Here is a 60,948-nt window from a genome sequence, read left to right on the forward strand (position 1 = left end):
CAAATGATTCAAGTTTCCATGTCTCTGACATTCCAGGCAGCCTTTTGCAAATTGTATGCAATCCTCAAAAATCTTAGGCCAGAAAAAACCCAAGCGATGAATGGCCCATCTCATATTGAGACCTGCCCGATGAGCTCCACATATCCCACCATGTACTTCTGTCATCACTTCTAGAGCTTCTTTAGATCCCAAGCATTTCAAAAGTAAACCTTCAAATGATCTCTTGTACAAAATTCCATTTATCAATTGAAAACGTAAAGCCTTCAATCGTGTCGCAATTGAAACACTCGCACCAGGATTCTGTAAATACAGGATAAGCTCTGTTCTCCAATCGGACACTGTTTCGCCATCGGACTTCTGTCCGATAAAAACTTCGTAATCGGGCTCCTGTCCATTATCCTCTTGCCCGACCGTAACCTCGCAGTCGGACTCCTGACCGATATCCTCTTGCCCGACCGCAACTTCGCAGTCGGGGTCCTGTCCGATATCCTCTTGCCCGACCGTAACTTCGCAGTCGGGGTCCTGTCCGATAGTCTCCTGCCCGACCGTAACTTCGCAGATCGGGTCTGTCTTTCCTTCTATGCCCGACTTGACCTCCGACCACATATCCTCCAGAATTCCTTTACATGCCCTTTGAGCCAATTCATCAGCACGTTGGTTTTCTTTCCTCGGAATGAACTCAATTATTACCTCTGAGATTCTTGTCAGTAGCCGACTCACAATGTCCCTATATCTGCGAAGATGAGGGAAATTGCACACATATTGATTGTTTACCTGGTTGACTACTAATTGAGAATCCCCCCTTATGATTACAGACTGGACCTTCCTGGCAATTAAAGCCTCCAAACCCAAAATTAAAGCTTCATATTCTGCCGAATTATGGGTCATGGATTCCAATCGTAGTTGTAAGTTGATCTTTTGACCATCAGGTCCTTGCAAAAAGACCCCTGCCCCCGATTTGTTTCCAGAGGTAGAACCATCAAAGAACATCAACCATGTTCTGGTACTTATATAAGGCACACATCCGACCTGTAGATTATCCAGATATGATGCACAACTAAATGGTCGGACACTATCACAAAGAGAATACCCGACTTGTGAGAATTCTGCCAAGAAGTCGGCTACTGCTTGTCCCTTAATTGCCCTCAGCGGGGAATGTTGAAGATCGAAAGGAGCCAATTTGATGGCCCATTTCATGAGTCTGCCCTTCATAGTAGGTCTCTGTAAAATCAATTTGATGAGATCCACCTTTGATATGACCTCAACTCTTCTGGGCAGCAAATAATGCTCGAGTTTAGTGCAAGCGAAGACCAATGAATAACACATTTTTTCTGGCATAGTGTAATTCAGTTCTGGTCCTGTAAGGGTTTTACTGAGATAGTAAATTGCCCTTTCCTTCCCGTCATCACCATCCTGCGCCAATAAACAACTAACCACTTCATATGTATTTGCCAAATAAAGTTTGAGTGGCCGACCTTGTTTGGGAGGCATCAAGACTGGAGGATGAACCAATGCCTGCTTGATAGCATCTAAAGCCGTTTGTTGGTCGGGACCCCATTCAAAGGCAATTTTTCCAGCTTTCAATAATTTAGTAATGGGTCTGACCTTGCCAGCAGCATTAGAAATGAAACGCCTCAAATAATTCACCTTACCCAACAGACTTTGGATTTCTGTAACCGTCTTGGGTGGCCGACTATCAAGAATGGCTTTAGCCTTATTGGCATCAATTTCAATTCCTCTCTCATGAACTAAGAATCCTAGAAAGCTCCCGGCTGATATTCCAAAAGCACATTTGGTCGGATTCATCTTCAACTTGTACTTCTTCATTCTTTCAAATGCCTCTTCAAGATCTCTCAAATGTTCGTCAAAACTGGCAGATTTAACTATAACATCATCAATATACACTTCCATAGATCTGCCAATTAAATCATGAAAGATTGAATTCATGGCTCTTTGGTAAGTTGCCCCTGCATTCTTTAACCCGAATGGCATGACTGTCCATTCATAAATACCCAAAGCCCCTGGGCATCTGAATGCTGTCTTAGGAATGTCTTCTTCTGCCAAGAATATTTGGTTATAACCTGCATAGCCATCCATCAGACTAAGGATTTTATGCCCTGCTGCTGCATCTATCAGCATGTCGGCCATAGGCATCACGTATTCGTCCTTAGGGGTAGCTAGATTCAAATCCCTGAAGTCGATGCATATCCTTATCTTACCATTTTTCTTGACCACTGGCACAATATTAGCCAGCCACTCCGCATAACGGCAAGGTTGAATGAAACCCACTTTGAGAAGTTTTTGGATTTCTTCCTTGATTTGAGGCATCAGATCTGGACTCATTCGCCTTGGAGGTTGTTTGTAAGGTTTACAACCTTCTTTGATGGGCAATCGATGCTCTATTAGACTTCTTGTCAAACCAGGCATCTCTGAATAATCCCACGCTAAACAATCAATGTTGTTTCTAATAACTTCAAGCATCATTGTTTGTTGCTCTTTAGACAAATAACCACTTAACCTGATCACTTTTGGAACCAATTCGGTTCCTAAATTAAACTCCAATAACGGGTCTTGTGATGAAGCTGTTGGTTCTGTTTTTTCTAATAAGTCGGGCCAACGAAATTGTTCATCTTCTTGGAGGTGAACATCCAGAATCTCTTTATTATTTTCTACTTTATGTAATAACTGCTTTAAATAGAACTTATTAATAAGAGAACTACATACTTCTAAAGTTGTATCTTCCATTACAAACAACTTATACAGAAATGGGTGTGGCTTTATCATGAGCCATACAATAAAGGTGTTCTTTTAATAGAACATCGAGTTCTGGCCAGTGACTTTATAACCCTTGTTTGGGTATTCCCTGGCCATATACAACTGAGACATCGGAGCCAAATGACTAGAATAAAACACTGACTCTTCCACTTGTTCTGTTACGTCGAATGGGTTGTCATTCGCTTCCATTTTAAAGACCTGATTTCCTTCCCAGAACATTAACTGTTGGTGCAAGGTTGATGGCACACATTGAGAGGCATGAATCCAATCTCGTCCCAGCAAAAGAGAGTATGTGGTATCTGCGTCCACAATAAAGAAAACAGTGGAAATTTTCTTTGGTCCGACCTCAATTGTGGCAACCATCATACCTTCAGGCTTGGTCGGCTGCCCTGTAAAACTTGTCATTTCGAATTCCACAGGGGACAGATCATGAATTCCTTTCCCTAGCTTCTTGAGAGTCTTCAATGGCATAACATTAAAGACTGCTCCATTATCCACGAAAACCTTTGTGATTGGTTTCCCACAAATGTGAGCATTAACATACAGGGGTTTCAAATGGGAGTTCGCACCCTCTGGAATAGGAGGAAACACAATTGAAGGTGCTTCCGACTGAGGCTCAGAATCTGTAATCTTTGCCCACTCTGTTTCCTCTAATTCGCCATCTGCCAAGAATGCCCATAAAGGTTCGTCCATAATATCATCTACCAGACTCGCCCACGTCGGTTCATCACTCATCTGGTTAACCTCTGTCATTCGACAAGGGATTCGTGGTCCCAGACGAGATTTAACAGATCTTGAATTTTCCTCTGTAGGCACCACTTCTTCCTTCGTCTCATTTCGAGATTGAACCGTCAAGGATTCAATACGAAATTCTTCCAGAGATGGATTGATGTTGATCCGTTCACAATGTTGGCATCTAAAACCTTTAATTATTTCATGTGCCATTCCCTTACCTTTCCCCTGTCCCGACGAACTTCTTTTGGTATAGTCGGAAGCTCCTAATCCGTCCTTCGGTTGCTTTCCTGACCAGACCCGACTGGACCGACTTATTGGAGACTGAATGGCCGCTCCCTGCTCGTCGGTCGTTTGTTCTGTAAAGACTCTAATGGACTGATCTCCTGTCAAGTGGTCGGCCGCAGTTTGTTCGTCGGTTCTTTGTTGCACTGCAGGAACTCGTTTCCCATACTTTGCAGCATACCTGCGTTTGGCATTGCGAATCTGTGTACGATTCATACCTGGGAAACGAGGATCTATATCAACGGGTAAAGGCTTTTTATTTCGAGCCCACTCGTTCCCGACTGAACCCGTTTTTCTGGTCGGGTGGTCTTTCACTAAAACCTTTTCCTTCACTTCCACGTTAAAAGAACCGTCTGGACGGTCCCATTTTTCAGCGACTGGCCTTTCAACAACCTTGAGTCGTTCTTCCGGTCGGCTGCTGTTTGGCTGATTCCCTTTCTTTTTTCCGGGACTAGTTTGCTCCCCTGTTTGTCCACTATTGACCGAACTTTTCCTTGTTTCCGAACTTGGTTGGATGTCAACCATTGCAGTTGTTAGTTTCGGAAATGGTTGCTGGTCTACACCTAAAGTGATGTATTTGAGCCGACCTGTCTTGATGGCTTTTTGAATTTCCTTCCTAAAATGAGTACACTGACTTGTAGTGTGTGTGAAAGAATTATGCCACTTACAATATGGTCTCCCTTTGATTTCTTCTTTAGTGGCAAGTCTTTGGCCCTTTGGAATACGAATCTGCCCATCAGTCAGTAGGATATCAAAGATTTCATCAGCTTTCGAACTATCAAAGGTCGGTTGCTCCTTTCCTTCAGATCCTGGTACTGGCTTCAATTTAGGACATACATACGGTTTTCCAGAAAGGATTTCGGCTGCCATCTCTTCTGACTGATTAAAATCAAAGTCGCATGTTTCTGTTCCCATACTCGCCATATGTTGGCCTCTATTACGCCTGTTATGCTGCTCTTCCTCTCTGAACAAAGACTCTAGACGTCCTGCCTTGGATGCAAGATTTGCCAAATCCTCAACATCCAGGGCAGTGAGTGCCTTTCTTAAGCGATTATGCATATTCCGGACCACTAAATTGGTCATCTCTTTCTCACTGATTACCGTAGGACATCGTCCCTTCATCAATCGTACCCTTTCTATAAACTGTGAAGCAGTTTCTTCTGGATACTGTCTCAATTCAAGTAAATCAGTTAAAGAAACAACTGGTAAAGGATTAAAGAATCTAGCGTGAAATGCCATTTCCAATCCTTCCCATGTCTGAATTTGTCCAGGAGGTAGACTTACAAACCATGAAAACGCCGTTCTGGTAAGAGACAAACCAAACAGCTGTAACTTATAAAAAGGGTTATTGCCAACCTCTCCTAATTGTGCTGTGAACCGACCAACATGTTCTATGGTGGAAGATCCGTCCTCCCCTGAGAATGCATGAAAGTCGGGTGGTCGAAAATTCCTTGGGAGAGGGTGTTCATGAATGATCCTTTCTGGGAAAGGTCTTTGATATGCAGGGCGGTTAGCCATCTGAGGAGTTAATCCATACTGATCCCTTAATATATGTGCAATCTCATCAGGATCTACATGAAAGCGTTGATGATCAGGAACCTGGAACGGATCCTGCACAGGAATATGAATCGGATCATGTATATATCCTTCAGGCCTGTCCTCCCTTGTATTGTTCGGCTGCGAATTGGTAACCCTTGGTCCCAGTGGAACATTGTTGGGAAAAGTCAAAGGAGTTTTTCCCCGATCCATTCGGTTGGGATTTGTGGCACTTGGGAATGTACTATCCACGAATGATGGCCCTGCGAAATTTGCCTGTGGTCTGGACGGTGACACTCCTGGTGGCGTTTGAGTGGGTTGAAGACTAACCCTTGACAATGCTTGATCTATCATGTTCTGCAACTGACTCTGTTGCTCACGCAACATGTTCGTTTGTTGCTCACGCAACATATTCTGCATAACCAAGGTATGCTGGTTGTTCATTTGTTGAACATAAGACCACCAATCAGTTGGTGGTTGTGGGATGTCCCCGGCATTTGGCACAATGGGTGGTGGAACGGATTCTCCCACCGGTGTCGAAGATGCTTGCGGTTGTGACCCTGCCATATGGACCCTTCCGATGATTCGGCCGGATCTAAGACGTATGAAATTATCGCCGGAATTGGAATGAGCAATTTTGTCTTGCTCCCACTGTGGTCGCCAATTTGTTGATGTAATTTTTCAACAAAAATAAAGTAAAATTCAAAGATATAGAAAATATCCTTAAACTTGATTAATTAGTGCCTGAGATTAGGAATCTCTAAACACTGTATGGTACAGAAAATAAACTGGAAAATAAAAGACTGAAATTTAAAGTGGTGATCCCCAAATCTGACTTTGCTTTGTTGAAGTTGATTGAAGATCCCTTGCCAAATGATGATCCAAATCCTTAAATATTCCCTGGGAAACCGTACTGAAAACCGTCACCCGAACGGTTACAACGTCTCCTTCTCAACCGTCTTCCAACCTTTCTTATGCTGACACGTGTCCCCAGCAGACCAAAAATTCCCTATATTTCACTCCTTGAGCCGACCACAGACCTTCCGCTCTTTTGGCCCGACTGCCAATCTACAATAGTATGGGTCCGACCGCCAATCCTCCCGACTTGCGAACCATCTGGCTTGAGGTCTTTCCGCCTTGAGGACTTCCCGACCTGAAAACCTTCCGACTTGAGGTCTTTCCGCCTTGAGGACTTCCCGACCTGAAAACCTTCCGACTTGAGGTCTTTCCGTCTTGAGGACCTCCCGACCTGAAAACCTTCCGACTTGAGGTCTTTCCGTCTTGAGGACTTCCCGACCTGAAAACCTTCCGACTTGAGGTCCTTCCGTCTTGAGGACCTACCGACCTGAGGTCCGTCCGTCCTAATGACTTTCCGTCTTGAAGACCTACCGACCTGAAGACCTTCCGACCTGAGGTCCTTCCGTCTTGAGGACCTACCGACCTGAGGTCCTTCCGTCCTAATGACTTTCCGTCTTAAGGACCTACTGACCTGAAGACCTTCCGACCTGAGGTCTTTCCGTCCTGAGGACCTACCGACCTGAAGTCCTTCCGTCCTGAGGACCTACCGACCTGAGAACCTTCCGTCCTGTATTTTCCTTAGAAATAAATAAATAAATTTATTTTCCTTGATTTCCTCACGGTGTCCTTCAGCCAGTTCAATCAACCCTATTGCCAGGCCCATTCTTCTTTTTTACCTTGGGCTTTTAACCTAATTCTAAATTTCGTACGTAACAATAATAATAAGAATAAAGCCTGTTAAATAGAAAAATATTGTATTACTTAGTTTTGGCATAGGGTTAAACCTCTCTCCTGGCTCTATTAAAAAATCAATTGCAGCAAGAGTCAGTCTGCAATCATGGTCTATTTTTGTCTCTTTCTCTCCTAGAGGTTGTTATATGCAAAGAGAAATTAATGGTTTTTTTTTTTTTTTTTTAAAATAGAAAAATTAAGGGGGTTTTTTTTTTTTTTTTTTTTTTGTTTGGATGACAGTCACACTAGGCGAACTATGTATGGCAGATGATTTGAGGCGTCGGGGGTTTGAACTGAGGTCATGAATCCAACCTCTAAACCACCAGACCATCCATTTTGCATACACAACATGGTGTTTGTTTAGTCATCTGAGTGAGTGTTTTTGTTGTGAGTAGGATTTTGAAAGATTCGTTTACAGCCGGAGAGTTCGTTGAAATGAAGAAAGAAGTTATTGGAGATCAGGAGAGATATCCAGATTCTGAGCAACCTTACCTATTCTATAGTGGTTGTCAGTACGAGCTTGTGACAATGTAACCTTATGAAAGAGTTTTCCAAGATAGTCATTGTAGAAGTATAGGTTGAAGGAGTTGTGATTTATCTATATTATAAAATCAGCACAGATTAGTTGAACTTCTCATGGATTGGTATCTCCAAATGTAGGTCATTTACTGTTTGAACTTTTACGTTCATTCAGTTTGACAATAGACTGTTATAAATGTGATATAACTACACTTCGAACTTCGAGAGTTGACCATATTTGAAGTATTCGAAAGTGTTTGTGGAACACCCCAATCTCCCAATAAACGCTTTAGTTAGATGAAAAATTGAAAATTTTTGCAAAAATTTTTATGTGATATTTTATGAAATAAAAAATATATTTGATACTCCGTATATTTCTAAAAAATAAATGTTGAAGAATAGTAATAAAAATTCTAAAAGTACGTGCGTAAACATAACCAAAATTTTGATACAATGTTTTGAGAAAAAAAATATACTTGAATTTGTAGTTTTTAATAAAAATTAATAATTTAATTTGGATTTAATAATGTGATAAAAAAATATTGCAAAAGGCTTTAATTTGACAAATTCCTCACCATAATGTGTGTGTATATATATGTTGGCTCTATTTACTTGGGTAATTTTCTTTTAGTCATTCTATTTTATTTTGTTTTATTTTATTATTATGCAATCTTTAGTTTTCTTTTTTTTTTTAAAAAAAAAAATAATAATAATACAAATTTTTAAATTGAATTACTATGTAAATACATAACACAAATAAAACATATTCCAATATTTTATGTTACGTTATATATAATATATATATTTCCTCCGTCTTGGTTCAAACGAGCTATTTGAGGTTTTGTAATAGATTAAAAAATAATACTCCCTTCGTCCCACATACCGTGTCTGCTACGTTATAGATACGGTATTTTAGGAAGGGTGTAATTAATAGATAATTAAGAATGTATTAGTGAAAATAATTATCCTATAATATAAATAATTATAAATTAAGATTAAGATAACTAATTAATTTAATTAAAATTAAAAAAATAAATTAAAAAATTTAAAATGAAATTAAAGTGTGTAATCATTTTCCAAAAAATGAAAGTGACATGGAATGTGGGACGGACAGAAACGGCAACGTGGACATGGTATATGGGACGGAGGGAGTAGTATTTTATTAGTTAGTAAAAGTGTGCAGGTTTTGACATTTTTGCCTTTTGACTTTAAGTAAAAAATAATTGTATGTGCAATGGTATATTTGTACTTTAGGTAAAAGTTAAAGATATTTTGGTATCGGTGTATAATTACTTTTACTAAAATAGAAAATACATACTTTGGAGTGAGACAAAAGAAAATAGTAAAAAAAAGGTACTTTGAGTTAGAACGGACGGAGTATTATGTTATGTAGAAATATAAATTGTCTATTTTTATTATATATACAGACCGAGTCAAATTAATTTAATATTGATTTAACCTAATCAACTGCACACCAAAGTCAAATTTTACAAATTTTATTTGACACTATGAATTTCCTTATTTGCTTAAATAATACTTCTTTCGTCCAAATTCAAAGTATCATTTTAATTATTTTTATTTATTTTACTTCAAATCTCTTTTCTATTTTAGTAATCATTCACCAATATCAAAATATCTTTAATTTTTACTTAAATTACAAATATACCGTTACACGTACAATCAACCTAAAATAATATATTTTATATTTTTAATACTTCCTTCGTCTCATAATAAAGTATTCATTTTTATATTTTAGTCTGTCCCATAACAAAGTATCTATTTTCATTTTTAGTAACTGTACTATCTACCTAACATTACAAATACCCTTACAACTTGCAATATATTACACAAATGTCATTATTTTTATATCACACAATACTAATAAGGTTATTTTAATCATTGCTACTTTATTCATACTATATCCCAATATAATACTAATATTTCAAAAACTCCATCCAAAAAATAAACAAATACATAGTTATGGGACGAAGGGAATACAATTTCTTATATTACAAAAAAAAATAATAATTTCATCTCACAACATTCGACGAACAAAATCATTGTCTTTAAAATTAAAACTAAAATGATAATATGACACTCCTTATCCTACTAAAATTTACTCTCTTCAACATTAAAATCTATGTTCACTTTTTTTTAATTATTATTATTGTTATAAAAAAAATATTTATTTTACTTTTAATTAAAAAAAAAATCTTAATTTTTTGTAAAAGATAAAATAATAATAATAATAATTTTATTATTATTATTATTAAAACTCGTATTAAACATTAAAGCATATATTTAGATGGCCAAATAAGTAATATTTTTTAAAAAAATTTCTTGATATTGCATAGATGCATCAATGATCATTGGATCCCTATACGTACATTATATATATATATATATATAACCTATTATCTAGGTGAAGATAGACATCATGTGTTGTGATGAATGAGTATGATTTGATTTAGTTTAATTTAATTTAATTTTAAACTTATTATAGGGAATAATTGTGCCTAGTTAGATTTATTTGTCATGTGCTTAGCCTCACTTACCAATGCCACCTTTTATTTTCTTTCAATAAATCACAATAACAACTAATTACATGAAATTATGTAAATTAAAATATCATTGACATGTGAGGCTAAAGTAAATTTTCAAAAATTTATTCTATTCTTACTATTGAGTTTGTACTTCTTATTTTGTTTCAAAGTTGATTTCTTCGTGTAATAAATTTTTAAGATAATTTCAAAATGTGTAAGAAGTAGAAATTAAAATGTGGATATTGAAGAATGCAAAATAGACAAATGATCTTTTATAAACCCATAATTCGTACAAGATTTTCAATAATAATAATGAAAAAGATCATATATATATATATATATATATTTCCTCTATCCGGCTAAAATGTATTGGTATGGCCGGGTATATAAATTTTAAAAAATAAAAATATTTTAATATAAAAATAAAATTTATAAGAATAGTTTGAAATTTTTATTGAAGAATATGTTAAATTAATAGTATGTATACAATGTAATAAAAATGAAAAAAAAAAAAAAACTATTATTCCTTAGATGTTAAATTAATATGTTCATTTTATCATTTTAGTTTGTACATAAAAAAATATATATATATATATCTTACATTATAGTATGTAATAAGATAGTTCAACCATTTTTAAATTTTTATCTACTATTTTACACATATTTTTTATCTACATATTTTTTACACATCATACTTTCATCCAAAATAACATGTTACTTGTTTTAAATAAATTTACCCTTATAAAACTACAAAACTAATTTTAAAAATATTATTTATGTTAATCTATGTAGCCAACAAATTTAAACACATTTCATTGGAGGGTGCATTATGGTTTTGTTTAGACAAAAAAAAATAAAATAAAATTGGAAGTTTGAGTTTTGAAAATAATAAAAATTAGTATTCAATGTGATATTTGTAATAAAACAAATATATTTGATATGATATTTTCGAAAAATTCGATAATATCAAAATTTCTAAAATTACAGCCGGGTAAAATGAATAGAAAAAATAAATGATATTTGTAAATATAAACACAAATTTAACCTGGAGACTTAAATAGACAATTAAAAACTTTGGGAAACGGAAGAAATATTTAAAAAAAATAAATATAATAATTTTAAATAAAAATATATTTAAATATAATCTTTAAAAAAATGATAAACAAACAAACAAAAAGATACCAACCCTAATAAGTTTTAACGGCATTCATCATTATAATTCAGGAGAATTCGGTTCGGCGGCAGCAGCTTTAACTGTCACGTGCGTCGTATGATCATATGCGGCTGGGCCTATTGGGCCCAGAGTATGTCACGTGCGTCGCAAAAGCCCAATATGAATGGGCCCAATAGGTCCGGCCCATAATTTGAAATAGCATCGGGAACGGTAATTTGAAAGTAAACTACAAAATAAAACTAGCCGTTAACATTTATTATCGTCGTCTGCCAATTTAAATCAATAAGGAAACCCCCTGTTTATCTTCAGAGCTTTTCTTCCTTTCCTTTTTCATCTTCTTCAAGAAAATCTGACCAATAGAAAAGATTTATATATATATATCTATATATCGATTTGATTTCCGCCGCGTATGAGAAAGTGAAAGGAAGTGCTGTTTTTCTGGATCGTTGTCTTGGATTCGTGCGTCAGGTATTCAATTTTGGGGATAATCTATTGAAGTAATTACTTATCGATTTTTTTTGTTTAATTAGATGCGTTGTTGTTGTTAGATTTCTGCTGTTCCTGTTGTAGAAATTTCGAATTTGTGAAATGCGTTTCGATTTTTTGTTGTTGTTCTTCTTTCAGGTGAATCGTGTAGTGATTAGGATGTGATTTTAGGTTTCTTCGATTGATACAAGTTCGTTGCTTCAATTTCCTTAGAGATTCTGGTTATAATTTGTGTTGTTGTTCTTCTTCTTCTTTCAGGTGAATCGTGTAGTGTTTAGGATGTGATTTTATGTTTCTAAGATTGATACGAGTTCATTGCTTAGATTTCCTGAGAGATTCTGTTTATAATGTGTGCATTTTCTGTACTTTCAAATATCAAACCCTAGAAATAAAAATCCTTCTGCTCTTTATCGATTTGCTCTTCTCCATCGAGCTTTGGGAAAAGTATTGATGAATAGATGTTAACTATAAACAGATTTCCATTGAAAAATTTTACGAGTTGTTTTGTCCAAAGCTTCGAATTTTGCGATTAAAACCATAAACAGGTTTTGGTTAAATAATGTAGACTTGTTTTCTTCAAAGCTTTTGAATCTTGCACCATGTGCTCGTTCCATCTTCCATTAGTATCCATAAAGCTTTCATGCTCATTTCCATAGGAAATTTTTTGTTGATCTTCTAAGGATGAATTGATTTAACTGTAAACAGATTCCATTAAAACATTTAATTGTTCTTTTGTTCACAGCTTTGAATCTGAATTCTGTGATTAAACCATAATTTGGAGAAGTTTTGTGCAAAGCTTTTGAATCTTGTGCCGTGTGCTCGTTCGATTCATATCGGTAAAGCTTTCATGTTCAATTCCAGGGAACATATTTTGTTGATCTGCAAAGGATGAATTGATTTAACTATCAACAGATTTCCATTAAAAAGTTCAATTGTTGTTTTGGTTAAATAATTTAGAGTTGTTTTGTGCAAAGCTTTTGAATCAATTTCCACGTGCTCATTCGATTCATATCTATAAACCTTCCATGTTCATTTCCAGTGGAAATATTTTGTTGCTCCGCTAAGGATGACAATGGGGGCGCCGGTGACGCCATCGCCAAGGATCAAGAGGACACCATCGTGTACTCCGGGGGGTCCGAAAGTCAGAGAGGAGAACATTCTGGCGACTGTGCGAATGAGACCACTCAGTTCAAAAGAACTCGCTGCATACGACCTCGTTGCGTGGGACATTGTCGATGAGAACACAATCATCTCAAAAAATCTGTATCACGAGAGGAATGCAGGGTCGTCGTACACATTTGGTATACGAATTCACAATTTATTTGCTACTATTGCGTTGTATTCAGGATTTAACATGTTTTGCAGATAAGGTTTTCGATCCGATGTGCTCTTCTCGGAAAGTATACGAAGAAGGCGCAAGAGACGTCGCTTTGTCAGCTCTAAATGGGATAAACGGTAAGCGTTGAAACGAGAACTATTAGTACAAAAACATATTGCTTACCCTGTCGTTGTAATTAAGCTCGAACGTTTCATCTGCAGCGACGATCTTCGCCTACGGGCAGACGAGCAGCGGGAAAACATTCACGATGAGGGGTATCGCGGAGAATGCAATCAGGGACATTTACGAGCATATAAGAACGGTATGGTTTTGTATCTTTTCGACTATTTCTTCGCAGTTTTGGTAGTAAAAGTTCGATCTTTCTGTAACAGACTCCCGAGAGAGGATTCTTGATCAAGTTCTCCGCTTTAGAGATTTACAACGAAACTGTCGTAGATCTTCTCAATCGAGACTCCGGTGCTCTTCGCTTGATGGACGATCCTGAGGTGAAATCGACTACTAAAATTTACTCGAATCTTCGACTTAATCGCTTATCGAAAAGCGTTATTGGTGTGCAGAGAGGGACAACTGTGGTTAAGCTTACCGAAGAGACCATAAAAGACGATCGACATTTGAAACAGCTTATAAGTATTTGCGAAGGTGAGCGAGCGAACGAGAAATGAATTCGCCGTTTTCTCTTATTAGAAATCGTAATTTATTCGATTCTTCGCTGCAGCTCAAAGGCAGGTAGGCGAAACTGCTCTTAACGATAAGAGCTCAAGATCACATCAGATAATCCGTCTGGTGCGCGCACTGTTTCTACATTGCGACGAGTAGTTTCTTTTATGATTGAGCTTTTAAATCGATTGTTGCCTTTGCAGACCATCGAGAGTAGCCTCCGAGAAGACTCAGGGTGCGTGAAATCGTTTCTAGCAAGCTTGGTACGTATATATATGTTCTCTACACGGTTTCCATTTTACGCGCTTCGTATAACTCTCTAATGTGATCGATCGATTGATTGATCGATGGGACGATTCCAGAATCTTGTAGATCTTGCCGGGAGCGAGCGAGCAGCCCAAGCCAACACGGACGGGGCGAGATTGAAGGAAGGGAGCCATATCAACAAAAGCTTGCTAACATTGACAACCGTAATAAGAAAGCTAAGGTATATATCGAATCGATATCATAACCCGGTTTTAAATACGCGACGACGCAAAATCGACGTGGCTTTCTTCTGCAGCGGCGGAAACAGGAGCGGACACATCCCTTACAGGAACTCGAAACTGACGAGGATATTGCAGACGTCGCTCGGAGGGAATGCTCGAACGGCGATCATTTGCACCATGAGCCCCGCTCTAAGCCACGTCGATCAATCGAGAAACACGCTTCTATTCGCGACGAGCGCGAAGAAAGTTACCAACAACGCGCAAGTGAACATGGTATTCATTCGATCGATCGATCGACGCCTATATGTAAACTCGTTTCCTTTTCGAAATCATCGCTAATTGCCCGTCGCCCTCTCCGTCAGGTCGTCGAAAAGACTCGCTTAATGAAGCAGCTGCAAGAGAAAGTCGCGAGGCTCGAAGCCGAGCTTCAGAGCCCCGATCCATCGGCCTCCTCGTGTCTCACGACTTTGCTGCGTGAAAAGGACTTAAAAATCCAACAGGTATATATCGAATTCATAATTGAATGCTTTGAATCAAGCCCTAATCGCGATTCTTCTCCCCGACCAGATGGCGAAGGAGATCGACGAGCTGAAGCACGAGCTCGAATTAGAGAGAAGCACTCATAAAGAGCGAAAGTTTCCGGCTGTTCCAGACCATCACGGCCCGTGTCCAGCCGCGAAACGTCTCGACTTCAAGACGGGGTTCGACTCGAAAGTCTCGAGAAAAACAAAGAGAAAATCGGCAGCCTCGTCGGGAATGCTGGTCGGCGAAATAAGAAAGCTTGAGATGAGGCAACGCCAGCTCGGCGAAGAAGCCAACCGCGCCCTCGAGCTACTCCACGACGAAGTTTCTTCGCAGCGAATAGGCAGTCAGGGCACCGTCGAAGCGATCGCCAAAATGCTGTTAGAGATCAAACAGCACGCGGCAAATTGCACTCCGGTACAAGTCCAGAACAAAACGACAACGACATTACGAGAAGAGATGGCTCGCCTGAATTCCATCGGCGGCAGCGGCGACATCCGCGCTTTAGAAGAGAAACTCGCCGACGTTCAAAAATCGATCGAAGAACTCGCCACACGGATTCCGACCGGCGAAGACACACCCGAGCCGAAGAATTCGATCAAGAGGAGAAAAGGGCTTCCTTTTTCCTTGAGCAACGCGGCGAACATGAACATGAACATGCCGAGTCTTATCCGGTCGCCCTGCTCGACGACGACGTCGTCGTCTTCTCACCAAGTGATCGACAACGAGATCGAAAACCGAGCTCCCGATCATGCAATTATCCGCCAAAAAAGGGAAGAAAAAAACTACAGTCGAGAGGCTGCTTCGATCAACATGAAGAGAATGCAGAGAATGTTCAAGAAGGCGACAGAGGACAACATTCAGAGCATAAAAGCCTACGTTACCGAGCTCAAAGAGCGCGTCGCGAAGCTTCAGTACCAGAAGCAGCTTCTCGTCTGCCAGGTAATAATAAAACTCATATATATTCAATACATTGTATCGAATATATATATATATCGGTAAAGAGTTTCGGTTTCGGGTTCTTACAGGTGTTGGAGCTCGAGGAGGCGAACGAGGCGGCGTCGAGCAGCGACGAAGCAGAGACGACAATGACGATCAGCCAGTCGCCCATTTCGTGGAAGATCGTCTTTGAAGAAGAGCGGAAAGAGATTGTAATGCTGTGGCACGTCTGCCACGTATCGATCATCCACCGTACCCAGTTCTATCTCCTATTTAAAGGCGACGACTCCGACCAAATCTACATGGAAGTCGAACTCCGAAGGCTAAAATGGCTTGAGCGACATCTCGATGACGTTGGCAACGCCAGCCCCGCCCTCTTAGGCGACGACCCTCCGGGTTCCGTATCCTCAAGGTAAACATCCAAAAACCTAATCTTTACCTTATCATATCATATTCTAAACTCGACTACGTACAGCATCAAGGCGCTTAAACAGGAGAGGGAGTATCTAGCAAAGAGGGTGAGTTCGAAGCTAAGCGCCGAAGAACGGGAAACGATGTACGGGAAATGGGATGTACCTGCCGACGGGAAGCAGAGACGACGGATGCAGCTCGTGAACAAGCTGTGGACAGATCCTCTCAACATGCAGCACGTCAAAGAGAGCGCCGACGTCGTGGCGAAGCTCGTCGGATTCTGCGAGTCGTCGCAGCCGGTGTCCCGGGAAATGTTCGAGCTCAACTTTGCGCCTCTTACGGACAAGAAGACATGGATGGGTTGGAACTTGATTTCCAACCTTCTCCATCTGTAATAACACTCGTAAGTATCGGAAATTTCGAAGTTCATTTTCCGGCCTCGATTCGTTTCTCATCGAATACTTAAAAAAACAAAAGTAATCACATAATAACATAGATGGAAGAAATAAATGTAAAAGAATTAATGGCTACTACTTAACTACAAGAAGTTTAGAGCTCCGGGGACACGATTTTTCACATATGTACAAAACTAGAGATCCACGTCGAGTTACTAATTACTACAAATGGAAAGGCGAAGAAACGGAGCTAGAGAGCTCGGGAAAGAATTTTAAATAACTGTAGTCGGGTGCTTATGTACTCTTTTTTACGATCTAAGATTTGAGGAGATATATATATATCTATAGGCAGATCTTTTTTTTTTTTTATTGACCTGAACCTGTCGGGGGAGACGCGAATAAACTTTTTAGTAACTCAATGTTGCTTCGTTGTCCACCCAATGTACGAAGCTCTCTGGATACTCCTCTAGCGCCTCGTCGCACAAGTCAGTTCCATGGTTCTCGCGTCCCTACAAAAAAAAAAAAAAATTTAAATAATTAGATTATAAGAAACTTGTAAAATCGGAAATGTTGTGAACAATGGAGATATTATTTGGAAAAATGAGTAGTTCAAAAAGAATCGAAGTTTTGATCGACTCCGGTAATTGAGATCCTATGAATAAAATATCGTATTGATTTCTATATGTGAAAACTGGTTATATAATACTCCCACCGTTCTACATTTTTCGTTCACTATTTCTATTTTTATTTATCCTACTTTATTTGTTCTTTTCTTTTTAAAAAATATAATTAAATTTTCATAGTTTATAGTAATTTTTATCTTAATTATACTATTTATTTATTTTAATCTATAATTAATTTTATAACATAATAATTATTTTTACTAATATATTTCTTAATTACTTAATAATTATACCTTGTTACAAGAAACTAGAGACTGAGGGAATATACTATTTCCGTCCGAAATAATTATTACGTCCACTAAACTTATACATAATTTATTTATAGTAATAAAATTTATACACTCATAATTTTATTATCTTATTTAATAAGCAACAACCATTTTAACACTATTTTCTATTTACATTTTACATATTCGACTTCTATACTAAAATACTATCATCTCTTAACTTCATGCTCAATGAAAGTTATATAAAACATTCGGGACGGAGGGAATATATATTAAATGAATGGAGGAAAAAAGAAAAACTAACCCTCGTGCTTGATCCGCACTCACTTGCTGATGTTGTTGTTTCCCCGAGTATCATGCCATTGAAGACGATTTCTGATGACAGAACAGCAGTGGGAGATGCCGTCAGCAACGACCTGAGTAAAGTGTTGGGATGAATTCACGGGGAATGGAAGAAAAACAGTAAATTTTCTCATCGAAGTCTACAAACCAGAACAAAAAACTACTAAGGTGCTTTCTCTCCTCGACAGCACCAGCTCGTGTTTAATCTATCAGCCGATTAGTCTCCACCAATTTCAGACAACGAAAACTCGACCTCATAAAAGTAGTGACTAGAGATGGCACACTACGCGAACTCAATTTTTCTTTTTATTTTTTATAAAATCAATAGAACTAACTACCTTTCCAACAACTCTTCCTCGCACAAATTTCCCGAGGAGGACAGCCAGTCTAAATCAACAAAGTTAGTTCGATGATTTCCTTCCCCAATATCATGTTCGAAATACCCAATTCTTCGTATGTCAAGAAAATTCTGCCGAGAAGGCAGTAGAGGAGGATATCTGTAGAAAGTAAATGTCAAACTAGTAAGGTTAGTTTTCGAAACCTTGAAAGAATGTTAAGAAATCAATCTCCAATCTAAGAAAGCACGATTACAGTTCCGGTTGATATCAACAAGGGTTGTCCAGCTTGTCTATATAGGCTTACTCAAAACAAAAAAGGAGAGGTTCGACGGTCAGGATATTGATCAGACACATTTTTAAAAATAACTAACACGTCGAGAACACACTTCCTCTACAAATTAAGGGATGGAAATTAGTCCTTTGTGAAAAAAAAAAAATATATTATACTTTGCTTTCGACGGTCACTCTCCAGTCGAGACAGTAGATTAATCCACCAACTAGATTATTTGTAGCAAGGAAATTTCGAAATTAAATGATCTACTTAAAACATACTCTCTCCGTCTGCAATAATTATGTCATTTTCTTTTATTTTGGATCCGCTAAAACTTTATCAAATAATAATCAATTTACTATTTTTTTTTTTTTTTTACTTGCCCCACTACTTTTATATAAATTCCTTAATATACTTTCCACAATATCCTCACTTTACGTTTTACTTATTCCACTTTTACAAATGCATAAATATTGCGGACGGAAAGAGTAGAGTATCACTTATTTAGATAATGGGTCACCTTGAACATGCTAATTTGCTTCCAGAGGTTGATATTTCTGGCGTCGACTCAAAAAGCATTTTAATTTGTCCCCTGGCATCGCTAGGGAATGCAGCACCCGGGAAACCTTTATTGATGTTCAAGGCAGACGAAGGTGAGGTATTCTTGCGAAGAATTTGACCATCCGACCACGATCTTTTGAAAAATGACCTAAGCATGGGCAGCAGGAATGTGTTAGTTATTTTCTTGATCACAGAAAAGGATCGTAGTGATTTAAGAGGTGCAAGAGTCTGTACCCCACATCTTCATCAATGTATAATTCTCCGTTCCTTCCCACATAGTGCTGGTCCGAATCGAGCTCCCATAGATCAGCTTTGTCAGGTTCGGGTTGGAAATGCCCCAGAAATCTGCTAGGTAAGAAAGTGTTATAATAATGCATGCATTAATTACGAAAACATATGTTTCGAACATAATGTCTGAAATAGTCGAAAAGATCACTTACACGTTGATGGCGTTCTGTTTCTCTGCATCCATATATGCATTGCTGTAATACCTTTGAAGAGTTCGAAGAAATTCCTGGGACTGTATGGCGGCTTTCCATTGACCTCTTCGTTCGGAGAAGATCTGTCATGAGATAAAATTTCGGAAATGTCAACAAATCCGTCAATACATCAAAAGTGTAAAATAAACTACAGTAGAAAATGTTTAAAAAAAAGGAGAAAGAACAAGGGTTTGTTTGTTTTTTATTTTAACACTATTCAGTCCATACGACTCCCGAAAAAAATACACTATTTTCTCTCATGAGATATCAGATCAAAATACTATTTAAACCAAAATTCAAATAAAAACCCTCAATTTCAAATCAGAACCAAACAAAGTTTGTTTTTGAATTCGAACACAAATTAACACTATTCAGCCTCCACAGTTTTCGATAAAAATACACTATTTTTTTCTCACAAAACATTATTTCCTAATATACACAAATATAAGAAGAATAATGCATTAGCTAACCTTGTTATGTGCAGCCGAACCACCGTACTGATGAGCAAGAGTGTCGCCCATTCTCTCATAATAACTCATCAATTCCTCAGCCAACGGATCGTCGAGTTCTATGTGTGGCGAGGTCGTTACTCCCAAGGCATATAGCTGACTCCCAAGAGCAACCAAGCCATAAGCATATTGGGCCACATTGGTGCGATCCAAGCAATCTATGCAATTAGTCCGAAGCACTCCACTTTGGATCAATGGCGGCCTGACATAAGGGTTCCTATTATTTTCAATGCTGCTATTGCCCTCGCTAGATTTTTCGTTTGAGTCATCCGAATGCTCATTTTCCTCATAGCTACGCTTCTCAATATCATTATTCGAAGATGTTGGAGATATATCAGGAGTATCAACATTCCTGTGTCATATAAAGCCACTTAAAAACAGTTGTTCGCCACCTCATTCTCATTAAAAAAAGTAACCCAACCCAAATACTTGAAACATCGATTTTTGTCCTGTGATTGCTTATATTTTCATTTTTCTTCTTTTAAGCCAAATATTTATGTCCATATATTTGGAAATTGAGACGCATCAATTGTCAAGAAAATTTTAAAAAGAAAATGAGATAAGCATACATATATTTTTAGCGTTCGTGCGAAAGGTACACATGGAACACTAAATAGCCTTATTTCCATTTGGAACTTCTTCATTTCAATTCAAGAATTCACTAAGGGTGTGTTTGCTTCAAAGATTTCCACTCATTTTCACTATTCATCAATTTTTTTCCCAAAAAAATATTAAATCAAACAATTATTTTTTATTTTTTATATTATACTAAAGATTAATTTTACATTCATAATATCACATCAACATCTATGTATATCACATCGTACAACTATTCAAATTCAAAATTTTTACTATTTAAATCTCAATCCAAAATCCTAACTCCCAAACAAACACACCCTAAGAAAACTAAAACATAAAAACCATTTCAAGAAAGTGCTCACAAAGAATGGAATACTTCACTAATGTAAGTAGATTCAATATAATTATTAAAGCGGAATAAAAAGTCTTACTCAAAACTAGGCAATTCATAGCCGTTGGATAGCAATGTAGGTGTTAGTTGACAATAGAATAAACCCGTCACTAACAAAGCATATGTAGCCACCATTCCCAGAAGTTCCAAAACATTTGTTGCTTTGCTGCTTTAGAAAACAATGGAAAATAAAACATAAATAATCCAACATGTAGAAGAAATCCAACACAAAATGAACACCAACACATCATACCTTCTGGACAATTTATGCAAATCCAAATGAACAAATTTAAGCTGTTTCTCCTCAGGAAGATCTTGATTGATAGCTGCAATCGCATTAACAAACTCCGTACGAAGAATGGATTCTCGAGGCTTTTTTTCATTAGCCTGACAATAATACGTCATCAGGTGGTTAAGGTCATACGAGTTCCATAAACGTAACAAACCCTCGACTTAATATAAAAGAAAAATGAATAAGCAGCAATCATGTCAACTATAAATGAATTCTCCTCACCTTAATCAAATTCAAAATAATTATCGGACTCCCATATCTCTGGGTAAGATGCTCAAAATGAAGTCTAGTAGCCTCATAGTTCTGGTCACGCTTCGACACTATAACACAAAAATAACCCAATCAAAGACACATAAAAAAGTAAAAGGCTCAAATTTCCAAACAAAAAGTATATGCATCCATACATATTATATCAGGCTTAAGATTGAGACGGGAAGTTTCTTGTGACCAGAAAAGTGGAATTGAGCCACGATTTTGAACCACGGAACTAATTTGCAACGCCTCTCCTTCAGGAACATCCTCAGCTACAATCTGCTCTGTCTCAACGTCGTTGGCCACCCTGCCCTTCTCATTGACACCCCGTTTAAGATATCTACAAGGAAATCAAAGCTTGAAAATCGTCTACAAGTTCGACGTACATATCCTCTACACTTTACACATTAGCATTTTTTTTTTTTTTTTTAATTATTGACATCCACAACCTGCACAACTTAAAAATGTCAAATAAGGCAAAAAATGGTTCTTAAGTCAGTAATGAAAGTTGGGATAGCACAAGTCACAATACCAACAAATCATACTATTGTCAATGATAGAAATCTAATAACACTATAAAAGAAGTATGTGAATTAATTAGCATCAAAATACAGTGACATCTCAAAAAGGTATTCGAAATTGAATCACAAACATGCATCTTCAGAGTTTCACTTTCATAGTTGTTCTCTAACCTGGTACCAGCGTAATGCCGTGAACGCCTTGCAATAAGAGTTAGCTGGAAATCCCGACCAGATAGAGAAAGCTTGGTCTGTACAACCTCAAGCAAACAGCATCAATCAAATTCGTAATTACCAGGTACTCTATAAAAAATTTATATATATATATATATTTAAGTAAAATAAGCCCAAAGGTAAAGCACAATCCTACCTGCTTAAAAAAGCCGTATACCAATGCAACAGTCCACAGTGTGTTTGGCAGAAGATTGCGTATGCCACGGGTCAAAAATTCATTCCAAACAAACATGGTTTCATATAAGACTTTCCCTGTTTTTTTATCACACGTGTTCTTTTGTAGACTCCTCATAATATTGTACGAGTAACTAAAGAAGAAGTCCTTCGTCAAATCCACCATGCATAAGAGTTTCTTGTACCTGCACCATATTATTTCGTACTGACTAGTCACCACAACTAGCAAAAATTTAGTATTTCTTCAGTTGGTGTTCTCTCTCTCTCTCTCTCACTATTCAGTCTCTCAAAATTTCTCAAAAACATCAGGCCGAACAACTATTTCACCTCAAAAACATCAAATGAAAATACACACACACATTAATAAAATAAAATAAAATAAAAATCAGCAAGTATAAAAACCCACACCTAAAGATATTAGTGATCAGCTTTATTTGCATTATCATTTTCTGAGGCTAATAGTTAATTAATATATATAATTAAACGTATATATCGTGAAAATAGTAGAAATGTAGATATAGACAATACAGAAGAATGCTAGGTGTTTAAAGTAGGCTATGCAAATTTCGCAGTTGTTGTAAGTATATGTGTTTTTATTTAATTAAAGGTCAAGAAAAAGAAAAAGTTGCAAAAAGATCCAACATGCACAACATTATAACCTGTTTTCCTTGCTGAAGTTTACTCTTTGTGGTCGAACATTCGGATGTGGAACGGGAATGAGTTCGATCTTGGAGACTGCATATATGTTGTGACCACATATTACACCAATCTGTTTTCTTTTTGTAATGAGGAGCATGTAATATGGCCCTAAAAATTTAATAAACCCTGATAAATAAAAAGAAACAGAATCAGATATGATCAGGAATACTTTTTTTTTTTTCTAATTTACAATCGACATACCAACAATTCCATAACAAGTAGTAATAAATTTCAATCCCCCTGTGGCCGTGTTGCCTTCATGCAACATCTTCAGTAGATCGGAGCATTCATCTTCAGAATATATTGTAGAATCTTCTTGGATGTTAAGCTCTGTGGGTTCCGAACGGTCAATTTTCAAAACTTTCCAGTGTGTTCTACTTTTGTCCCTTCCAACCATATAAAAGTTCTGCACCAAGAAATGAGATGCAATTAAGTCAAAACTGACGACTCTTCAAATTAAAAAAAACACAAATAGATATACATAATAGAATTTGCGAAGCATATGCGAAAGAAATTCGGGGTGTATTCTTTTGTGTTTTTGTTTTTATTCCTGTTTTGTGTTTTTGTTCAAATTCTTTTGACGTGAAATACTGTTCGATGTGATGCTTTATATCGAAAATAGGTGTTGAATATAATTATTTTGAGGAAAAATAAGAAAATGAAAACGAAAACAAAAACAAAAAATGAAAACACAGCCGCAATCTGCATCTCAATGATTTCATCAATGTACATTTTTTGAAGTCTAATGACCAATCGCAAGGAAACAACCCGACAACAACAGACACGCCATAAAGCGCACAGATGATTTCCAAAATACGCCAACAGCAGCCTTTTTGAGTGATTAATCCAGATCAAATAACGAAATGCCGACATTATTTTCAGATGTTTTAAACATGTGGCATATGACGTGTCTCGATCTCGTTTTCAACTAATAAAATCCAGCTACTTATTATTGATCAAGCATTTATTTTATTTGATCGAAAAATTAAATACAAAAAAACAAAAACAGCCATATATAGAAGGGTTTACTAAAGCAACAACAGTGACTCCTACAAAAATCTTAGTCGAAAAAAGTAAGAAACCTCAATAGGCCAAACATGTGAATTAAATACCTACAAAATCTTTGTAGACTAATAAAGTAAACAAACCCAGTATGCCAAACATATTAATTTAATTCCTACAAAAAAAATTTGTGGACCAATAAAGTAAACAACCTCAATTTGCCAAACATTTGGACTAAATTCCGACAAAGTCGGTACCGAATAAAGTAAGCAATTTCAGTATGCCAAACATATGAATTAAACTAAGTGTCGGGGAAACCTACGGCACGACATCGAAAATTCAGAACTAACACAAAATACATATATGCAGACATAAATTACTCAAATTTCTTAAAACATGTTTTTATTCAGAACTAAAACCGAAAAATGAAATTGATCAAATTGCTGAAAAAATCATAAATTAAATCATCTGAAATTCTTTACCGCCTGAGTCTTGTAGAGCCTGAATTTCTGCAAGTATCTATCTTGAGACAATGGAGGAGAAGTAGGCTGTATTCCATGGTTTTGATTTTGTGAATTGTTGTTTCCTAAAACATCAGCCATTGATTTGATTCTGCTTGTACTTGATGATCCCCGAGCCTCGAGCCCGGGAATCAACAATTATTCCGGCATCAATTCTAATCAACAAAAGTCGGTCGAACTCTCCCCGAACTCCAATCACACCGCCTCCCAAGGTTGCTTCAAATACAGCATTCCAGAAATAAAATTTATATATGTATATATGCGTATATACAATAATGAAAGAAATCAAACCATTTACGTTTCCCCTATCCTCAGAAAACCCTCAGATCATAAAATGCCACAGGACAACACCAATTTGAGAAATGTTTTAGCACACAAATTTATCGACGATCAAATCAACCCTAAAACAAAATTGAAATTGCAAATCGAAACCGAAACCGAAATCAAAACCTCTGGCTAGAAATTGAAGGAAGAAAATCCAAATGCCTCTACCAGGTGGAGAATCCAAGGAAGTAGAGAGAAATGAAGGAGGACAGGATCACAATCTTTGTTGATGATGAACGCGAAGAAACAGCTTTTGGATCTGCAGAGAGAAAGAGGCAGAATAGAAACCACAACTTTATTTAGCTCAGCAAATAAATAAAGTTAAAAAATTAAAAAAAAAAAAAAAAATGGATTACTATCGAGTCCGTGTTCGATTTATTTATTTTTTTTATTTTTTTGTATATGTTATTATAAAAAAATAATAATAATAATGATTTTATAATTAATTGCATATATTGTTAATCAGGTACAGCTAATAATCATTTTATATGTTTTTTTTTTATTTAAAATTATAACGAGGTGTGTTGTTTTAGTAAAAATTACAAATTTTAAAAACATATTTTTTTAAAAAAAAAACTAATATATTAAACATTTTATTCTTTTTATATTATTTATGTAATTTTTTATATTTTATATAAACAATTTCTATTAAAAATTTCGCTAAATAAACAAACCCGAGACCCATTTTTAAATTTTTTTATAAAATTATATTAGTATTTTTTCACAAAATAAAGATTTTATATTTTGGTTTAAACAATTTTTGGATATAATGGATTTAGTGTTTTGCTTTGAATTTTTTTTTTTTTTATGTGAAATATTAAAAATTGTGAGATGATAAAAATAAATATAATAAAAAAAAAAAAAAGACCAAGAAAACCTAATAATTTTAGTTGAAAAAACAAGTATTGAACTTAATAATTTGAAGATAAATTTGTACATAAAAAATCATTGTAGTTTGATATTGATTTGAAATAACATATTTGATCTGAGTTTATATTTAAATATTATTTTAATATTTTATCCGCAAAAATTAGAATATTTAAGTTCCACAAGAAAATTAAAAATAAAAAATAAAACATTTTAAAATTTTAGTTACAAATTAAAGAAATGAGACAAGAAAATGTAATAAAAGTAATATATCGTTGAATTGAGGATAACAGTTAAATGTTTATATAAATTTAGGGGATAAATTGAAAAATAAAATAAAAATAAATTGAAAAGACAAAGAGAGTATAGTATTTTATGAGATAAAATAATATATTTTTATTAAAATTCGTACATAATGAATAATGATAATTTAATTTGAAATCACAACTAAATAAACCCAAATACGGATTTTAGTAAAAAAAGTATTTTCTGTTTAATATTTTTAATAAAAATTAAAAAATATTGTTTTAAAAATTGATAAATTTCTTTATTGGGCATTTTGATAAATTAAATTGAAAATACTACTATAAGATTTATTTCTATTTTGTCCTTAGCATTTATAAATTTTCTTTATTGTAATGATATTTTATTATTTTTTACTGAGTAAAAGTATTTTACTATTTTGCATTTATTATATAATTATTGATAGTTTATAAATATTACTACAAAAAAAGATAAAAATATATATACATAAAAAAACATATCAAAAGTTATTTAAATTATATTATTTAAAATAATTATGTTACAACTGTACCGACTAACGATAAAAAATAATGGATGAGATTATAGGATACAATTTTAAAATTTAAAAAAACTTCTATCTAATGAAAATATTGATGTAAAACATGTGTGATTATAATGTAGTCCCTCCGTCTCAATACAATAGTCTTGTTTACCATTTTTGTTCGTTCTAAAACAATAGTCTTATTTCCATAAATAACTATATCACCATAAAACTACTTTTACTTTTTCATTTTTATTACACAATTGTCACTACTTTTTACTCTAATACACTCACATGACAAAAAGGTTTTTTATTCATAATTTTTACCTGCTACCAATATAATATCAATATTTCTTAAATATCGTATTTAATCCAATTAAGACTATATTTATGGGACGGATGAGTAATTATTTGAAATAAAATGGAGTAGAATTTATATAATACTTTCATTTGTTTAGATCATATGTACTCATGTGTTGTTTTATAATAGATTAATAATAATAATAATAATATCAAATATATTTTGACAAAATTGATTTTCATCCTTTATGTATAAAAAAATTAGTATATTTATAATTCATATAAAAATTAAATCTATTTTAATATAACACTTTAGTGTAATAGACAATGTATATATTTGAATATGTCAATAAAATTAACAAAATATATAATTTTGTGGGGACACGAGGAATATATAATTATGTAACATATAATTGATCTTGGTTGTAGATAAATTGAAATTTTAGTGTTTTTTATTTTTTATTTTTTATTTTTATTTTTTATTGCACATAGGCAAGATGAGTTTACAAAATTGAAGTTATATATATTAAAAAAAAATTGATATAATTCATCAATAATATGTTTTTAAAAATATAATATCAAATATTAATTTTTTTATTGTTCCTAAAATAGTTAAAAACTTAAATGTATACATACATGTTGTTAATATAATTGTATTTTTTTTAAAAAATTATCTATATATTTTTTTTATTTTTTTAATTATATTGAAATATTTTAAATAAAAGTATAGAAAATATATTTTTAAAATTTAATTATTTATATTTTAAAATTTTAATTTAAAGAAATATATAAATTACAATATTATAGGAGTATTAAATTATTTGTATTTTCCAATTTATTTTAAATTTTTATAATTTATATTTAATAATTTGAGTATAATTAAAAAATATACATACTTCTATTTAAATTTGGTATCTCAATTATAATTGTAATTTTCAATTTAAGTATAATACAGGGCCGTCTCAGACTTTTTTTAGGCCCTGAGCGAAAATAAATTATAGGCCCTACGTGACCGTCTGGATAATGTAAATTTGAGAAAAGAAGATGAAAGACGGTCTATCTGAAAGTTCGAAAAGCAAAAAAGACTGAGGAGGGTGAAAGATATAAGAGAAAATATGAGGCAGGTTTGATCGAGTTGATGGAGGCAATGCGATATGGTGTAAGATAAAGAAGTGTAGACGATTAGAAAGAAAAAAAAAATGATTAGAAATTAAAATTTAATTTTAAAATTAACTAGGATAATTACAAAGAAAAAAATTAAAACTTAAAATATAATTTTAAAATATAATAATAATAGATAATATTTAAAATATAGGTCATCTATTAATTAGGGGTCCAGTTGCTCACCCTGCTCTTGCTATGAGCCGACCCTGGTATAATATATAAATTTAAAATAATAAGATAACTATATTTCTTAATATTATTAAAATATAATATATAAATTAAATTATTTTTATAATATACTTCATCCGTCTTATAACTATAGTCTGAATTGTGTTTGGCACGAGATTTAAGAAATATTGATATTATATTAGTAGTGAGTAAAAAACATGGGTAAAAGATATTTTTGTCCTTATGAGTGTATTAGTGTAAAAAGTAGTGACAATTGTGTAATAATAATGAAAAAATAAGGGTAGTTTTACAGTGATATGATTATTTATGGAAATAAGACTATTGTTTTAGGACAGACAAAAATGGTAAACAAGACTATTGTATTGAAACGAATGAAGTATTATAGTATTGTATTTATTATTATTATTAAGAATAAAACAATAACTTTAGAATAAAACAATAACTTTAGGTTGGTAGTATTAAGTAGGATAATTTAGAAATTAGGTGATGTGGTGGAGAGAGAAATGTATATTTTATTTTTTTATTTGGGTGATGTGATGGAATAAAGTGTGGGTTAGAGATTAAATATAATTAATTATTTAATATTTTGGAAATATTACAGGGTGTTTGGAACATACCAGAAAAAAATATTGCAACGTGTTTTGGACGAAGGAAGTACTAAAATTATAAATTTACGAAGTAGAAATACTTAAAAATTGAATAGTAAAATTGATCCTTAAAAGTTAAAACACACAATCAAATATAAATAAATTATTGCCTTGATAATATTTCGTATGAGATCGTATGCTAGTGTGTAGGTAGACTTGTGACCTAATTTACTGATTATTAAGTTTAATTGAAAATTTATTTAAAGTGCACTGAAAAAATAATGATTGTAGATTTTACGTAAAAAAAAAAAATAAATAAATAAATAAAATAATAATAATAATAAATACCTTGATGAATCTAGACAAAGCCATTTTTCTCTATCTTATTATATTTTAGATAATATAATGTGGACACTATAGTTTCATTTTTCACCATTTTCTATTTCTTTGATTTTAATGTCAAATTCAAGATAAAACAATTTAAAAGATAGGAGCAACAAATGTTATACTATGAATGAATGTGTACATAATTTTTAATGTTACAACACCACAAATAAATTATTGAAAAATTATTCAATTCCATTGAACATTATAAATATCAAATAATCTTAAAATAAACTTCAAAATCCAACTACCTCACTACCTCCTACTCTAATTATACACACTCCCTCATCTCCCCCATCTACTACCTATATATAAATTATATTTTTCCAAATAAAAAAATAAATAAATACCCAAATTCAATTATAATCTAAAACAATTGGAGTAAATTACAATCCTCCATATTTTAATATAAACATACAAAATATACCGTATAAATTTTATTGCACAATTTATCTTTACATCAGCTAAAATATTGCACAGAATTCCTTCCTCAACGTGTACATAAAAATACACAAAGATAGAAATTCAATACATATTTTCCGGCTAACAAAAAGGTCAATTATACAATAAATTTTATTTAGAATATCTCATAAATTTATATCAAAATTTCAATTATATATATATATATATCTATATATATATAATTTAAATAAATAATAATAATAATAATGAAATATGCAGTAAATAAATTAAATTAATTGTCAATACGGGCCCACACGCCGCGGCTGGGGATCCCACGGCGGACGACGAAGATGAGATAGTACCCCGGCGGCGCCACCTTCCCAGACGGCGGCGCCTCCACGGACAACGTATTGCCGCTAACTTTCCGGCTGAGAATGAGCAGCCGCTGGTTCTGGCAGTAGCCGTGGGTGGTGAACGGTGGCGAGTACATCGTGACCTTCACCTCCGGCGGCAGCAGCGGCCCCTTTTTGGTGGTGACGGTGAGAGTGAAGGTGCCGCCGTACTTCATCGGAATCGGATCCGCGGCGCCGGTGATCTCCACGCGCCAGTCCTGGAGCAGCGGGTCCAGGTACGGCGGCGTGAACTTCTCGGTCCGCATCTCCGTCGGAAAAATGAAGAGGTCGTTGTACTTGGGCATCATGTAGAAGGCGTTGGTGTTGCTGCCGGCGATGAGAATCTCCGCCGACGGTAGCACGGCGGCGTTGGAGTGGTACATCCGGGGAACCGTCGTCGGAGCGAGTTCCTTGAACCGGAGACCCTTCGGTTTATTAGGTGTGTAGAGAACCGGAGTCATGTTCGGCTGGTCGGCCGCGTTCCAAGCCGACGTGCCGGCCTTTGCGCCGTTCAGAATTAGCAGATCTCCGGTGGGGAGAATCACCATGTCGCCTATCACATATTATTTATATATATTAAAATAATCTAAATAAAATTAATGATTTTATAATTATTATTATTATTATTATTAATTTAATGTGTGCATACGAAACTTTTATTATTTTTAGAATTTTAAATGAACTCGAATGAAAATAGTTTTTTTTTTAAGTATATATATATTTTTTTATTAAAATAATTATTTGGTGTTGAATTCTATAAATTGGTCCACAGTTATTTGACGTGGCGTTAACTTGTGACTGATATATCATTGCCACGTCAAACAACAACAAATAAAAAATATTTATTTATTTTATTTTATAAAATATTTTGGTAAATTATTTATTTTAATCTCATATCTATGATCCTTTTACTTTAAATAGATCATAGATCATAGATCATGTGTGAAAATAGTCATGACAGTAAAAAATTTATGCTAGATCGTCCTTTGATGTGTCAGTGATATTGCAATGACATATCATCGCTAGATGAGCAACAATAGACCAGTGTGGCGAATCCGACGTCGTAGGACTATTTTTGGTGAGATTTTTTTAGACATAACCATTTAAAGTCCTAAAATAAAAAAAAGTTAAAAATAGTCGTGTAAGTAAAAAAATTTCGCTAAATCATCTTCTATGTCACTGGCATAGCGATGACATTTCAACTACGTCAGTGCCACAATAGCAACAACGAACCAACGCAACGAATCCCACATTGGAGGATCATTTTTTAGCGAAATAATTTTACTATTTTCCGACGTAAAATAGTTAAAGTCCTAAAATAATAAAAAAATCAGATATGAAATTAAAAATTGTTTAAATTTTAAATTTACCCATGACACGTGGCGACGGCATATCCTCCGAATCCCAATCAGCGCCTTCCTTCATCAAATCGATCCTCTGACAGTCCTTAAGCGCCGGCAAAAATGTCCGGTTAGGCTGCTGCAAATCGGAGTAAATATAAGCGTCGCGACTGTTGCCGCCGCAGATAATAACTTCATACTTAGGGTCGCCGGAGCTTAGGTCGACGGGGAGGAGAGCGGACATCGCGGACGGTGGGTAATTCCGACTTCCGGCGAGGTCGGGGAACTTCCGTACGGCTTCTCCGGTGTACGGATTGAGGACGATGGACTTGTAATTGGCGAAGACGAAGAGGTTTCCGTCGGGGAGGAGGTTAACGAAGGGGTAGAGGTTGTTCTCCCGGCCGGCGTCGTCGTCGGTTTCGGCGAGGAGGGGGAGGGCTTTGATTTGGGGGGTGAATTCGAGGGTGTCGACGGGGACGAGCTCGTAGTTGTAGGCGTCGCGGCCGCCAACGATGGCAAAGGTGCCGTTCTCGAGGGGGTGGTCGGTGGCGTACCAGCGGTTGCTGAAGAGGGCGAGGTTCTTCTCCTCGAACTGGCAGTTGGGACACGGCTTAAGAATGCGGACGGCGCGGAACCCGTCCTTGTCGCCGCCGGTCGACATCAGCTCGCCGTTCTTCGTCATGCCGCCGGAGGAGCACCACGGGCTGGAGGCCAGCTGGGAATTTTAACATACGCGAAGGAAACAGGTTAATCAAGATAAATACAGTTGGTTTTTTCAATATTATTTTTCAATTGCGATCCATAACATAATACTAAAGAACACAAAACAATTTATACAAAAGTTAAAAAATCAAAATATTCAATATAAAATATTATATTTCTTCAAGAAATATATAATTTTTTTATATCTTAAAATAAATATATTATTTTCTAATTTAGTAATTGTATTATATATTAACATAATGAATACCTTACAATTTAAAATATATTATACAAATATTGTTACTTTTATATTATACGACCATGATACGGGCATTTTTTAATTATTATTATTATAAACAAATATAATACTAATATTAAAAAATCTGTTTGCAAAAATAAATACTAATATTCTTGTTGCAAGACCAGAGGTAATATCTTATATTTTTAACACAGTTACTCGTATAACACACCAACAATTTATTTATCTAGAGACGCTAGGTAAACGGATCCGTACTTTCACTTGTTATTATTATTATTATTATAAAAAAAAAAATCCATTGGTATTTTTCAAATGATATTTGTAAAAAAAAATTACTTATTTTTATATAGAATAAAAAAGTTTGCATAATAATAAAAATAAAATAAAATAAAACCGAACTCTAAATAAACAAATTCACAATATCACAAAAAATAAATAAAATAAAATCTTATAAAATAATTACAAAAATCAATATAATTCAACCAATACTATAAAATGATATTCTCGTTCTCTTATTATTATTATTATTTTTTATCTATTTTATAAATAATTTTTATATACCTTTTAATTTATATATTTCAATTATACATCCATTTACATTTACAAATTTGCAGCAATTATAATTATACTTTTATATATTCAACTTATCATTTTTTTTACCTCAGCTTATCAAGTTTAATTAATAAAATATTAGTATTATTACATATTCATTAAAATTCATATTCAATTTTTATAATCATATATATAGAATCAGCATACACTTATTTTATATCTTTATCTAAAAAATATAATAAAAATATAAAAATCATCAAAAAATTAAATTAATAATTGTTCAAAATAAAATTATCTCGAAAAATAAAAATAAAACATAGTTGATTAATAATTTCTCAATATAAAATTATCTCGAAAAATAAAAATAAAACATAGATGAATTAGAGAATACGATACATTAAGCGGTCGCATCTGCGCCGTCTCGGCATCATACTCAAGAGCGTGGGCTGTGCAATCGAGCTGGGGGTCGGTCGGGCGGCCTCCGACCCTCCCCCGGCACAAGGGGGGGTCATTTTTTATTTCCGACAAGCCGTTACTTGTCGAGTCGTACATTATGAGCTTATTATTGGGCAATAATTGCATATGCATCGCCGAGACACCGCAATTGGGCGAGTCGACTCTCCACGAACCCAAAAAATTAGTCGGCTCGACAATGTAGTCATCGATGGCCGCCTCGCCGCCGATCGGCAGGCGGCCGCCGGCGTAGCAGAGGAGGGAGCAGTGGAGGAGGACGGCGATGAATCGTAATATTGGTACAGCCATTATTGGATACAACGATCAATGATCAAATTTTGTTTTGACGTTAGATTGGTATTTATTAGCGTCAGAAATTTGAACTTATGAAAGAGCCAAATGCGGGGAATCGAGGTAGACGAGGAATTCACGCCGACAAAGAAAATGTAGACAAAATTGGTGGTGTCTAAAATGTATTGCTAAAAATAGTATGGGCGTGTCTGGCGGTGGAATCTCTAACGGCCACATCTCAATTATTATTTTTTTTAAAAAAATAAATAAATAAAATAATAAACTCTCATTATGAATAAAAATGAAAAAAATGAAAATTAAATTAAGAATAGTATAGTACTTCCTTAGTTTCATCATTATAATTTTAGTTGTGTTGAATACGAAATTTAAAAAATATTGATATTATATTGATAATTGGTAAAAAATATAAATAAATTTTTTTTTATCGTGAGTATATTAATGTAAAAAATAATGATAATTGTTTAATAATAATGAAAAAGTAGGAATGATCTTATAACAACATAGTTATTTATAAAAATAAGACTATTATTTTGAGACGAACAAAATTATAAATAAAACTATAGTATTTGAACAAAAAAAATATCTTTTTATTACATAATATATATAATAAATTAAATTATTGATTTGAAAAAATTCAAATGAGAAACAGAGGAGTATATATACTCTTATTTTTTGAAATAAAATTTAAATTAATAAATTTTTACTACTTAAAACGTCAAATATAAACTCAAAACTCAACAACGTAAAGTATCCAACATATTCATAAGATGCGATTTTATCTTAAATGCGTTCTCAAGTTCCATCAAATTTCTACACATCTCAAAAGAACGACGACGCTTCGCTATATAGTTCATCATCCACACCGGTTACAATGACCCGCTATCAATGTAGCTCCACAATTGTAACAGAAAGCATGTCCGCACCTAATGAGAACTAAAACGGTCAAAAGAATCGAAAGCAATCGAGAAAATTATATATGAAGACATGTTTTAATGTACGATCAAATTTATAAAGAAAATTGTAAATGGAATAAGTAGATATGAGAAAGGCAAAGATTTCAACAATAAGTTTTCATCAATGAAGACAAAGCAAATTGTAGCGGCAAAAGAGATCGAGCCAATGTATGAACGAGAGACCATCTCCAATTCATTACTCCGTATTTTATTTATAATAATTTTATTTCACTTATAAACTTGAACTTTTACTCCAGAAAATATGTTTTTAATATATTATTTTTTAATATTATTTTATATACCATTTCATATTTATAAATTATATCTCAACTTTAATTTGTCTTTACATTCCACTCTAAATAAATAAAAAATTATATATCACTTTTAAAAAATTAAATTATACATTATTTCTAAAAAACTAAAATTATATATCACTTTTCTAAAATATAAAATTATACTCCCCATGTCTCATCGAACAATTGTCATTTTTCATTTTCGTCCGTCTCAATATAAGATCACAATTTTTTAATTAAATAATTGTACTACTACCTAACATAATAAATACCCTTCCAACTTACACTATATTACACAAATACTATTACTTTTAAGGTTTGGATTTCGAACTGATACTTGAGTAGTAAAAAATGTTAATTGAAATAGTTGTATGATGTGATATAAATATGTGTTATATTTTGAACGTAAAATTAATTTTTTTTGTATAAAATAAAAAATAAGTGTTTGATTTAATATTTTTAGAGAAAAAAAAATGGAATGAATAATAGATTTTATCAAAATCCACATAACGAACACACCATTTTATTACACCATACAAATAGGGGTATTTTTATTTTTTTCATTACAATCAAATATAATACTAATATTAAAAAATCTACGTGTAAAAAACAAACTGTAACTTTTTTATGAGATGGAAGGAGTCTAACTTTTAAAAATAAAATAAAATTATACATTATTTTTAAAAAAATAAAATTATATATCACTTTTTTAAAATATAAAATTATATACACTTTAGAAAAACTAAATTATACATTTTTTTAAAAAAAATAAAAATATATCACTTTTTTTAAAAATAAATTTATATATCATTTAAAAAATAAAATAAAATTACAGAATAAATCAAACAGAACCGCAAACCTGCATTTCATGTGATCGCAACCATACAATTTCTCGATGAAGAATCCGCAGACAGAACACCTCATCCATTTCAAATCCTTGGCAAGGTTCTTCACCATAACATCCTCACGGCTACTCTCGCCTGAACCCGATCTCCTGAACGCCTCGCACGTCTTCTCCGAATGCCATGGAACCTTACACTGCGCGCAGAAAAGTCTGTTGCAAACAGGACATTCAGATTCAACCACAAACTCACCGCTGTCGTTGATCAGCAGAGACGAACAGTCCTTGAACGGACAGTAGAACTTCTCCGGCGACGGAATCATAGCCTCGCACAGAGCTTCGGACCATCTGTCGAACACCTTCTGCGCGATAATAGAGCGGCAATTTTGAGGCTCCAAAACGACGTCGCATGCGCTGCTAGGGCAGGTAATGGAGGTTGTATTCTGATCTACTTTCGTAGCCACGAATTTGGCGATGCAATTGGTGCAGTAAGAGTGATTGCAGCCTTGAATTCGAAAGAAATCGCTTACTAGCTTCTCCTCCGCGCAGATCTCGCAGGTGAACATGGTTGATGTTTCGATTTCGATTTGGAGTCTGGCTTTTTTTTGCACTCTGCTTGATTTGAATTGGAAAAGTCGCCATTGAAGTGAATTAAACCCTAATCTGCTTCGGCGAGGAGCTGAGCAGTCGCTTTTTACAGTCAAAACTCTCCTTCGCCATTAATGCCGATGAGTTTCATACGGAAGAGAGGAGATGAAGCAGTTATGAATTGTTAAAATGATGGCGGCTCTTATGATCATCAGCACCGTGATTGATGTCTTATAGAGTATTATGTTGCCCATTATACCCGATTCCTAACCAGAGACCTTTATCCACACCTATGTTATCAACAACTAGATGATATAACGTCACATTATACATTATTTGTTATACATGTTATTATTTGTTGAATTAAATTATATATCTATTATATATGATATATTTTTAAAATTAAAATAATTTTTACAATAATTTTATTTAAAGGAATTAGTTTAATTAAGGAAAGAATTTGATATGATAATAATTACAAACATTACGGTAATTATCAATATTACATTAATTATAGTTTCAAATTTTATTCAAATATTGTCTCATATTTCAATATGCTATCGACTAAATATGCATATGATATATGTGATTTTGTAATTTATAATATCTACTTAACAGGTTACTTGCAAAATTAATATTTTATATTTATCCGTAATATTTTTTTTATTAAAGTATTATATTATTTAACTTAAGTAATTAATTTAATTAAGTCAATATATTGATACGATATTAATTATAAACGTTATTATAATTAATTATTTCAATAATTATGGTATGAAATCTTATTAATTATGTTATTAAATTTTATCTAGATAGTACCACAGGATGTTATGCATCCGATGTATACAACTATGCTATCAACAATTCAATGATATGATGTCACGTTATATCTTTTTTTTTTTGTTGTACATGTTATTTGTTGAATTAAATTTTATATTTATTATATATGATATATTTTTTTGAAATTAAAATATTTTGCCAAATAAAGCAAAAAATTGATTTGATATTAATTATAAACATTACCATAATTATAAAAAAATCTTTTTAATTATAGTGTAAAGTCTTATATAAATCTTAACTCATGTTATGTTGTCGGTTGTATACACATATGTTATCAACAACTTGATGATATGATGTCACGTTCTACATTGTTTGTTGTACATGTACTTTGTTGAATTAAATTTTATATATATTATATATGACATATTTTTTTACAACTAAAATATTTTTCTCAATAATTTTACTTAAAAGTAATTAGTTCAAATAAAACAAAAAATTTAGTTGATATTAATTATAAATTCTATCATAATTATAAAAAATCTTATTAATTATGGTATAAATCTTATATAAATCTTAACCCATATGATATTATGCTATCGGCTGTATATACATATGCTACCAACAACTCGATGATATGATGTCACGTTATACTATTTGCTACATATTATTTGTTAAATTAATTTTAAATTTTATTATATATGGCTTATTTTTCTTAAAATAATTTTTTTTTCACAAATATTTAGTAACTAGTTCAATAAAGTAAAAAATTGATTTGATATTAATAATAAATGTTACCATAATTATAAAAATTACTTTAATTTCGGTTTCAAAATTTTGAATTAATTACAAATGTTACTCTAATTAACATAATCTCATTAATTATGATTTCAAATCTAATCTAAAATTTGATTATGTTATGTCATTGTCAATATATATTTTCTCTGTAATTATATAATATGTTTTTTTTTTTTTTTTTTATGTATAGTGTATGTTGTATATATTATTTATAATAATAAATTCTATTAAAAGTATTTATGATATTTGTTTTTTCTCAAAATTCTATTTATATAATATATATTTATTTATGATAGTAATAAAACTTGTACTTTCTCTATCTAATAAATTTAAAAGTAAAATTAGAAAAATGAATATTTCTTTGAAAAAGTGATAAAAATAAATAAAATTGTTGAAAATACTTCTAAAATTTTAGTTAAAAATTAGAGCAAATGAGAAGAAAATTTAAGTATTAAATGAAAATAATAATTAAATATTATTTTGTTAATTTTATCAAACTTAGTAATTAGGTAAGTTTTAGGAGATAGACTCTAAAACTAAATTTTGATTATGTATTGGTTGATTGATTAAATAATTGATAAAATTTTGATTGATTGACTTTGTCAAAATCGATAAATTTAGCAGAAAAAATGAAATAAGAAAATAAAAGTAAATTTTATGGACAGAAGGAATATTATTTACTATAAAAAATATGTTAATTCCTACTTTCAACTTTTCATGTTCATCTTTTCATTTTCGTTTCGTTCCACTTATTTTGTTATTTTTTTCTCAAAAAAAATTATACACTTTAATCTTATTTTAAAAATTTTAATTTATAATTTTTTAAATTTGAATAATATTAATCAATTATCTTAGTCTATAATTATTTTTATTATATGATAATTATTTTTATTAATAAATTTTAAATTATTTACTAATTATATTCCTCATAGATAGAGCTGACAAAAACTGACGACAACTCGATTATAATATATTAATATTGATTAATATATTTATTATATATATAAAATAATTATAATTTAATAATTTTTTCATAAATTAATTTAAATTAAGTTCAATTTTAAATAATTCAACAGAATTTACGATCAAATCAATAAAATTAAACATAACATGACAACATAACAAAAAAATATTTAATTTAAATTAAGAAATTCTGCTTAATTATATATACGGGTCAACAAAAACCCGACATGATAATAAAGGGATCGAGTTATGATTAAGTAATTTAATCCGTTTAAAATATTCAACCCGACTAGAATCGACTCATTGCCAGCTCTACTCATAAATTCCCATGTTTAGACAAAATATCCGGAACGGAAGGGAGGAGTATTTTTTAAAATATACGAATTCCGAAAGTAATAATTAACTTTACATAAATTAACTGTTTTTTTTTTTCTTAAATAAAAAAATCTCAGATTACAATTTTCTAGAAATCGAAAGCTTGAACGGCCGAGCAAAACGGCGACGTTCATTCGTGAAGTACGAAATTACCCTCGGGAAACCTCTACCAGAATCACTTCAAAATCACAATCAAAATCAGATTCAGAAGCAGAATCAAATCAATCATGTTCACCTGCAAAATTTGCACCGAGGAGAAGCCAACGAGCAGCTCCTTCCGTTTGCTCATGTGCAATCACTCTTACTGCTCAAATTGCATCGTCAGTTACGTGGTTATCAAATTGGATTCGAGAGTAGCCGCCATTAACTGCCCTGAAATCGGCTGCGCCGGTGTTTTGAAGCCTCACCATTGTCAGTCGATTCTGCCAAAGCAAGTTTTCGACAGATGGTGCGATGCTCAGAGAAGGATGTCCGAGCAGATCCAGAGGTTTAATGGAGATGCGAGCTGTAACGACGATGTAAAGCTTTTGAACCTCGCCAGGCTGAAGAAGTGGATGAGGTGCCCTAATTGCCGATTCTTCGTCGAAAAATCGGGAGGTTGTTTGTCCATAAAATGCAGGTTTGTTTCTGTTTGATTCATTCGTCTTGTTCTTCTCTGATTTGGTGATTGTTCGTCTACTTTGTTTTAGTTTGATTATGCTTTCTCGAAGGTTGAAATGAGTTCTTGAAGCAAATTCGAAAACCCTAAACCCCAAAATGCCTTCTGGAATAAAAATTTGCAGATAATTTTCCAGAAAAATTTTGAAAATTGATTTTCTTGTATCTCATCTTAAAAACTAGCACGTTACATTCAATTACAACAAAATACTTCATCTAATTATTTAATTTTTTTTTTTAAAAATCAAAATAAATTAATCGTATAAAATGTGAGATAAATCAATTTGTTCATCTAACACACGCTTTGCCCTTTGTTCAACCATTTTTTTTTATAGCTTAGAGTTATCTTTGAAGGTTGAAATTGATCTTTTGTTTGATACTCCTTCCTTTAAATCTATACTCACTTTTTTTTTTTTAAATAAAAAAATATTATATTTTTGTACTTTTTTTTTTGCTGTAAAAAAAAAAATAATTATTACTCACTTTTTATTACAAATGTGCATTTGATTCAGCTTGTTTATATTTACGAACGAACATCTAGATTCGTTTAACTGTTCTAATTTGTATGCTTATTAGGTGTGGAGATACTTTTTGTTATAACTGTGGAGCTTCAATGGTGATGGATCACTACTGTACATCTTGCAAGCATTGAAGTTGAACTAGGGCATTATGGGATCCACAATCTTTTTGGATAATTTATGGTACATTGAGATTGGAGGCTTAACTAATTAAAAAAAATAAAATATCATCTTATTATTCATGAGTTGCATTATTTTATGGACATACTATGTTGATTTGATAAAATCGGTATTATATTTCATCGTATCAAACAAAATAGTACCTTCGTCTCACATACCGTGTGTGTCTACAGTAGACACGGTATTTTTGGAATTTTTGGAGGGGTGTAATTAGTAGATAATTAAAAATGTATAGGTGAAAATAATTATTTTATAATATAAATAATTATAAATTAAGATTAAAATAACTAATTAATTTAATTAAAATTTTAAAAAAATAAAATTAAAAAGTGTAAAATAAGATTAAAGTGTATAATTAATTTTCAAAAAAAGAAAGTGACATTTTACGTGGGATGGACAGAAACGGCAACGTGGACATTGGAACGAAGGAAGTATTATATATAATGTTAGAATATATATATATTTATATCAACTATCAAATCGTGTTGAATAAAAGTCGATAGAAATCAAAATTTTCTCTAAAAAGTTATTCCAAACAGAACAGAATTAGGTTACCTGAAAGTACGAAATTACCCTCGAAAATTGACCCCGCATGGGGAATCCTATCGGTACGTCGAGTCCAATTTGCACTTCTTTAATTAATCCTTTTTTAAATCTTTTTTTTGTTGGACAATAATGAAATTTTGAATTACTACTATAGATAAAATATATTTTTATAGTACTTATGATTTTAATATATGTATATTATTTTAGATGTAGGTAGTATAAAATATTTTATCAAATATTATTTAAATATAAAATTTAAATAAAATACCGCCAAGACAAATCCAAAATCTTATCTTATATATATATATTTGATAAAATAATAAATTATAATATTATTTAAATTAAAATTATATAAATTTAATTTAAAAGTTTTTCTATTCCATTTTAATATTATGAGAATCCTCAACTAATTATTTAAACTCGTAATCTCACATTTTGACATTCAAAGGTTACTTTTAGTGTAATTTGTCTGTCTGGTCTAATTTGCAGGATACTAAATTCGGTCGGTGTTTACCCAATGCGCATTTTCGGATAGCAGCGATTCTCCTGTAAAAAAAAAATAGAAATCAAAGAATTTCATCTAAAAATTTAATCGAAGCATAACATAACGAAGTTGAATATGTGAAAGTACGAAATTACCCTCGAAAATTGACCCCAATTTGCACTTCTTTGATTAATCTTTTCTTTTTTTTTTTTTGGGATGATTTTCAAATTTTGATTTACTATTATGGATAAAATGTATTTCAAATTTCCAATATGGATTAGTCTAAGCGTTTTTCCAATAAACTAATTTCAAACCTACAAACACAGCAGCAATGGCAAACGAGGGATCCGAACGTTGGGAACTGCCGGTGTACATCGCCGCCGACTGGAGCGCGGCACGGCGTATGCCGATCCATAGGGTTTCAACCGTCTCAGGGCCACCAATCGACAGATTAAACTTCGTGCAAGCGCGCCGCGAGAAGGTTAGGGTTTCCTACGACGGCGAATCTTCAAAATCAAACATGTTTACCTGCGAGATCTGCGCGGAGGAGATGCCAGTAAGCAGTTTATTTCGAATTCAAGGTTGCAATCACTCTTACTGCACCAATTGCATCGGCAGTTACGTGGTTATCAAATTGGATTCGAACGTAACCGCCATCAGCTGTCCTGAAATCGGCTGCGCCGGTGTTTTGAAGCCTCACCATTGTCAATCGATTCTGCCAAAGCAAGTTTTGGAGCCAGATTCGTGGTTACCAAACTGGATCAGAACGTAACCGCGATTAGCTGTCCTGTTAGCGCCTGCAACGGCGTTTTGGAGCCTCTCAATTGCAGATCTGTTCTTACGCAGAAGGTGTTCGACAGATGGTGCGATGCTCTGTGCGAGGCTCTGATTCCGTCGCCGGAGAAGTTCTACTGTCCGTTCAAGGACTGCTCGGCTCTGTTGATGAACGACGCGGATCGTAACGGTGAGATTGTGGTTGAATCTGAATGTCCTGTTTGTAACAAGCTGTTCTGCGCGCAGTGTAAGGTTCCATGGCATTCGGAGATGACATGCGAGGCGTTCAGGAGGTGGAAGTCTGCCTCAGGTGAGAGTAACAATGCGGATGTTATGGTGACGAACCTTGCGGAGCGGGAGAAATGGATGAGGTGCTCCAATTGCGAATTCTTCGTCGAGAAATCGGAAGGTTGTTCGCACGTGAAATGCAGGTTTGTGCTCTGTTTTGGATTTTGGGTATTTGATTTCATGTTCATCGATGATTTGATATTAAAATAACATAATATTTATATATATATAGCAGAGTCAAATATTTAAAAATTAATAATTTAATTTTAAATTATTACTCTGTCCCTTGGATTAGTATAATTTTATTTCTTTTAAAAAAAATTACAAATTAAATTATAATAAAAAATAGAATATAGAGATAAATTATATGAGATGGATAAAGTAATTAAATATTTATTCATTGTTTATGTATTATTAAAATTTAATTTTATATTAAAAACTATATGCATTTTTACGTGGTACCAAACAATTATTAAATTTTGATTTGGAATTTGAATTTAAATAATAAAAAAATTTAATTTGAATAATTGTATAATATGATATAAATAAATATGAATATGAATGTAAAATTAATATTAAGAGATATTTTTTGAATTTTTTTTTTAAATAGTAAAAATTTGATAAATCACTTTAATTTAAGATTTGTTCTTTTCTAACTTCAAATTCATACCAATACAATTCAAATTTATACCATATTTTTGAATAAAAATATACTCCCTCCGTCCTATATACAGTGTCTGCTACACTGTAGACACGGTATTAATTAGTAGATAATTAAGAATGTATTAGTGAAAATAATTATTATATAATATAAATAATTATAAATTAAGATTAAGATAAGTAATCAGTTTAATTAAAATTAAAAAAAAAATAAATTAAAAAGTTTAAAATTTTCTAAAAAGGAAAGTGGACATGGTACGGGGAACGGAGAGATTATTATATTTTTATGAAATATCATATTAAAATAGTATATAAACAAAATTTCAAACCTATATTTGATTTGAAATTACAATAAAAGAAATATTTATATTTTAGTCTGATAATTTGTTTTTACATTTTAGATTTATGTTGTACATATGAATTAAATTAGGTGCGGACATAATTTCTGCTACGACTGCGGATCTTCATTAGTGAATAGTTACTGTTCAAAATGCCGTGGATGAGTTCGTCCTGAGAGATGGGAATGCTATTTTGCAAGCTTTATTATAGCAAGTACATATAGTCCTTTCTTATTACTAATAATATTTTATTTTTCTCGTTTTATGGTGCTTTTGGTATTATGTTACCAATTCTTTTTTAAACGAATATTAAATCCATTCACTCTTTTGAATTATCTGCTTTTTTTTTTTTTAATTTTATAAGTGGATAATATATATTATTTCATACAATATATAGATTTTTAAATATTAGTACTATATTAGATTGTTCTAAAAAAAATAAAAATATCCATAGTAATAATATAAAAGTAACGATATTTGTGTAATCTATTGTAAGTAGTAAGGTTATTTTTATGTACAATTATTAAATTAGAAAATGATAATCTTAATTTTGAATGAATAAAAATATAAAATGACAATATTTCAATAGGACCAGAATGCTGACATGGAATTTTTAATAAACAATTATTATATTTATTTGTAAAACTAATTTATTTTACTTATTCAATATTTAAGATTATTTATTTATTTATATTATATAAAATTTTACAATTTACAAAATTATATTTATATTGTGTATATATTTTTTTATTAAAATTAATCTTAAAATATAATTAAAAATAAATTATTTTCAACTCAATTTTTAATTAAAAAATTCAACTGCTAATTGGGAGATATTAGAAATTTTCTACTATTTCTAAAATATTTTCTTTGAAAAATATATAATTAAATATTTACTTTTTATTTTTAATATTATAGTAAAAATTAATTTTGTATTTAAAATATTAATTAATATTTATTTATATTACATAAATTAATTATTTCAATTTTAAATTATCTATTTATAATTTTATTATTTTTATTTTAATTATATGGTACTTTTTAAACAAAATTTTACTAAATTTAATGTTCTATTTTTACTTTCTTTTTCTTTTCTTTTTTTTAATTTTTTTTTTTTATATATTCGTTATGCTCAAATATTTTGATCACCAATCTTACTAAAATGCAGATAATAATTACTCTCCCTCCAACATAATTTATCCGTTCTATATAACATGTTCTTTTTATTTTTGAAAATATAATTATGCACTTTAAACATATTTTAAATTTTAAATTTTATCATTTTCTTAATTTTAATTAACCTATTTACTTATTTTAATTTTAATCTATAATTATTTTTATTAATACACTTCTTAATTATCTACTAATTATGATTTACCTAAATTCTCGTATCTACGGTAATAAGCCAAAATATCTGGAATGGAGGGAGTATTAATTTTTATTTTTATAATAAAATAATAAAAAAAATAATAGAATTGTTTGCTAAAATAAAATAAAATAAAATAAAAAAACAATATTTTTATAACAGGCCAAAAATAAAAATTAATATATTAGCATTGAGAGGAAGTATTTTAAAGTTTGATGTAAGATTGAAAAACACAAACACAATAGAATCCACTCTCTTTCATATATATCATTTTCTTGATGAACTTTTTTCACATCACCACAACTTGCAATTTTCACAAGCCCAAATTGATGATGATCCTCCATTATTGATCACACAAAACCTTCAAAGCTTTCCATCAATGGAACATCCCAAACTTGACAGGAACATCACCATTCTTGATCCAACTCTCCCCTTGCAAAAATGCCCCAACTGTAAACTTCAAAACCTCGTCTTTTCCAACATCAAACTTGTACTGTTCCGACTTCGCCCTCCCGGCCGTCTTCGATCCGGCGCCCTCATTCTTGTACTCGACGAACGTCGCATTGTTCGGGCCCTCGATCCATCCCTCCGCCTCGATAACGTCGCCGATCTCGGATTCCATCACGACGGTTCGGGCGTAGGGTTGCATCGGCCGGCCGAGGTAGCTCTTGAACTTGTCCTTCGCGGGCTCGAGTTCTTTGTCGGCGAGGATCTTGCAATTTTGGAGCACGAATCCGGTGGTCTCGTGCCGGTCGGTCCTACCTTGGGCCGTCACGGTGTTTGGTTGGCTCTCGATGCCTTTTCGGACGTAGATCACGCAGTTTTGGAAGACGGCCGCCGCATCGCCTTGGATGATGTCGATGGAGCCGGTGATGTAACAACTTCGGTAGAATTGGCGCCGGGATTGGGCTAGGAGGGGCGATTGGTAGCCCTCCATTCGGCAGTTGACGAATATAGCACGATCAGCTTGGACACGTAGCGCCACCGCTTGATGCTTGTCGGGGCCGGCAGTGTTGCGGAATCCGATGGATTGGGCCATGAAGCCGTCGCCGAAGACGACTACAAGCAAATCGAAGTTTTAGAACTACTACTAACTTTTGAAAATATACCATAGTTCTTACTTAGGGATAGCAATGGTCCGGGTAGACTCGAGACATGACCCATATCCGAATCATTTACATGGGGTTGGTCCAATTATGTAGGTGTCGGGTCTGAGTCCGAATTCGAATATAATTTTAAGTTAAATTTTAAAAATTGTAAAAGATCTTTTTGTGTTTGTTGGATTCATCATATCTTGCTGGGTATTGTTCGGGTCGGGTCCGAGTACAATCGGGTCTAATTCGGATCTCGGGTCCAACTAGACTGACACATACCCGACCCATTGCCATCTCTATTCATATTGAGCTCTGACTCAAACAGTTGGACTCGCTTACTATTCTTATATTTGTCTTATAAATAGGAAATCATCTTCTCACCGAATGTCGCGGTTTGAAGAGCGGTCACTCCATCGGCGAAGCTCTTGCTTCCGGTGACGATGCTTTTTTGCGATCCGTCACCGTACATTGTCACATTCGTCATGGCCTTGGATACATTTACGCTCTCGTCATACACACCTTCTTTCACGTAGATAACGTAGCTATAAAATATTAAAAGAAAACAAACAAAAAGCTTAAACTTTTAGATAAGACGATCATCTAATCAGATAACGAATAAAAAGCTCGTCGTAGCATTACCGTCCTTTATAAGTCTTCGGCATTGCCTTCAAAGCCTCGTTGATCGTCGAGAAATTACCGCTCCCATCTTTAGCGACGGTAACATTTGGCGTGAATTTCGTTGAATCCGACTTTAGCAACCGCGCTTCCGGATGCATCCATGATGGCAATCCGGAATCATCCGCCGCCAAAAGCTTTCTCGACGAGCTCAACTTTGACAACAACGACGATGATTGCGAAACGATCGCCAACGCGTTGCTACCGTGCTCCTTCGCGGTCTTCAGGTACTTCTCCATCGCCTTCTTCGCCTCGCCGTCGGGGAAACCGTCGACGCATGTTTGTTGGTACGACAACGCGGCGCTCAACCGGGAGTCGAGATCCGGCTTCACGGAGGAAAATTTCCCAACGCCTTCAGATTCGACAGCGGCAATCGCGTCGCTGATCTCGTCCCGCGCGTCGCGAAGTAGCGCCATGCAATCCTCGTACGCCGCCTCCTTTAGGCCGCCGTTTCCGTCGAGCTTGAGGCTCGACGACTTCTCTGTCGCCGTCTTGACGCCGTCGGCGGCGACGGAGAGCGCGGCCTTGAGGATGTCGTGAGCCAGGTTGTCGCCGGAGCTCTTGACGACGGCTTTTTCGAGGCCACCTTCACATGTCTTGGCGTAGTCGGTGGCGGCGCAGGCGGTCTTGACGGCTTTGGTCTCCGCCGCGACGGATTTCGTGCCGGTTTCTGGCGGCGACTTCTTGCCGTCGTCGCTGGAGTGGTCCTCGCCGGCGGCCTGACTGTTTTTGTACATTACGACGCCGACGGCGGCGCCGGCGAGGAGGAGGACGATGAATGTGGCGGTTAAGGCGATCATTAGCCGGCGACGGATCTTCTGCTTGCGCTGCTGCTCCCGGCGCTGCGAAATTAGGTCGAAATCTTGGAACGCCATTGTTAGGGATATGAAATTTTGAAATTATTATTATATATATATGTTTTAGTTTTGAATTGGGGTTTTGATGATCTGTTTGTGTTTGTATATATATATATATATATATATATTTTTTTTTTTTTTAAAAAAAGAAATTATTTGTGTCTACCTTTGGCCAGAACGAGAAGCCAAAGGCAGATAATGAAGGGAGTGGACTTTGTATGAATATAATGAGTGAATGATTTGATAATTGATGGTAAAGTGAGGAGGTGAAAGGTGTGGAGAAATTTTAGGGTTTGGATTTATTAATGGATGGTTAGTAACAAAATAAAATTTGTGTCCCTCAAATATATATATATATTTATTTATTTATTTAATTATAAAATAAATATAATTACTAAAATATAATATGTCTATATACATGTGAGGTGGTGGTAGTGTTGATTATGGATGATAAGTATTGTGTTGATTTTGATTAATTAGTATATTAGTATTTTATTATTATTTTTTTTTGAATAGTTGGAATTAAAACAATGTATGTTGTTGTGCTTATTACTATAATGTATTATCAATTGTGTATACTATAATGCATTTATACTATCTTAATGTTTTTTGAGGTCATTAAGATGATGTTTGATTATTATCATGCACGCCAAGTTCATACCATATATCAAGAACACGACCGCAGAACATAACCATGAAGAGGGACATGAACACGAACAGTAATATGATTGTGTTCAAAATATGGATAGAAATACAGCCGTGAACAATGTCATTAACATAAGCAAAAAAATGATTGTGTTGATAATACAGACAAGAACCCGACCGTGTGCAGAACATAGCCGTAAACAAAGCATTGACACGGCCATGTTTAGTGCAGAATAATCAACACGACTGTATTGGTTGTCTGGGGCGCCCAATCACCTTTATGGCCGTGTTCAAGCCAACACGGCCGTATGAAAAAAAAAAAAAAAAAGTCAATAATAGAATCAAAATTAATAATTGTAATATTGAATGAGATCAAAAATAATTTTATACTATCTTTAAAATATATTTTCGTTGTCTCATAAAAGTGTATTCACTCCTTTTGTATATAAAACATAGCATCTAATATTTATTTATATTATATTAAATACTTTCATTTTTATTTAAAATTTTACTATTTTAAAAAGGCAAAACAACATAAATTTTATACTATCTCCCTCGTTCTTCTTTTTCATTATTCTTCTTCTTCCATTCATTTTTTTTTTAATTTTAAATCCGCTAAACACAACATAAATTTTATCAAATTTATCACACAATTAATTGACCGGACATGGAGATGGAGATGAGAATACGTAAGTTATTATTCACTGTCGATTTCTTCTTCTATTTTACCAAACCAAAAAATACTTCTTCTTCTGTTTTTACCAAACCCAAAAATCTAAAAATTCAATTTGACATAAATCAATCTAAGAAGAAAGAAAGAACTTTGCTGGTAGTTGCAACCGTATACGAAAGAATTAGGGAGAAAAAATAAAGAAAGAAAATTGAGGAAAAAGAGATAGAAAAAGAAAAAAAAATGGAAATGAAGAAGAAAAAAAAAAATTGGAGGAAAATGAAAAAAAAAAAGAAAGAAACGGGTGGAACTGCTATGGCGCTGAAAAAGAATTAGAGAAAGAAGAGAAAAAATTGAGGAAAAGGAAGAATAGAAAGAAGCATGTGGAACTTATATGGCCTGAAAAAGAATTAGAGAAAAAGAAGAAAAAAATTGAGAAAAAAGATGTGTGAAGAAGAATTTGGGGAAGAGAAAAAGATGGAAGAAAAGAGTTGCGAAGAAAGAACAGAAGAGAGAGAAACTACAGGGCCATAACGGTTTGATAAAGGCGATTGTGCAATATTTTACAAAAGGTTTTGTAGAGTTTTAGAACCGGAGGGTTTTCAAGAGATTTGATAAATCACAGGAGGAAGTTTTGCTGTTTTACCTTTTAAAAACTTACATGAAAGAGATGTCATATTTTATATATATATATATAATCAAACTAAACAAAATCTTATTTCTATTAGAAAATTAAAATTAAAATAGGAAACATAAATCAATTAACTACCAGAAGTTACTATCCAAAATCAAAAAAACAAACACATTAAGTGGAAATTTTCCAACTACACACGCACATACATATATATAAAAATTATATATAAATAAATTAATGTATCACAATCGGGCCTGCCAAGCCCGAAATTTTTACCGGGCTCAAACCGCCAGGCCCGCCGTATACCTAACTCCGGTTGACGGCAGCCACGTGTTTCCGATAATGAACTGGCTCACCGTGAAGCTATTCGCCTCGCCGGAGCTATTAAGCACGCGGTACCCCGGCCACTTCACCCGGGCCCCGACGCCCGAGCCCGGCCCATAGTTCATATACTCGCCGTAAAACAGGGTGTCGAGCGCAAAGTTGCCGTTCCACTCGAGCCACCCCTCCGGCCGGACGGCGTCGCCAATGTACGACTGCATGATCACCGTTCGGGAGTACTTTTTCCACGGCCGGCCGAGGTAGGTCGCCGTGGAGTTGACGGGGACATCGGGCTCGGCCGTGATGTTGCAAAATTGGATTGAGAAGCCCGTGTTCTCGACGGGCTCTTTCCGGCCCTGTGCTGTGATGGTGTTTTTCTGGTTCGGAAGGCCTTTCCGGGCCCGGATGTCGCAGTTTTGGAAGACGACGGTGCCATCGCCGAAGATGAAGTCGACGGTGCCGGCGATGCGGCATTCGCGGTAGAATTGACGTTGGGAATGCGCATAGAGGGTGTCCTGGAAACCGGTGATGGCGCATCGGTAGACGACAGAGAGATCGGAGTCCGACCGGAAGGCGACCGCCTGGTGCTTCTCCGGGCCCGAAGTGTTCTCGAAGGTTATGTCTCGGGCTATGAATCCCTGACCTTTAACAGCTGCATTTGATTCCCAAACAAATCATCACTGTTAAATATATTATCAATAATTATTTTAAAAAAATATAATATAAAATATATTTTTATCTCACAAAATATCACATTTAAACATTATTTCCGAACCTCACCTTCAAATTCAAACATAAAATATAAAATAAAATTAGTAAAAATAAAATACGTATAATTAGGATACAAATAGCCATGGTGACAGTGAAGATGCAATGTATTATACAAAGTGTAGTTTCCTTAAAATAATTCAAAACATTACTTCTAAACTACATTTTAGATACAAATTATTACATTTATTTATTTAATATTTTGCATTTATAAATTAAAACCTTTTTTTTTTAGATCGACTAAATCCTATACCAAGTGTAATTCTAATTCTATATTTAAAGAAGTTCTAAAAACAAGCTCAAATAATTTTTCAATAAAATTCTAAATTCCTGTCACAAAATCCTAATAGCATATCCATTTCTAAGACAATAAAAATAAAAATCCTTTCAATGAAAGTCAAGAGCTCGAGCTCATTCGTAAGCATAGATCCATCGGTCTCTTTGTCCTAAATAATTAAAAAGAACGATATTTTTGTAATAAACAAGAAGCCCAGCCCACATGGTTAGATGCAAGACAAGGCATATAGAGTGAGCATTGCATTGACTTATAAAAAGACACACTAAAACAGTCGAAACCAACACACATAAATAAATGATCAAGACGCCATGATCAGACAGACATTTCTCACACTTAAATGATGAACACGCCATTATCAGACAGACATTTCTCATGTGCTATACTGCAACTGTAAGTCCACTTACAATAATGTCCCACGCCAATATATATATATATATATATATAGTAATAATCAATTCTCTATACCCTCCCTCCCTTTGGCCCCCACCCCAGTCTTATTTATTTATTCTTTTAAATAGGAATCTACAGACCGAATCTAATATCTTGCAAATTAGGTCCGACAAGAAAGTTACACTAGGCAACCATGTGTGCACCTGAGGCGTCGAAGGTTTGAACCCATGACCTCACGGTCACAAATCCAATTCCTACACCATCAGATCATCCCTCGCGGGACTCAACCCAATCTTATCTTTTCTTTACCAAGATTCGATTTATTTATGATCCAATTCAAAGGTCCCCAACTCCAACCTACACCAATTAATTCCCCACACATATATATCTCCATAATAAATAAGACCAAAGAATCACATCTATTCACTAATTGCAACGGCAGTTACGGTGCTGATTGTCAGTACACGAAATATAAGTCGACAATATAAGATGTCTTTTAGTATACTTCTTCCGTCCACAAACTAATATCCTATTTTTCTATTTGGAACGTCTAACAATTATTGTCATAAATACAAATTTTATTTGTTATCCTTCATTCATTTACTACTTTTAAATCTTATCAGGGTAAAATTTATCGATTCATAACAAAATAAAAAAAAAATAATTACCTAAAAAACCGTGCAAAGATATTTTAGAATAATAAGAATTGAATGGAGAAATCAGTAATATAAATACCACAAATGAATTGACAATACATGACAATAGTCCACATAACACATACTATAAATAATCTCACCAGACAAAGTATATAACAGAACATACAATACACCGTAACAACTTACACGTCAAATGTTGTATTAATTCAAGTTATGTATTATTAGTTTATATTTCATATATTGATTACTATCGACTCGTCCGCTAACAATAGACACATTTTTTTCATTCATGACATTCACAAATAATAAATACGTTTCCTCATTAGATAATTATGGACACCACAATATTTGATAAAATATCCTATCTATGTTCAAACAGCAAACATATGTTTCTTTATCAGGATTACCGCAGATCTTCACATGGATTGTCTAGTGTAAAATCTAAAGAGACCATAATTAAAAATTTGCAAGAGGGCGTGTAGCTAATGCTTACCAAATGTAGCTGATCGATATGTCGTCCAGCCATCGACAAAATTACGATTACCAGAAATAACCGTAGCATCCACTCCGTCCCCGATCATCATTATATTCCATTTCTTCTTACTAATCTCCACATATTCCTTATAAACCCCTCTTTTGATGTAAATAACGTATCGTCTGCTGCTATACTCAGGAGCTGCAAGAACAGCATCTTTTATAGTCGAGAAATTCCCCGATCCATCCAAGGCGACAACGGCATCAGCCATGGCGCCATTCGCCGCCTGCAAGAGCTTCCTGTCCCCTGATTTCACCCATTCAGGGAACTCATGATCACCTGCACCAAGTTTCCGGCCGCCTGAGCGCCCCCTGCCACCGCCGGCAGGGGGACCTTTCGCCGGATTGTTTCCGGAATTAGGCCTAATGTTGGAAAGGATTTGGTAGACTAATGTTGTGACCTGTTCCAGGCTGCCGGAAATTAGGCCTTCTACGAAGCTGTGTGTTCCATCGAAACCTTCTTTGCAAGTGTCCTGATTTATCAGTGCTCCGCTCAGCCATGTTTTCATGTCGGCACCAACATTTCCTGTGCTATTATCTCTACCTACAGTCAGTCATCCATCGCAATCAACATCAACTTGCTAATCCATGGCTGTTTCCGATTAACTAAGGTAAAAAGGAAGTAATCATTGCAATTCCATAGCTATTTTCAATGAACTGTGTTGAAAATTAACTAAAAACGAGTTTCGACAGGGGAAATTTGAAGAGGTTTGAATCGACCGCAATCGACATCAAACTTGCTATTCTGTAGCTATTTCCGATGAACTAAGCTAAAAAAAGGAACTAATCATTGCAATTCCATAGCTATTTCTAATGAACTGTGTCGAAAATGAAGTAAAACGAATTTCAACAGGGGAAATTTGAACAGCAGTTTACGGATAATTGATTGAATCGACTGGTTCAAATTCAACTACTGTTTTTCCCCAAATATCTCTTCACTGAAAAGGACCAAGCACGGATTAAAGGCCTAAATCCGCGTGCACAGTGTTTTTGTGTTATTGCGGAAATTTTAAGCTAAAGCAAAAGGGGAAAAAATTAGGGCAAAAAAGGAACCATACCCTTGGGATTCTGCGAGACGGAGAGAGTCCAGCTCAACTGGTCGATCGAAAGGTCCATCAAATCGAGGCAATCGGAAACGGCATTACTCAGGCGGAAATCACCGAAAACGCCGGCGTATTGAGACACCATGGAGATGACGTCTCGCATTATGCCAATCGTCATTCTGACCGAATCTACAAATTCCGACGCCGGAACCTTCAAGCTCAACGTCGTATCGCCGGAATCGTACCGCCGAGCACTGGCACCACACAGAAAAGCTGCTAAAAGTAGAAATTTCAACAAAGCGGACGCCATGGCAGCAAAATACCTCAAAAAATTAGGTATCCGAAGTGGAAATCGAAGAATCTCAGTGCATGCACGAAATTGAGGGCGGCGAATATGGAAATTGCATGGAGATGGAATTCATTAAATTGGAAACGTGGTGGAGATCGGGGAGCAATGGAGGAGGAGTGAGAGGTGGGCGGCAGGTGGGAGAGAGTATTTATGGAGGAAAGAAGGAAGAAATGTCTTCCTTCTGCATGGACTACTGCAAATCTCACTGCATATATATATATATATATGTATGTATGTGTGTATATATTCCGAATTTCGAAAAATGGTAAGGCCGCGTTTGGATGCATGAATATGAAAAAGCCTATTTTTTTTTTGGTAGGGTTTTGGTTGTGCGTGCCAGCGGGTGATGCAGTTTACGAGTATGTATAGTTGAATTAAGAATTAATATTTTTAGAAATGAATAAATAAGTAAATTTAGCTCTATTTTTTATATAATTTTTTTATCATTCATTCCAAAATATTTTTTTAAATAATACTTTTTGGATTTGCATTTGCCTTTTGCGTTACTTAACATTAAAAATATTTTTATATTTGTATAAACTTTTTTTTGTCTAAATGTCTTTCTATTAGTACTATACATTAATGGAAGTATTTTTATAATTTTTTAATTTAAGCTATATTTTGATATAATAATTAATATTCAAATATTAACACACAAAAATTAAATAGAATCATTAGAGCCGAACAAAGGCAGTATCAAAGCATAACATATAATTTTTATAAAAAATATTATGTAAAAATATTTATTTATTATTTTTAATTTTTTTTTAAAAAAAGAAATATTAAAAATGATATTGAAAATTATACTATTTTTAATATGATACTGTTGACCTAAATAATCTATTAAATCTATTTAATTTTTTATTAAACCAATTTATCCACACATAATAGTTAGACAAGCAACGGCCAACTATGAAGGCATTACAAATAGATAGTACTCCTACATTATTTGTATTATTAATAAAATATAAATACAATATATGAAATAATAGCCTACATAAATAATAGTTAATATATTGCATATTACAATTACTTAACATAATATATATTTATATAATACATTCTAGAAATATAAACAGAGCATATATATATCTTACTTCATTGTCTATTTACTATGAATACAAGAATTTATTTAAAATATAATTAATACGTAATTAAAAATATATTAGTAAAAATTATTATTGTATAATAAAAATAATTATAGATTAATTTAATATAATTAAATAGTTTAATTAAGATTTAGAAAATTTATAGATTGTAAACTTTAAACGTGATTAAAATGTATAATTATATTTTTCAAAAAAGTAAAAAATTATGTGGTACGGACCAAAATAAAAAATTGTGAATAATTATGTATGAATGTGAAATTGAGTATATTATATTCTTTTTTATTGGTAACGTAAAAATCCGCAGCTGCTATTCGAAAATACGTAGTCAGTAAACTCCCGGTCGAACCTAATAGCCTGCAATATACTCCCTTCATCATGCAAATCTGTGCTTTTTTGACCGGATACGGAAATTAATAAAAATGAGTAATAATTATTATTTTTTACTTTTATAGTAACAAAAGTATAAAAATATAATAATTATTTACTTAAAAGGAAAAAAAAAAAATTTTATGACAATAAAAAAAAAAAAAAAAAAAAAACATAAATTTGTTATTTAAAAATATATATTGTGCGTCCATTATGCAACGAGTCCCCTTTAAAATCATAAACATACTTTTAAAATATATCTTGAATGAATATATATATATATATATAAAGATTGAATATTATACTATAATATAATACTCCCTCCGTCACATATAATATGGGTGTATTACTGTAGACACGACAATTTAGGTAAAATATAATTAGTAAGTAATTAAGAAGTGTATTAGAAAAAATAATTATTATTTAGTAAAAATAATTATAGATTAAGACTAAGATAAGTAAATAGTTTAATTAAAATTAAAAAAGTTATAAAATTTAAAATGCGATTAAAATATATAATTATATTTCTAAAAATAGAAAGGATAAATTATGTGGGACAGAAGAAAATAAAAAATAAGAACAAATTATGTGGGACGACGACAATAAATATATATGTATGGATGCATTGAGTGGATAGAGCATTGAATGGCAGCATTTAATTTTGTATTGTGACAGTAAACAGTTAGCAGCTGCATGCCCACTTCATATATCTCCATATCTATTTATTTTGGATTTTTTGGTGTCTTTATTTCCTTTGTGTTGGATATATTTTGGACTTTTTGGTGTCTATATTTTCTGTGTTGTATATATATTAGGTATAGCAAACCGTATTGACAATATAAAAAATAATTAGTGTATTTATTTTAAACAAAATATTTATTTATTTTTAAAAAAGGATTTCTTTTTTTTGTCTCAAAATTGCACGAGATTTAAAAAATATTGATATTATATTGATAGTGGGTAAAAAGTACGAGTAAAAAATCTTTTTGCCCTTGTGAGTGTATTAGTGTAAAAAACAGTGACAATTGTATAATAATAATAATAATAAAGTAAAAGTAATTTTACAGTGATACATATATTTATTATTTTTATATTATTTATATAATTTCTTATACATCACCTAAAAAGTATATATACATATTCTAACACAAAACAGACACCCATTTTAAATAAAATTGGTAATTCCTTTTGTGAATAAGTAATATATATATATATTATATTGTATTACTATGTATATATATTATATTTTTATAATATTTATGAAATATTGTATTATTAAACATACAAAAATGAACATGTTTTATATATACATTGTTTTTATATATTTTAAATAAATGATAATTATACATAACATTTTATTAAAAAAACAAGTATTCAATATAATGTTATTTGCAAAATTAATAGCTTGAATAGTAAAAATATACCTTTTAGTTGTCATTCAGATTTACACTCATGTATTTTGTATAGGTTGTCATAAAAACAATTAAAATAAAATAAAATTCTTAATTTTTTATAAAATAAGTTTTCGGTTTTTTTTTTTTAAAAAACAATTATTATCTAGTTTTAGCAAAACAATATCTGTCTAGGTTTCAATTATTTTATACGAAACTCCTGTAATTTTATATAATATAGATTATTTTTCTTGTAAAATTATACTTCCTCCGTCCCACATGTGTCTGTTACACTGTAGACACAGTATTTTAGAATGAGTATAATTAGTCGATAATTAAGAATGCATTAGTAAAAATAATTATCCTATAATATAAATAATTATAAATTAAGATTAAGAAAACTAATTAATTTAATTAAAATTTTTAAAAATAAATTTAAAAATTTAAAATGAGATTAAAGTGTGTAATTATTTTCCAAAAAAAGAAAGTGACATGGTACGTGGGACGGACAGAAACGGCATCGTGGACATGATATGTGGGATGAATGGAGTATTTAAATTGTTGTTTAAATAAAAATCTAAAAAAATCACCAATAGTATCGGGACCTTCTATAGTACTAAAAGACAATTCAAATTATAGGAGTATAAAATAATAATAATAATAATAATAATAATAATAATAATAATAATAATGGATGTTTTATACCTTAATAGAAAAATAAAGAAACCTTTTATATTACTAAAAGACAATTTCAATTTATATAAAATAACAATAATAATTGAAAATTTATACCTTAATACTCCTTCCGTCCCATATATCATGTTCATGTTTCCGTTTTTGTTTTTGTCCGTCCCACATACTATGTCACTTTCCTTTTTTGGAAAATGATTACACACTTTAATCTCATTTTAAACTTTTTAATTTTTTTTAAATTTTAATTAAACTAATTAGTTATCTTAATCTTAATTCATAATTATTTATATTATAGGATAATTATTTTCACTAATACATTCTTAATTATCTACTAATTACACTCCTCCTACAATACTGTATTTACGGTGTAGCAGATACGGTATGTGGAAAGAAAGTAGTAATATAAAGAAAGAAAGCAAAAATAAAAAGATAATTTTGTGCCTAATAAATAAATATTAAAATATCAGTTAAATCCCCACTACTTAAAATAATTTGCTGACAATATAATTTTTATTCATTGATAGTGAAAATGTCCTAAAATTGTATACATTTATTTGATCATGCACCCATTACTTAGATGGAATTATTTATTAATCAAAGATCAAATAGTAATAATTATTATTATTACATTTATTATTATTATTTAAAAAAAAAAAAAAAAAACCATACACTCACATGTACATAAAAATGCATCTATGTGATCAATAAAATGTTCGATTTAGCTTTTGTTGGGCATTTTTGTCTCGATCGGGCATGGCTGAGGGCTAATGATTGATAATAATTTCAAGGTAAAATTACAAATTAATTAATATAAATAGATTTATACTTCCTCCATCCACAAACTAATATTTTATTTTTTTATTTGGGACGTTCAATAACTATTGTTTTTTTTTTTAAAACATAAATTTTACTTTTTTACTCTTCATTTATTTATCACTTTTAATATTTATTTATCATAAAGGATAAATTTGTTCATTCATACTAAAAAGAATTACCTAAAAAAATCGTGCAAATATATTTTAGGATAATTATAAATGGGTATTCTGTGTATCGTATTTTAAATAATGGAACATGTTAGAGAGTGTTGAATATAGAAATCAGACGACCAATTAATTTCCACACATCAAATATATATATATATAGTTTAACATTACATGCTAATAATTTATAATCACTCTGTCCTTTTGAAAACAAGTTTTTTAAAATTTTGTAGTAAATTAAAAAATAATATTAATATTTTATTGATTAGTGAAAGTGTGTAAGAAATTTTGACATTTTTGCCCTTTAAATTTATGAGAAAAATAATTGTATGTATAATGATATATTTGTAATTTTTAAATATATATTAATGACATTTTGATATTAATGTATAATTATGTTTACTAAAAAAAATGAATAATTTTGAGTAGAACAAATAAAAATAATAAAAAAAAAATATTTTGAATTATGACAGATGGAGTATTGTTTAATATGTATGAACATATGATCTCACAGTTACTAATTCAATGACGTCACCGATACTATTTGATAGACATGAAATCATGTGAGATTTACGACGGTGATCACGTTGCATGCAGGCAGGGTTGTCTTATTCGGAATTATCAATATAATAATGTAATGCGACACGTCAGCTCGGGTCACGAATATTTTCCTTTTACTACTTACTGCATCGGAAAAGCAAAGTAATAAAAAAATAAATAAAAAAATAGAAAAGTGGAAAAAGCGCGTTTTCAATTAGACGTCGTCGTCATTTCTTTTGCTTTCCACAAAGTTACAGTAGCGTGCAGTTCCTTCATCACCGCTCCACATATGTCGCCACATTGATACATATTTTGTGAGTGTTTTTTTTTTTTTTTTCGAAATACATCATTCAAATAGTAAAAAATTAAAATTTAGGTGTAAAAAACACTTTTTAATATTTTGTCCGTCCATATAATTATACTAGTTTTTTTTTTAATTAATGTCCGTTAAATTTGTAGATAAATAATTTTTATTTTAATTAACAAAACAAATTTATCACTATTAATTTTTTATTATTTTTAAAAGAAATTTTATATAATACATTTATTTTATTTTTAAAATAAACTATTTTTTTAATTCCTATATCACCCATTTATTATTTTAAAACTTTAAATTGGATCCGGTTTGAAAATAGTCTTGTAAGTAAAACATTTCTTTAAAATGGTCATCCGGTGCCGGACTCGCCACACTGGTCCGTCGTTGCTGATGTGGCATCTACGTGGCGATGACATGTCAGCTGCATAAGCGCCACGTCAGCAACGGCAGACCAGTATGACGAGTCCGGCACCGAATGACCATTTTGACAAAAAATTTTACTTACGAAACTATTTTCAGACCAGATCTACTTAAAATCCTAAAATGATAAATGAGTCAAATATGAAATTAAAAAAACAATTTACATTTTATTTTTTTATATTAAAATATTTTTTCCTTTTTCATATCCGAGGAAAATAACATTATTAGCTCTGCAAGAGAGTATTATAAAGGATTTGTTTGATTGTAATTTTAAATTAATTTGAAATGAAATATTAAATTTTTAAATTTAATTTAAATAATATTTTGATTCAATAAATAAAATTGTACAAAATTCACACAGTTTTACGAGATTACCCTAAATCTCTCGTACTTGTAAAATGTGTTAAGCTCCCTAATAAATTCATAAATTTTACGTCTAACCTCCTGGACAGTTCTTATTTAATAGTATTTGATTTACAGGTGATAAAACTGCAAATGAATTCCAAAATTTCTATTCTAAACTCCAAAAATTTATAAATATACTCCTTTCTTTATATATTTAATACCAATAAACAATAAAAAAAATTAGACATAGAGGAAAGCAACTATTTATAAATATATTTATTATTCTTGATGCTGAATATAAGAAGAATTGATATATTTGTAATTTTTTAGAAATAAAAATTTTAAAATTTATTCGTAGTTTCAACGTTGCAGGTCAAATGCCTTTAAATACGAACGGCCGGAGGGTTAGACGCCGAATTTATAAAAATATAAAAAAATTTAACGTACTTTCAGAAGTATGAAGAATTTGACATAATTTTGTAAAATTTGTGCAATTTTTCCGATTCAATATATTGTGAGTGAAAATAATACTCCCCTCCGGTTCTAATATTTATATTTACTTTTTGCATGCGAATAAAATAATATTAGTATTTTAATTGTAGATAGATATAATAATGTAAAGATCAACTTATCTTTACTTTTAGATATAAATGTATAATAAAGTTAGAATAAGTATAAAAAGAAATGTAAATTTTTAAATTTGACGAACCAAAATAGAAATATATTTTTATTAAAAATTCTACAAAATAAATAATTGTATATATTCTTTGAAAAAAAAAAAAAACAACTCATATTTTGTGGTGACCATAACAGAATTTTTTT

The 60,948-nt window shown here is 32.6% G+C and overlaps 8 protein-coding genes and 1 long non-coding RNA gene across 18 annotated transcripts; 4 read left to right on the forward strand and 5 right to left on the reverse strand.

The window, feature by feature from the left end:
• The first annotated feature begins 11,622 nt into the window (after window positions 1-11,622).
• Window positions 11,623-16,596, forward strand: LOC127239665 (kinesin-like protein NACK2). 2 transcript variants are annotated; one of them, XM_051257917.1, is made up of 15 exons: window positions 11,623-11,781; window positions 12,542-12,635; window positions 12,839-13,100; window positions 13,165-13,254; window positions 13,339-13,439; window positions 13,510-13,623; window positions 13,696-13,777; window positions 13,854-13,921; window positions 13,999-14,058; window positions 14,158-14,282; window positions 14,358-14,556; window positions 14,646-14,783; window positions 14,851-15,747; window positions 15,834-16,156; window positions 16,220-16,596. In XM_051257917.1, the coding sequence occupies exons 3-15, from the start codon at window positions 12,866-12,868 to the stop codon at window positions 16,548-16,550; spliced, it is 2,763 nt and encodes a 920-aa protein (XP_051113874.1). In that variant the 5' UTR covers window positions 11,623-11,781; window positions 12,542-12,635; window positions 12,839-12,865; the 3' UTR covers window positions 16,551-16,596. The 2 variants fall into 2 exon arrangements, with proteins under 2 accessions (XP_051113874.1, XP_051113873.1); XM_051257916.1 differs by lacking the exon at window positions 12,542-12,635.
• A 275-nt stretch (window positions 16,597-16,871) lies between these two features.
• On the reverse strand, window positions 16,872-25,225 carry LOC127239666 (phosphoinositide phosphatase SAC3-like). Of its 9 annotated transcripts, none has more exons than XM_051257920.1 (16): window positions 24,584-25,224; window positions 23,301-23,505; window positions 23,060-23,207; window positions 22,363-22,585; window positions 22,167-22,243; window positions 21,627-21,814; window positions 21,445-21,542; window positions 21,184-21,317; window positions 20,971-21,099; window positions 19,922-20,312; window positions 19,413-19,534; window positions 19,207-19,317; window positions 18,932-19,120; window positions 18,141-18,299; window positions 17,765-17,876; window positions 16,872-17,059 (listed from the first exon to the last, which is right to left on the reverse strand). In XM_051257920.1, the coding sequence occupies exons 1-16, from the start codon at window positions 24,701-24,703 to the stop codon at window positions 16,958-16,960; spliced, it is 2,508 nt and encodes an 835-aa protein (XP_051113877.1). In that variant the 5' UTR covers window positions 24,704-25,224; the 3' UTR covers window positions 16,872-16,957. The 9 variants fall into 9 exon arrangements, 6 of the variants coding, with proteins under 6 accessions (XP_051113877.1, XP_051113876.1, XP_051113879.1 ...); XM_051257919.1 differs by having other exon boundaries at window positions 20,971-21,096; window positions 23,060-23,225; XM_051257922.1 differs by having other exon boundaries at window positions 17,765-17,835; window positions 23,060-23,225.
• A 4,690-nt stretch (window positions 25,226-29,915) lies between these two features.
• LOC127239578 (putative aldehyde oxidase Art an 7) lies at window positions 29,916-33,630 on the reverse strand. The gene is made up of 3 exons (XM_051257790.1): window positions 33,265-33,630; window positions 31,386-32,070; window positions 29,916-30,568 (listed from the first exon to the last, which is right to left on the reverse strand). The coding sequence occupies exons 1-3, from the start codon at window positions 33,628-33,630 to the stop codon at window positions 29,916-29,918; spliced, it is 1,704 nt and encodes a 567-aa protein (XP_051113747.1).
• Window positions 33,631-34,424: 794 nt separating this feature from the next.
• On the reverse strand, window positions 34,425-36,571 carry LOC127239888 (E3 ubiquitin-protein ligase RSL1-like). The gene is made up of 2 exons (XM_051258248.1): window positions 35,739-36,571; window positions 34,425-34,556 (listed from the first exon to the last, which is right to left on the reverse strand). Exons 1-2 carry the CDS (start codon window positions 36,284-36,286, stop codon window positions 34,487-34,489), a joined length of 618 nt encoding a protein of 205 aa, XP_051114205.1. The 5' UTR covers window positions 36,287-36,571; the 3' UTR covers window positions 34,425-34,486.
• A 2,877-nt stretch (window positions 36,572-39,448) lies between these two features.
• On the forward strand, window positions 39,449-40,530 carry LOC127239579 (E3 ubiquitin-protein ligase RSL1-like). The gene is made up of 2 exons (XM_051257791.1): window positions 39,449-39,840; window positions 40,455-40,530. The coding sequence occupies exons 1-2, from the start codon at window positions 39,449-39,451 to the stop codon at window positions 40,528-40,530; spliced, it is 468 nt and encodes a 155-aa protein (XP_051113748.1).
• A 1,400-nt stretch (window positions 40,531-41,930) lies between these two features.
• Window positions 41,931-43,889, forward strand: LOC127239930 (E3 ubiquitin-protein ligase RSL1-like). Its single transcript, XM_051258316.1, has 3 exons — window positions 41,931-42,333; window positions 42,456-42,811; window positions 43,759-43,889. Exons 1-3 carry the CDS (start codon window positions 41,938-41,940, stop codon window positions 43,829-43,831), a joined length of 825 nt encoding a protein of 274 aa, XP_051114273.1. The 5' UTR covers window positions 41,931-41,937; the 3' UTR covers window positions 43,832-43,889.
• A 1,359-nt stretch (window positions 43,890-45,248) lies between these two features.
• On the reverse strand, window positions 45,249-47,676 carry LOC127239876 (putative pectinesterase/pectinesterase inhibitor 45). Its single transcript, XM_051258231.1, has 3 exons — window positions 46,766-47,676; window positions 46,508-46,668; window positions 45,249-46,091 (listed from the first exon to the last, which is right to left on the reverse strand). The coding sequence occupies exons 1-3, from the start codon at window positions 47,674-47,676 to the stop codon at window positions 45,409-45,411; spliced, it is 1,755 nt and encodes a 584-aa protein (XP_051114188.1). The 3' UTR covers window positions 45,249-45,408.
• A 2,001-nt stretch (window positions 47,677-49,677) lies between these two features.
• On the reverse strand, window positions 49,678-54,160 carry LOC127239806 (pectinesterase/pectinesterase inhibitor PPE8B-like). Its single transcript, XM_051258134.1, has 3 exons — window positions 53,633-54,160; window positions 52,534-53,118; window positions 49,678-50,580 (listed from the first exon to the last, which is right to left on the reverse strand). Exons 1-3 carry the CDS (start codon window positions 53,925-53,927, stop codon window positions 49,889-49,891), a joined length of 1,572 nt encoding a protein of 523 aa, XP_051114091.1. The 5' UTR covers window positions 53,928-54,160; the 3' UTR covers window positions 49,678-49,888.
• LOC127239808 (uncharacterized) lies at window positions 53,048-53,921 on the forward strand. The gene is made up of 2 exons (XR_007836238.1): window positions 53,048-53,185; window positions 53,268-53,921. It is a non-coding gene; the product is annotated as an uncharacterized LOC127239808 (long non-coding RNA).
• Window positions 54,161-60,948: the final 6,788 nt, after the last annotated feature.

Source organism: Andrographis paniculata, unplaced genomic scaffold, assembly GCF_009805555.1.
Source record: "Andrographis paniculata isolate CXL003 unplaced genomic scaffold, ASM980555v1 Contig78END, whole genome shotgun sequence".
NCBI lineage: Eukaryota > Viridiplantae > Streptophyta > Magnoliopsida > Lamiales > Acanthaceae > Andrographis > Andrographis paniculata.

Coding starts and splice junctions, on each gene's coding strand:
- LOC127239665 (XM_051257917.1), top strand. CDS start 12,866: ATGACAATGGGGGCGCCGGTGACGCCATCGCCAAGGATCAAGAGGACA. Junction 13,255..13,338: donor AGCTCTAAATGGGATAAACG/GTAAGCGTTGAA, acceptor TTTCATCTGCAG/CGACGATCTTCGCCTACGGG. Junction 16,157..16,219: donor CCGGGTTCCGTATCCTCAAG/GTAAACATCCAA, acceptor GACTACGTACAG/CATCAAGGCGCTTAAACAGG.
- LOC127239666 (XM_051257918.1), bottom strand. CDS start 24,703: ATGGCTGATGTTTTAGGAAACAACAATTCACAAAATCAAAACCATGGA. Junction 21,100..21,183: donor TTGCATAAATTGTCCAGAAG/GTATGATGTGTT, acceptor TGTTTTCTAAAG/CAGCAAAGCAACAAATGTTT. Junction 19,535..19,921: donor GTTCGGCTGCACATAACAAG/GTTAGCTAATGC, acceptor ATCTCATGACAG/ATCTTCTCCGAACGAAGAGG.
- LOC127239578 (XM_051257790.1), bottom strand. CDS start 33,630: ATGGCTGTACCAATATTACGATTCATCGCCGTCCTCCTCCACTGCTCC. Junction 32,071..33,264: donor CGCAGATGCGACCGCTTAAT/GTATCGTATTCT, acceptor TAAAATTCCCAG/CTGGCCTCCAGCCCGTGGTG. Junction 30,569..31,385: donor GCCGTCGCCACGTGTCATGG/GTAAATTTAAAA, acceptor AATATGTGATAG/GCGACATGGTGATTCTCCCC.
- LOC127239888 (XM_051258248.1), bottom strand. CDS start 36,286: ATGTTCACCTGCGAGATCTGCGCGGAGGAGAAGCTAGTAAGCGATTTC. Junction 34,557..35,738: donor TGCGATCACATGAAATGCAG/GTTTGCGGTTCT, acceptor AGTTCTCATTAG/GTGCGGACATGCTTTCTGTT.
- LOC127239579 (XM_051257791.1), top strand. CDS start 39,449: ATGTTCACCTGCAAAATTTGCACCGAGGAGAAGCCAACGAGCAGCTCC. Junction 39,841..40,454: donor TGTTTGTCCATAAAATGCAG/GTTTGTTTCTGT, acceptor TATGCTTATTAG/GTGTGGAGATACTTTTTGTT.
- LOC127239930 (XM_051258316.1), top strand. CDS start 41,938: ATGGCAAACGAGGGATCCGAACGTTGGGAACTGCCGGTGTACATCGCC. Junction 42,334..42,455: donor AATCGATTCTGCCAAAGCAA/GTTTTGGAGCCA, acceptor CTTACGCAGAAG/GTGTTCGACAGATGGTGCGA. Junction 42,812..43,758: donor TGTTCGCACGTGAAATGCAG/GTTTGTGCTCTG, acceptor GAATTAAATTAG/GTGCGGACATAATTTCTGCT.
- LOC127239876 (XM_051258231.1), bottom strand. CDS start 47,676: ATGGCGTTCCAAGATTTCGACCTAATTTCGCAGCGCCGGGAGCAGCAG. Junction 46,669..46,765: donor CCGAAGACTTATAAAGGACG/GTAATGCTACGA, acceptor AATATTTTATAG/CTACGTTATCTACGTGAAAG. Junction 46,092..46,507: donor TCTTCAAACCGCGACATTCG/GTGAGAAGATGA, acceptor ATTTGCTTGTAG/TCGTCTTCGGCGACGGCTTC.
- LOC127239806 (XM_051258134.1), bottom strand. CDS start 53,927: ATGGCGTCCGCTTTGTTGAAATTTCTACTTTTAGCAGCTTTTCTGTGT. Junction 53,119..53,632: donor CGTCTCGCAGAATCCCAAGG/GTATGGTTCCTT, acceptor GACTGACTGTAG/GTAGAGATAATAGCACAGGA. Junction 50,581..52,533: donor ATATCGATCAGCTACATTTG/GTAAGCATTAGC, acceptor AATCAAATGCAG/CTGTTAAAGGTCAGGGATTC.